Source organism: Lathyrus oleraceus, chromosome 1, assembly GCF_024323335.1.
Source record: "Lathyrus oleraceus cultivar Zhongwan6 chromosome 1, CAAS_Psat_ZW6_1.0, whole genome shotgun sequence".
Classification (NCBI taxonomy): domain Eukaryota; kingdom Viridiplantae; phylum Streptophyta; class Magnoliopsida; order Fabales; family Fabaceae; genus Lathyrus; species Lathyrus oleraceus.
In genome coordinates this window covers 451,242,062-451,314,150 of record NC_066579.1, presented here as the reverse complement: position 1 = coordinate 451,314,150, position 72,089 = coordinate 451,242,062, and the positions used below count along the sequence as shown (strand labels likewise).

The 72,089-nt window shown below is 36.3% G+C and overlaps 4 protein-coding genes and 2 non-coding genes across 10 annotated transcripts; 2 read left to right on the top strand and 4 right to left on the bottom strand.

Annotated features, from left to right (window-relative positions):
* The first annotated feature begins 12,705 nt into the window (after nucleotides 1-12,705).
* LOC127115262 (uncharacterized) lies at nucleotides 12,706-14,004 on the top strand. The gene has a single exon (XM_051046847.1). It carries the CDS (start codon nucleotides 12,706-12,708, stop codon nucleotides 14,002-14,004), a length of 1,299 nt encoding a protein of 432 aa, XP_050902804.1.
* Nucleotides 14,005-19,138: 5,134 nt separating this feature from the next.
* On the bottom strand, nucleotides 19,139-47,998 carry LOC127083270 (putative 4-hydroxy-4-methyl-2-oxoglutarate aldolase 3). 3 transcript variants are annotated; one of them, XM_051023581.1, is made up of 2 exons: nucleotides 47,899-47,998; nucleotides 19,139-19,732 (listed from the first exon to the last, which is right to left on the bottom strand). In XM_051023581.1, exon 2 carries the CDS (start codon nucleotides 19,718-19,720, stop codon nucleotides 19,220-19,222), a length of 501 nt encoding a protein of 166 aa, XP_050879538.1. In that variant the 5' UTR covers nucleotides 19,721-19,732; nucleotides 47,899-47,998; the 3' UTR covers nucleotides 19,139-19,219. The 3 variants fall into 3 exon arrangements, with proteins under 3 accessions (XP_050879538.1, XP_050879529.1, XP_050879519.1); XM_051023572.1 differs by having other exon boundaries at nucleotides 47,903-47,994; XM_051023562.1 differs by lacking the exon at nucleotides 47,899-47,998 and adding an exon at nucleotides 19,805-19,979.
* On the top strand, nucleotides 34,213-34,319 carry LOC127117084 (small nucleolar RNA R71). Its single transcript, XR_007801845.1, has one exon. It is a non-coding gene; the product is annotated as a small nucleolar RNA R71 (small nucleolar RNA).
* LOC127115261 (uncharacterized mitochondrial protein AtMg00810) lies at nucleotides 41,422-42,513 on the bottom strand. The gene has a single exon (XM_051046846.1). The coding sequence runs from the start codon at nucleotides 42,511-42,513 to the stop codon at nucleotides 41,422-41,424; it is 1,092 nt and encodes a 363-aa protein (XP_050902803.1).
* On the bottom strand, nucleotides 46,466-47,998 carry LOC127083250 (putative 4-hydroxy-4-methyl-2-oxoglutarate aldolase 3). 3 transcript variants are annotated; one of them, XM_051023550.1, is made up of 2 exons: nucleotides 47,899-47,998; nucleotides 46,466-47,139 (listed from the first exon to the last, which is right to left on the bottom strand). In XM_051023550.1, exon 2 carries the CDS (start codon nucleotides 47,125-47,127, stop codon nucleotides 46,627-46,629), a length of 501 nt encoding a protein of 166 aa, XP_050879507.1. In that variant the 5' UTR covers nucleotides 47,128-47,139; nucleotides 47,899-47,998; the 3' UTR covers nucleotides 46,466-46,626. The 3 variants fall into 3 exon arrangements, with proteins under 3 accessions (XP_050879507.1, XP_050879501.1, XP_050879513.1); XM_051023544.1 differs by having other exon boundaries at nucleotides 47,903-47,994; XM_051023556.1 differs by lacking the exon at nucleotides 47,899-47,998 and adding an exon at nucleotides 47,212-47,389.
* A 4,359-nt stretch (nucleotides 47,999-52,357) lies between these two features.
* LOC127116668 (small nucleolar RNA R71) lies at nucleotides 52,358-52,464 on the bottom strand. Its single transcript, XR_007801471.1, has one exon. It is a non-coding gene; the product is annotated as a small nucleolar RNA R71 (small nucleolar RNA).
* Nucleotides 52,465-72,089: the final 19,625 nt, after the last annotated feature.

Sequence of the window (72,089 nt, the reverse complement as noted above, 5' to 3'; positions counted from 1 at the left end):
TTTGGAGATGAAGCAAAGTTGATGGCTTTGGAATCCACTAAGTCCTGGACCACATGCTTAAAAGCTTTGCAATTTTCTACATTGTGTCCAGGTGCACCCGAGTGAAATTCACATTTGGCGTTTTCATCAAAACTGGCTGGCCTCTGATCAGGTCTCAAAGGAGCCAAAGTTCTCAGTTGTACCAACCCCAAATCTTTCAGCTTCTTCAACAAGAAGGAATAGGTTACAGGTGGCCTATCGAATTGACGATCATTCATTCGCCCGCGCACCTGATACCCAGCCCTCTGCGGTCTCTGCTGAAATGGCTGTCTTTGTTGTTGCGGTTGTTGCTGCTGTTGTTGTTGTGCAGGCTGATTATCAGCAGGAATGGTTACCGCAGCAGTATGCTGGTAGTAACGATCCCTACTCGGTCCTCTTTGGGTATATACAACACTTGTATCACCCTCCTTCTTCCTCTGACCATTTCCAAAGGGCTTCTTCGATCCAGATGACGAAACATTACCCTGGATTTTCCCCAGCTTCAACCAACTCTCAATTCTTTCCCCGACCACCACAATATCGGCAAAATTGGTAACCGGGCATCCAACCATTCTCTCAGCAAAGGTCCCTTGCAGGGTACCCATAAGCAAATCGGACATTTCTCTATCCACCAATGGAGGTTGCACCCTGGCAGCCAACTCCCTCCACCTCTGCGCATACTCTTTAAACCCCTCATTAGGCTTCTGAGACATACCCTGCAGCTGGGTACGACTAGGAGCCATATCAGCGTTGAACTGGTACTGTTTAAAGAATGCATCACCAAGATCTTGCCAGCTCTTGATGTCAGAAGATTTCAGCTTGGTGTACCATTCCAAGGATCCTCCAGACAGACTGTCCTGGAAAAAGTACATCCACAACTTTTGATCCATCGTATACGCAGAGATCTTGCGGACGAAAGCTTGGAGGTGAGTCTCTGGGCAGGAACTCCCATTGTATCTGTCAAATACAGGCGCCTTGAACTTCTGTGGGATCACAATCCCCTAAACCAGCCCCATATTAGACATGTTGACAAAACCGGGAGTAGTGTGACTCTCCAAAGCTCTGATCTTTTCTGCCAGCAACTGAATCTCCTTATTTGGTGGCTGGACACCATACTGACCAAAGGGTTCATTCAGCATAGAGAATTGATCTGCTTCCCTGTCCTCCTCTCTATCCTCCTCAACCCCAAAGAAAGGAGGGAACAGACTGTCCTTCATATTATTGCCCATCTGGCCGGGTCCACCACCTGTGGCAGCACCAAAACCACCAGCATTGTTAGTCACCACACCCACAGTTGTCCTCTTTCCAAGATCTCGCTCGTCTCTAGAACCACCCAGGCCATGATTAGAGACACCATCCAGATTGACACCACTGTTGGCAGCTGAAGCCCGCTCGAGCTTCTCCATTTTATCAGCAAGTGCTTTCTGCCCGAAGGCAAATCCTTGCATGATATTGATCAACTCATTCATCTTCTCTTTCAGCTCGAGGACATCTGTATTAGGTAGATCCATTAGTCTAGGTGTGTTGCGTCTGGTAAAATATCTGTGCGGACGGGTTGTGTGCAAGGGAATGACTCTACGCGCACGAGCAATGATTCCTGAAACAACCAAGCACGTTAGAGACTGACACCTACAAAATAGAAAACAAGTTATTATGATTATGCATGAATGCAATATCTATCCATATGAGGAACACTCTGTCTTTTTGATCCTGGCTTCATCGAGACAGATAATAATCCGGCGACAATATTCTGACATTCATCTTTTGATTTCATCCTACAGAGCAAAGATATATGATTTAGCAAAGATACCACCCAACCACGTGTGTGCTGTGAAAGCATACAGGAAAGCAAATAAAGCTTGAAGATTAATCACTGAATGAAAACAACCATTGCATATCAAAAGTGCACTACACGTGCAATATTCATACATCAGACTGATATAAATCAGATACAATTCTCCAGAATCAGAAAGAACATACAAGCAAGTGAATTCCGTCAACAGGCCTGACGGTAATCCACACAAATGATAGCAAAAGACTACACTGAAGAAGGCCCCACAGACGGCTCTGCATCATCAACCATCTTGGTAAACTTCGCGGCAAACCTAAGCTCGGTATTCTCCTGCTGCAATCTTCCTATCTCCTTCTGGTGAATCTTCATCTGTCTGAAGTAATGATCCCTCTCCGCAAGATAATGATCTCTCTCAGCGATGATCTTCACGTTCTCTGCTTCCTTAATCTTCAGCTTTGCTTCCCATTCGACAATAAGGATTCTGACTCTGTCTTCCCTCTGATCTCTCACAAGGATTTGCCTCATCTTCTCATCTTCAATGACCTTCGAAGCTCTGGATAACCTCTCCTTGGTGATGTCGTGCTCTTTTGTAGACGACTCCAATGCTTGGCTGATCTTGCGGTAATAGGCAGTGTCTATCTCAAAGCGCTTTGCTTCCATGGCATGCTTCTTATCCTGATCTTCCATCCTCACTCTGATCTCCTGATTAGCCATCTGAATCCTGGCAACACTCATCTCCAATTCAGTCTTCTCTGCTTGCAACCGATCTCTGGCTTTCTTCATCTCAAGGAACTCTTCCATACTGACAGAAGAACATGGCCCCTCAATCAAAGGACACCAAGGATCACCTCCCGGAAATGGTAGATATGTGAGCTCAATCCTTTTCCTAAGCCAATCATCAAACGGAGGAAAAGACCTGCTTATAACCTTCCCAAAAGGAACTTTGCCCTTCCTCTGAATGTTCCGCCATGCCCCAGACACTTGCCTCAACTGTAACAAGTTACCCTCAGTTGGGAAGTAGAAAGAATCCTGAATCTCACACTCGAGAGGAGGAACCTCCATAGCAAACCCCATTTGTCTCCTAAGAAGCGTCGGGTTATAATTAATGCAACCCTGAACTCCTATAAGAGGCACATTGGGAAAGCTCCCACAACTGTAAATAAAATCCCGTCCAGCCATACCATTGTGAGTCCAAGCTATGTCCTTGGCTCGCAAACCCATCAACCTGACTGACCACTTGACAGTAGGATCAAGAGCGACAAAGGCACCTCTGGAAGGCAAATACCACATAAACCACTTGTACAACAGCTGAGCACAACACCGGATCAATCCCCCACGCCGCTTCTCGTTCCGATTATGGACCGAGTAGTACACATCTCCAACCAGAGTAGGAACAGGATTCCTCTGCACAAACAAGCTGATGGCATTAATGTCCACAAAGCTCTTCTGATTAGGAAACAAGATGGTCCCATAAATGCTCACAGCAATCAAGGCACAGACAGTCCTCCAATTACCCACAACAGCATGTTCCTTGGCTTTAGCCTCCAAGAAACTCAGATGAAAACCAGGTAATTTCCCCTTTTCCTTCAAACCCCCCTTTGTCACTTCTAGGCTCAAATAAAGAGCACGAAAGATCTCAGCAATATCAGGCTCCCCCTTAGTGGCATAGAAAGGAATATGATCTCGGATCTGAATACCCAGGATGCTAGCATAATCCTCCATCAAGGGTCCCAACAAGTAGTCCGGGAAGACGAAACACCTCAAGCCCGGGTCATAGAACTGGAGAAAAGTATGAATGACGCTCCTATCACTGTCTGTGAGCCTGAAAACCAACTTCAGAATACCACCGTATGCCTCACGGAACAACCCCACATGGTCGGGTGTAATCAATGCTATCATATCTCTCAGCACACCAATCTCTGGGTCGAAGAAACTGTAGACAACATCATCTTTCAAACCGGTCCTCATGTCTGAGCAAAGAAGTCTCTCAACCAGGATCTCAATCAAAAATGTCCCTGCATATGGATAAACATGAGTTAGATGCAGATAAATGCAAAATGTGAATGATGCTGATGTATGAATGCAATGCATTGTGCCATCCTCCAAGTCATCTGAACAACCACCGCACTGAGTTACAGCCTCTGAACTGATCACCACCATCTGAAGGAATATGTAACCACAAATCCCACTCAGGGTTCCGAAATAAACGGAACTGAAAGATACATCACCATCATCACCAGAGATTCTCTGAACAGATAACCATAAGACCCTCTGAACCAACCCGGGGAATCCTGAAATAAACGGATCCCCACTGATAAATACCACGGACAGCACTCCGGCGTCTCGGAAATAAATCCATAAATCCGGCTTATAAATAGGACTCTGACCAACGGCTGAATCATTAGTCACCATCAAAGTCACCATCAGAACATGCATCCGTAGGAATCAACCCTCCCCTCACAGGTGAATTCTAATCAGGTCATCCTAAGGCGGATAATAGTCTTGACAATCGGGCAAAGATACTCAACGGGTTTGCCCTTTCGGGTGTGCCGTTGCAGCTCTCTTAAGATCGTCTAAACCAAAGATTCGGGAAAGAACGGTCACCGAAGTCAATAGCTCAGATGAAGTAACTCAACCAAAGTGGAAACTCCACAAAGGAAAAGCTCCCTCAAAAGAACCTCGTCCGGCTTGTGGTATGTCACGTCGCAACATCATGCTGATAAAGCAAGTGAGGAAACGTGAGACCACACTAATCCTAGGTGTATACTCGGGCCTGGGTTTTAGCCCCACTCAGAACACCCCCCCAAAAACAGAGGAACCGACCTGTACAGAAGACAGCACAATGATAGTATGATGCATGCAAACATATATGCAAATATATACACAACATAATAATCATAAATGCAATAAATAAAGCAACACAAGCAACCTAAACTATCCTAGAGAACGCTAGGAGAGACTCGCTTAGGGAAGATGGACCAGCAAAAGGTCAACTTCGAGTCCCCAGCAGAGTCGCCAGCTGTCGCATCCGCGAAAAACAACCGGCGGGCTAAAACAAAACAAACAGAGCCGCCACCGTGCGTTATTTATCCCAAAAGAGGGAAAGGAAACGCTCGAAGTAAACCTGGAAAAGACATGGTCTCGCGACCAAAGAGAGATGGGATCGGGAGTCGGTTATGCGAAGGGAAGGTATTAGCACCCCTACGCATCTGTCGTACTCGACGGGATCCACGCTCAAGAGAATAGAATAAGGTTGCTAAAACTGCTCGCAAACATCACACACACACACTGGAAACAACACAGGTGGGATAAGAGGGGAAAGGGCTCGCTAGGATATCGCATCCTATGCCTACGTATCTCATCTGGAATGAGAATCAGAGCTACCGTAGTTCGGCTCACGCACGCCAAACAAAACACACGCAGGAAACCGACTGCCAATCACTGGACTTATGTCAGACTCCACACAAACCGGCAAACATGGAAACCGAATGCCAATCGCTGGACTTACATCAGACTCCGAACCAACAAACACACACAGGAAACCAACTGCTAATCGCTGGACTTACGTCAGACTCCACACCAATAAACACCAATAGGATACGGAATGCCAATCGCTGGTCTTACATCCATCTCCTAACACACACAAGAAGGTTAACCAACAAACAAGTTAATAGGGAGTCTGGAACTCGAGCCTAATAACTATCAAGCAAACACACACAAAAAGAAAAAGGGTGCCCGGAGAGATCTCGTACGACCTCCTGCCTACGTACCTCATCTGGTATGAGGATCAGGGCAACGTAGTTCCCCTATACAGGGGAGAAACTTTCTCCTAACCAGAGACTGGGAAATGACAAACTAGAAGGGAGACTGACTCGAGCCTAATAGTTATCATGCCATCCACAATGGTCCTAGGTTGAGGTTTCTATCTAACTTGCACAGGCAGCAAGCTATCCTAAACAGCACAAGCAAAGCAAACATACACACAATTAGCACGCACTATATACAAACAAAGTGGGCTCACACAAGGTTAGGCTGTGAAACACAAGCCAACTGGAATCGGGTGTAGTTAGCTCTTAACCCTAACATTGAGAATTAGGATGAAGCAGATGAAATGGGAAGTGAGGGTAAGACCTCACAGCTCTTATCCCTGGTCTGGGAGAGCTTCAGACAAATGAAAGTGGGAGTTCAGAAAGTTGGAACTCTTCTCCACATATGACTGACTCAACAAAGATCTTGGGGTTAATATCCACAATGCATCAACACAAGGTGTGTGAGCAAAGTGGAAGACACACTGAATAGCAGGAGATGGATTGCACATCTCTTTTATCTGCCAATTGCCTTATCAAAGGACTTTTCCTGCTTGGCACAAAAATAAACATACACAAGCATTGCCTCTTAAGGAGGGCTTCAGACAGGTGCCTGCCCAAGTAACAGGACAGGTCTTCCAGACTACATGAAGTCAGAGAGTTATACCTATGTGGTTAAGCAACCAAGCAAAAGCAAGTTCAAATTGAACTTAAGCAACTTATGTACCTGTGGAAATATCAAACAAATCAGTTCAACTGTACAGACAAACAGACAATACTAATATCAACAGTCAAAACCCAATGATCAAAGGCACAAGCCAACAAGTCAAACTCAAATGAGTTAACAACCCTACAAAACATACAAAGTTAGTAGTCAAAAGTAATCATCAAATGCTCAAGTGATAGAGCATCAACAACCATGGAACTTGAGTGCTCAACCTGAAATCAAAGCCCAAAGATGAGAGGCAAACCACTAGGTCAAAGATGAAGAAAAAATCCAAAACAGAACATGAAATTCAACATGAACCAACTTCAATCAATTAAGAACATCATCCAAAAGATCTCATCCCAATATCAATCACCAAATTCATTTCATGAACCAAATATGGCAAGGTATGCACATTGAAAGCACATTGTGACAACATAATGAATAAATGCACATTAATTCAAAAATGCTTCAATTAATTTTGGAAAAACTTATGGGTAAACAGAACACACAAAATGATCATCACACAAAAAATTAGAGCATTTGGACAACATTAGGCACGGTAACCAAATTGCATAAGGCAAGGCAACCAAAACAAGCTCAAATATGACACCAAATGTTACACCAACTTAGCACAAGCCTAAAACAGAAATGGCAATTGGTAAAAACCTCAAACCAAAGCCAAAACAAACTTCAACATGTCTAGAAACAATGTGCAAAATTTCACATCCATTGGATAAAGCACAAGCATTTCACAATCAAATGAAGTTCAAGACACTTCAAAAGCTCCAAAATGACCATCCAGAATGAAAAATCTCAATCAAATCAGAAATCAATCCAATAATTCCACAAAAAATCATGAGCATTCACAACATTCATATCAAGCACCATACAAAAAAATCAGAACATTTGGAGATCATTTGGCATGGTAAATGCATTAATCAAATTGGACAAGCAAAGGTGTGACACAAATTGTCACACCTAACTTAGAAAAATCATAACTCAGCAATGGCAATTGATAAAAATGCAAACTTAACACCAAAATGTCCAGCAAGATGTCTAGTTTAAGCATGTCAAATTTCATGAGCATTGGATTAAAATTGAGCATTTCACAAATGATATATCAAGGCAAGGTCAAAACATGATACATGTACACAAACCCTAGGGCAAAAAATTATACAGCCATGCACAATTTGCAAAATAATATTCATAAAAAACTAGACAAAAAATTTGACACAATGCAAAAAACCACACAATTTTTGGATCATTATTTATTTTGTTATGATTTTATGAAGTGGATGAAAAATAAAAAAAATCATGTGGAACATATATGAACATGGCATGGGAAAAATGAATGAAGCATTGGAAAATGACCACAGCCTGGGATCGAACCAGGTAACATTTTGAAATCAAATTTGGCGCGCTGCATGGCAATCCCATGCAGCCAATCAGGAGCCAAGCCTAGCGCAACCTAAGGCCACGTTTGGAATCACAAAAAAAACCGTTGCCTAAAGCCCTGCAACCATCTTCTTCAACGTTCATGCGCGCACAGTAACATCATCACCATCATCAAGAACAATTTTCTCAGTTCTTAAAATTAAACATACTAATGGATAGATCTTTCATCATAGAGCATGAATCAATTAATAACTAAGCTTAAAACATCATATCCAAAGAGAATCGAACAAATTAAGTTTCATGCACAAAACTTTAAATCACCATAACTTGTTCAATAGTGCATGGATTTTAGTGGTTCAAAGCTCAGAATCACAAGCATTGCAAGATCTACAAGTATAGCATAACAATTTCAAGAAAAGAGAGACTCGAATTTGTGACCTCTTGATGAGCAGAATTGGAATTTGATGAATCAAGCCTTTGCAATGCTCCAAATGTCTTCTAGCATGCTTGTAGAGTTGATTGGAAGGAGGCTTGAGGTTCAATCGAGCACGATTCCACAGAATTTGGATTTCACCATTGATGAACTCAAGCTTGCATATGCTTCAATGTGCACGAATTCCATTGGATCTTCCTTCAATTTTTCTCACCAATGCTTAATAATGATGAATTGATCCAAAAAAATGCAAGAGATGTGAAGAAATTTGGAGAAAAAATGAGAGAGAATTTTGAGAGACTTTGAGAATTCTAGATCTAGAATTGGGAAATGTGTTGAATTCTGTTATGATTTGTGTTATATATGCTTCACTAATCATGTTTAATTAACCTAAACCAAGTGCTAATGAAAATTAATTAAATTTGGAGGTGTTTTGGCAAAAATGAGTTTTCACCCTATGCATGAAAATGCATGGTGAATAGTGCGAATTTTCACTTATTTTCACTTCAAATGATGTTTTGGAGCCAATGGAAGTAATGCCATGTTCAAATATTTGACCAATTTCAAACTTGGAAATTTCCCTCCAAAATTCAAGTGAAAAATCAAATGATTATGTGATGAGAATGCATGGCATGTGATGCATGCTTTGGATAGTATATGTCAAGACATGAGCAATGCAAAAAGAACCACTCCATTTGGCCTTTTGGTTTGAAAGTTATGCATGTTTGAAGTTCCATATTCACTTGACCAAGTTTGATCCATATCTCCTCAACCACACATGAGAAATTGATGATCTTGGACTTTTTGGAAATGGGAGAGAAAGATCTACAACTTTCATGTTCAACAAAATTTCATTTGAAGCTTTCTTGATGATGTAATCTTGAGTTGAAAACCTTTCCATTTTTGGCAATTTCAAATTAGAGGTCACTTTCTATTTTTGGAAAGTTTTGTCCTGACTTTATTTTCTTCAAAGTTGATGTTTGAAATGTCAAATGAGACTTGTTTGAACATGAATGAAGTATTTCTAACCACTACCCACCTCCAAATCCAACAGTTGACTTTTGGTTGACTTTTGCAGTTGATAGATGACTTGGTCATGCACAGATGAATTTGAGCCTCAATCCCTTGATGAAATGGCTCCAAAATGAAACCCTAGCTTATACAAGCTCAATAAAACCATATGATGATCCCCATCTCAATGAAGACCTCATCTCCTTGAAAAAACCCTGACTGGCATAATGCAACTGATTAGGGTTGACTAGAGGTCAAAACCCTAATCTCAAGGAACTGATCAGGAATAATGAATCTTGATGATGATGATGAGACCATGATGATGATGTACCATTTCAACCAAGATAACACCCAATCTCCTTGAGGAACCAAGAAACCCTAATTAGAGCACAAACCCTCAGATGGCTAGTGATCAATTCAAGAAACCCTCAGGCTTGAATCTTTTTAACTTCTCCATCTTCTGATAAAGACCTAGGAGGATGACTTGTTCATTGTTTCCACATGATATGCAAAGATGCAATGACTAATATCCTAAAAGATGAAATGCAATATGCTAAGCTAGTCCCAAGAGAGGAGGGCAAATTTTGAGGTGTTACAGTTTGCACCCAAAATTGTTGATATGTTTGCTAAAGCCAAGGGGAAGGATGTTGCCAACCATGTTCAAATTTCGACTCCAAGCATTGAATCTCAAGAAGTACACTTATCTCCAAAAGCTGCAACTACTCAAGAAGAAGTTGAAGAATTCCTAAAGATAATCAAGAAAAGTGACTACAAGGTAGTCGATCAACTGAATCAAACTTCTTCAAAGATATCCATGATGCCTCTGTTATTTGGCTCTGAGGTGCATAATGATTCATAAATGAGGGTTTTGAGTGTTGCTCACATTACAAAAGATATCATAGTAGAATAATTTGATGACATGATAGCTTGTGTAAGCACTGGTAATTTCTTAGGATTCAATGATGATGAGTTGCCTTTCGAAGGGAAGAGCTACAATAAAGCTCTACATATATCCCTAAGATGTGTAGATACCCTACTGTCAAGGGTTCTAGTGGATACATGTTCTTCCTTGAGCGTTATTCTGAAAACTACTTTGGTAATAATGCCTTTGGAAGGACTAGATATGAAGCCTAACACTTTGGTAGTGAAGGCTTTTGATGGCTCAAGGCGAGCAGTGATAGGGGGGATTGACTTGCCAATTAAAATTGGCCCAACTATCTTTACTATCACATTCCAAGTTATGGACATACATCCTGGGTATAACTGCTTACTTGGAAGATCTTGGATCCATGCTACGGGTGCAATAACCTCTACCTTGCATCGAAAACTCAAGTTTATTACGAATGACAAGATGATCATAATTGGAGGTGAGAAGGACATCCTGGTCAGCCACCTGACATCTTTTAGGTACATTGATGTGGAGGGCAAAATTGCTGAGACGTCTTTCCAGTCTTTGGAAGTGGTGAATATGTTGATAGTCCAACAGACATCTGGACCACCAAAACCTGAGTTGTCAATGGCCTATTGGAAAGGAGCTAAAGTCGTCATAGAGAATGGGAACGCCTAAGGTTGGGGCAAGTTAATAGAGGTATGTGAGAAGTGGGACAGGTTTAGGTTGGAATATGAACCATCCTATGTTGAAGCATGTAGTCAACCTGACAAGAAGAAAATTCCTCATGTGGAAGAGACGTTCACTAGTGATGTCCATATCCTTGGTAATCGGGTTACAATGACCACTGATGAAGCCTATAATGAAGTGGTGTCTAGCTGGATACGTCAGGTAGCGCCTGACGAGGAGATGAAGAATTGGAAGACTGTGGAGATCCCTCAATTCTTTCAAAAGTAATTTTACTGTTTTAGTAAAAAAAACCATGTGCTCTGTCTAAGGCACAGTGGTATGTTGCAAGGCCTTCTTATTTTCAGAACTTTTATTATCATTAATAAAGTGGAAATTTACATTTAAATTTTGTTCCTTTTCGTTCACATGTTCTATATATAAAATAAAACGACAATGGTTTTTACGCACACACTTTCTAAATAAACTTCATAAATCATAACATGCAGAAACACCACCGAGACCATTGATAGTGATACTGCTATGGTCTTGTATGAATTTGATTGTCCAATTAACCAAGCCAAAGATGAAAGCGAGGAAGATTGTGAAGTCCCTGAAGAGCTAGCCAGATTACTCAAGCTGGAAGAGAAAGTCATTCAACCACACCAGGAGGACATCGAAGTCATCAACCTTGGAACAAAGGAAGATAAGAAAGAAGTGAAGATAGGCGCCGCTCTCCAGGATGAAGTAAAGACAAGACTGATAGAGCTCCTTCATGAGTATGTCGATGTATTTTCTTGGTCATATCAAGATATGCCTGGGTAGGATACGTATATTGTCATGCACAAGCTGCCACTTAAGGAAGAATGTCCCGCTATCAAACATAAGTTTAGAATAACTCGTCCAAGCATGGCTCTCAAGATCAGAGAAGAAGTGAGAAAGTTGTTCGACGCTGGGTTCTTAGAGGTTTCTAAGTACCCACAATGGGTTGCCAACATTGTGCTGGTACCAAAGAAAGATGGAAAAGTCCGCATGTGTGTTGATTATCGAGATCTGAACAGAGCTAGTCCACAGACGATTTCCTATTACCTCACATTGATGTATTGGTGGATAACATATCTCAGTTCTCGATAGTTTCTTTCATGGATGGTTTCTCCTGATATAACTAGATTAAAATGGATCCGGAGGACATGGAGAAAACCACATTCATCACCCCTTGGGGAACTTTTTGCTATAAGGTGATGCCTTTTGGGTTAAAGAATGTTGGGGAAACATATCGACACGCAATGATGACTCTCTTTCATGACATGATTCATAAAGAGGTCGAAATGTATGTTGATGATATGATTTCCAAATCCCAGACTGAAGAGGAGCATATTACCAATTTGCAGAAGCTGTTTGCTCGATTATGAAAATTTAGGTTGAGGCTTAACCCTAACAAATGCACATTTGGGGTTCGATCGGGGAAGCTTTTGGGTTTTATTGTAAGCCAGAAAGGGATTGAGATGGATCTTTACAAAGTCAGAGCCACTCAAAACATGCTTGCGCCAAAGACTGGAAAATAGGTTCGTGGATTCTTGAGGAGATTAAACTACATCGCCAAATTCATTTCACATCTCACCGCCACATGTAAACTAATATTCAAACTTCTGAGGAAAGATCAACCGATTAATTGGAATGATAATTGTCAAGTTCCTTTTGAAAAAGTCAAAGAATATTTATAGGAACCACCAATTTTGATGCCCCCTGTCCAGGGAAGGCTTCTCATCATGTACTTAACAGTACTCGATGAATCTATGGGCTGCGTGTTGGGGGTAGCAAGGAGAAACTGGCAAAAAAGAGAATGACATCTATTATCTAAGTAAGAAGTTTAATGACCGTGAGACCAGATACTCATTGTTAAAAAAAAATTGTTGCATACTTGCATAGGCTGCTAAACGTCTCAAACAATACATGCTGACTCAGATAACTTGGTTAATTTCCAAGATGGACCCCATCAAGTACATATTAGAGAAACCATCCCTCATCAAAGTAATTGCTCGATGGCAGATGTTATTATCAAAATACAACATCCAATATGTCGCACAAAAGGCCATCAATGGTAGTGTACTGGCATATTATCTTGCTCACCAGCCAATGGAGGATTACCGACCTCTGAAGTTTGATTTCCCAGACGAGGATATTATGGTTGTCAAAGACTCTGAGATCCCTGGATCCGACGAAGGACCCGAACTAGGGGAGCGATTGGTTCTTATGTTCGATGGTGCTTCAAATGCAATAGGTCATGAAGTTGGAGTAGTATTGATGTCTCCCACTAATTTTCATCTACCATTCACAATAAAGCTTTGTTTCACCTGTACAAACAACATGGCTGAGTATGAAGCTTGCATACTGAGACTAGAGGAGGATATTAATTTGAGGATTAAGGTCCCTAAAGTATATGGAGACTCCGCTCTAGTAATACATCAGATCAGAGGTGATTGGGAAATGAGACATGCTAATCTAATTCCATATAGAGATTATATGCTGAAGTTGCTCCCAAAATTTGACCAAATCACTTTCTCCCATAATCCTCGAGAAGAGAATCAGATGGAAGATGCTCTGGAAACTCTGGCATCCATGTACAAGTTGATATGGCCTAACCACCAGCCTAATATTGAAATCAAGCGTTTTGATAAACCTACTCATTGTTTGACAACAACAAATGAATCAGATGGCAAACCCAGGTTCTTTGATATTAAACACTATCTTGAGAAACAAGAATATTCGACAAATGCTTCTAGCCTTGACAAGAGGAATATACATAGTCTGGCATTAAAATTCTTCCTAAATGGAGACATGCTATATAAGCGGAATTACAACATGCTCCTACTCAGATGTATAGACAAGCATGAAACTAGTCAACTCATGAAGGATATACATGAAGGATCCTTTGGCACCCATGCAAGTGGACATGCGATGTCAAAGAAATTCATGAGGGCGGGTTACTACTTGTTAACAGTGGAAGTTGATTGTTATCATTACACTAGGACATGCTACAAGTATCAGATTTATGTTGATAAGGTGCACGTACCACCTACCCCTCTGAATGTCATAACATCACCATATCCTTTATCTATATGGGGAATTGACATGATCAGGATGATTGAACCCAAAGCATCTAATGGGCATAGGTTTGTACTGGTTGCCATGGACTACTTCATAAAATGGGTCAAAGCTGCGTCTTACGCCAATGTCACAAAGCAAGTGGTTGCCCGCTTCTTGAATAAAAACATCATATGTTGATACAGGGTTCCCAATAAAATCATCACTGATAATGGGTCCAATCTCAACAATAAGACACTAGAGGAATTGTATGCAACATTCAAAATCAAACACCACAACTCATCATCATACCGACCCAAGATGAATGGAGTTGTTGAAGCCGCAAACAAAAACATCAAGAAGATCATTCAGAAAATGGTGGTCACGTATAAGGATTGGCATAAAATGCTACCTTTTGCGCTGCATGGCTATCATACATGAGTACGTACTTCGATAGGGGAAACCCCATATTCCTTGGTCTATGGCATGAAAGCAGTCTTTCCTATAGAAGTTGAAATCCCCTCGATGAGAGTCTTGATGGAGGCTAAGCTAGACGAGGCAGAATGAGTTCAAGCAAGTTTTGATGAACTCAACCTTATTGAAGAGAAGCGCTTAAAGGAATTATGGCATGCTCAACTTTATCAATGGTGCCTTAAGAAAGCATTTGACAATAAGTTTCGTCCTCGAATGTTCCAAGAAGGCGAATTGGTACTGAAAAATGTCCTGCCAATTCACAAATATTCTAGGGGAAAATGGACGCCAAATTATGAAGGTTCATTTGTGGTAGTTAGAACCTTTTCTGGAGGTGTTCTAATCCTTGCAACTATGAACGGTGATGAATTGCCACTCCCCACAAATGCTGATGCAGTCAAAAAGTACTTTGCCTAAAAAAGTGGAATAATAAAAGTCGTTGAGTCGAAAACCTGAAAAGATGACTTAGGCAAAAAAGGGCTATCGCGGTGGATCAAAAACCTGAAAGGGCGGTCCAGACAAAAATTAGGGGTGAAAATAAAAATATCTAACACGCCGAGTTGAAAATCCGAAAGGGAGGCACAGGGAAAAAAGGGTATCCCGGTGGATTGAAAACCCGAAAGAGAGATCCAGACAAAAGTTAGAGATTAATTGCAAGGCAAAGTCTGTAACCTATGAATCCATTTTATCCATGGAAGACTCCAAAAGAGAATAATCAATCCAACCGTCTTCTTCAGAAGCAAGGTGTTCGGGCCCTCAGAGACATAAAGATTATAACAACATTGAAACTCAATGGAAACTCAATCTTCATTACCATTATATTTTTCTTGCACAACAATTACCTCATTAAGGAATTACATCTTTATATACAATTGCCCATTTAAGGGTCAAATAAATAAAAACAGAAGTTTTCTCATCAAAATTATGCCCAATTATTTTTATTTTATTTGCTTGTTTGCGAAATGTCTTTATTCTTTGGTAAACATTATTTTAAATTTTTGGGTAATAGCAAAAAAACGCAGTTGAATGGAACAATAAAACTACTTTTTATATCAAAGGGGGGATTCACAGTCCCCAAGTTTGTTCTCGTTGTATAAAGACATCTGATCATTTGCAGACCGATGTGGTTGTTTTCCTTGCAAACAACTCAAAATACCCTCAGAAAGATACTCATGTGCAACCTATCATTGGCAAATCTCCAGTAAAGGTCAACAAGGGCATTTATAATACAAACCGGAGCATTGTGTCGCTAAGGTATCGAGTGCTGAGAAGTTAGGACCCTCTCAATAGCCAAATATCCAAATCATATTTTCAACTACAAAAGTCTACACCATTGACATCATCATAAATTCAAATCCCATTAACATGAGCACCAAAAGAACTCTCACCTTCAAAAAAAGGGAGACCAATTTCAAGGCATACCCAATCATCATCTGCACTTTCATATGCACAAACATGCATAAATCACACCCAAAATGGGAAGGTGCATCAAAAAACAAAGTTATTGAGCACATTATACATGCAAAACATTCTTGCCAAAACAAGGATGCCATTAAACACAATCATATCAATCATCAGCATACCTATGCATAGAATTCCCACCAAAACGGGAAGCTTCATCTAATATAAACAAAAACATTCACATTTCTACATGAATATCTAAAAATCCCCAGCAGAGTCGCCAGCTGTCGCATCTCGAAAAATACGATCCCTCGTGATGGTCGCGAAAAAATGATTTGAATAGAGTCTCCACCAAATTTTGTTTATCCCAATGAAGGAATAGGAAAATATTGATAAAACCTTTAAAAATAGAATAATGGTAATCGACTCCCGAACCCGAATATGGTTGCGACGACCATTATTCTATTTTTAAAGGTTTTATCAATATTTTTCTATTCCTTCATTGGGATAAATAAAGTTCGATGACGACTCTATTCAAATCATTTTTCCGCGACCATCATGAGGGGTCGTATTTTTCGAGATGCGACACCCTAACATCAATCAACCAACACTCTTTGCTACCAAGAACTACGCAGCTTTGAGTTCTCCATCGCACTTGGAGATACATAGGCAGTAAGAATTCTTCAATGAAAATCCAACTTTTAATCGCCTCGTAGGACAGTAATGGTCATGCAACATCTTGTGTAATTGACGTATAATACACGTAGGTAGCGTTCAATTTTGTCGATCGGTTAAGCTAGATTCTCGGTGCTCTAGGTTTTTCTACATACAACCCAAAGTGGAGAAAATTAATTAAAAATAAAAAAATATCTTAGTTTAAAAGGCGCAACAATGAAATAGCGATATTGAAAAATTTGATTCTTGACAACAGCGACAAAAATTTGATAGACCGCATGTATACGACAATATCAATATGTAGTATAAAATATTGTCGAATTCACGTAGATCAATTACAATTATCACTGTATATCGTTCCTATGTATGAAGATTAATAAAAAGTAGTAAACCGGATTTAATTGATGAGATAATGAATAAGAGATTGAAAAAGAGATTTTCGTTTACCAACTCTATTCATACAAAATGCAACAATTTATCATAATGAGAATAAAATTATTTGTAAAAATTACTCAATTAGTGGCGACCCCAACATCCGGGTCATCAAATTTCTAAATAAGTTAAAAATTGATTTTCATAGTAAAATTAATATATTTAAATTTATTTAAAAAATTAAAAATAAATTCTCAATTAATTTCAAGATTCTTTCATAATCTCAAATTCCTCTCTTTCTCTCTTTCCATACATAATTAATATTTCTAAATTTCTACTTTCATAATAAGACTAATAGTTAAAAACAAAAATTACAAACCAGCATTTTATTCTTATTACAATAAATCAATTAAGCATTTCATATGAATTTCACCAATAAACGGGACTCTAAAGAAATTTACTCAAACATGATAAAACAAAAACTTAAATAGCATGTATTTGATAAACACGTAATAAATAAACCTAAATATTATATAAAAGCTGAATTCTTACATAAAACAATTACTTCAAAAAAAGACTTTTGATTCAATAAAACAACATAATAGCAACAAGAATGGTAAGGAATGAAAAAAATTTGATGAAGCCATTACATGAAACAACAATAGTGTAAACACTTGAATAATTGACTTCCCGTACACAAGTTTGAACGGTGTAATCCCTATGGGTGTTTTATAGGATGTCCTATATGCCCATAATGCCTCGTTAAGCTTAGCTGACCAGTCCTATCTAGAGATTGCAACTGTTTTCTCTAGAATCTGTTTAATTTCTCTATTGGAAACCTCTACTTGTTTGTTGGTCTTAGCGTGGTAGGGTGTAGCCATTCAATGTCGCACTCCATACTTGTGTAAAATCTTCTCAAATATTTTGGGTATGAAATGTGATCCTCCATCACTTATGACTAGCCTTGGTACACCAAATCTAGGGAAAATATTATTCTTAAACATTTTAATTACCACTCGTGCATCATTTGTAGGAGAGACGATGACCTCTATCCATTTATATATGTAATCTACTGCTACGAGTATGTACTTGTTTCCCATAGAAGATGAGAAAAGACCTATGAAATCAATTCCCCAAACATTAAAGGCCTTTACCTCTAATATGTTATTCAAAGGCATCTCATCTTGTCGGCAAATGTTTCCGGTGCGTTGACAACAATCATAGTTCACGACCATAGCATGAACATTACTCCATATGTTAGGCCAATAAAGGCCTGCTTGAAGTATTTTCGTGCATGTCTTTGACGTAGTAGTATGCCCTTCATAAGGTGAAGAGTGATCGTGGTTCATGATACTCTGAATTTCCTATTCAGGAACACATCAGAGAAAGATACCGTCGACTCCTCTTTTGAAAAGGAGGGGTTTCATCCCAATAGAATTGTTTTAGATCGTGGAATAATTTCTTCCTCTGTTGGTAGGTCATATATGCAGGTAGAACTTCGACGACTAAATAATTTATGAAGTCAGCATACCATGGTACAGTGTTTTGTACCAACGCAGCTTCTTCCTCCGATTCGCTCTTGGTGTTCAAGTATTTTCTTTTAAGATAATCAATATAGTGAAGATAGCTAATTCCTTCAATTTCAACTGACGCAACCAATCTATCATAGATAAAATCGTCATTAATGGGTACATGTTCTGCCTTAATATTATACAATCTTGATAGGTAGTCACCAACTACATTTTTGGTTCCCTTTTTATCATATATTTCTAAATCTAATTCTTGTAAAAATAGGATCCAACAAAGTAACCTCGGCTTCACATCCTTCTTGCTAAATAAGTATCTTATAGCAACATGATCTGTGTATATAATGATTTTAGTTCCTACTAAGTAAGATCGGAAGTTGTCAATAGTGAATACCATAGATAAGAGTTTCTTTTCGATTGTGGCATAATTCATTTGAGATACATCTAGTGTTCTGCTTGCATAATAAATGACATGCAATTTATTATCTTTCCACTATCCTAAAACAACGTTTATGGTGTAATCACTTGCATCGTACATGATCTCAAATGGTTAACTCCAATCAGGAGGTTACATGATAGATGCAGAGATCAAGGCGTGTTTAAGGATATTAAATGACTCTAGGCATTTTTCATCAAAGATAAATTCAACGTCTTTCATCAAGAGATCGGTTAAAGGCTTGGTGATCTTAGGTGGTCGGAGGTTTTCAATAACTTCAATTTTTGCTTTGTCAACCTCGATTCCTCTCTCAGATACTTTGTATCCTAAGACTATACATTCTTTTACCATAAAATCATATAAAAGCTGAATTCTTACATAAAATAATTGCTTCGAATAAAGACTTTTGATTCAATAAAAAATAAAACAACACAATAACAAGACTGATAAAGAATGCAGAAAAAATTGATGAAGCCATTACATGAAACAGCAATTGTGTAAAGACTTGAATAATTGAAAAAACATTAGTACTAAATCAGATTGACAACTGAAATTTGGAGACAATGACACCATCATTATCTGCATAAAGCCATTCACCATCACCAATAAAACTTCCTCCAACATAAACACCAACATGTTTTTCCCCCCAACCTTTCTTACCAGGCCTGAGTGGATGAGAACCCAAAGCTCTAACACCAACTTGACACAAATTAATCTCATCCACATCTCTAACACAACCATTCACTACAATTCCAGACCAACCCATTCTTTGTGCCAACTGCACTAACTTCCCTCCAACCAAAGCACACCTCATGCTTCCTCTTCCATCAATAACCAAAACTCTTCCTTCTCCTTTTGTTTCAAGAAGTTGTTTAACCAAAACATTGTCTTCAAACACTTTTACGGTAGCTATTGGACCTGAGAATGCTTGAGACTGACCATACTTCTGGAACACTGGATGAAGTATCCTTAAATCACCACTTGATAGAGGTGATATGTTTGTGTCACATATATCTGCTGTTGCTAGACAAGACATGTTACAATACTCCTGCAACAACCAAATTAGCTTAAATTATTATGCAAATTAAGGTTACAAAAATAAGCAGCTTATTGTGCTTACCAAAACAGATGAACGCAGCTAGTAAGGAGAATGAATGTGGGAAATAACTTTGTGATGATAATATTAACTTTGTATCAGTGTGGAATGAAATGGAACAAACCCAACCACACATGTCACAAAGTGGATTGATTTTCGGTTACAATATTTCTCTATCAATTAGATATTCTTATCTTTCTTAATAAAAAAATATCATCAATATTAAAGTATAAAAATAGCTTTAAAAAATAATTATCAGTTAAATGTTTTTAGTACATTTCCTTTTAATAATAATATATTATAAAATATATAAAAAACATTGTAATCATAAAAGTATATCAATGATAACTATATTAGTGTTTACTAAGTCCAATATAGTAGTTTTTGACCTGTCTTTTATGAAAACTCATTAGACGTTAATCAATTTCCTCTTAAATTTTTTTTAGTAGTGATTGAGAATTAATCTAAATTGTCATAGATCTCTGCTTATGATATCCATTCATAAGCTATAAACATGCTTTCAATTAATTCTTAATAAGATATCGTCTTGGATTAAATTTGGGCTGATATAACCAATCTAGTCCATTAGCTATTTCATCCCATCCACGCTCTTCTAGGTGGAGCATTAATCTAGGGTGGGCTCCATTGGGTCAGGGTTGATTTCTGTCCATTTTATGGCCCGACCCAATAGACCAGACATGTGCACAACCCCTCAAGTATGAGTCGTGTAAGGGCGAAGTGCTTTCCTAAGTCCAATCAAAAAGTCAAACATGTACACAATCCATTAAGCATGAGTCTTGTAAAGGTAAAGTGCTTTCTTAATAACTACCAAAAACCAAAACATGTATACAATCCTTCAAGAATGAGTTGTGTAAGGGCAAAGTCCTTTCTTGAGAATTATTAATGATTGTCCGACGCATCCTTCAAGAATGAGTTGCTCATTAATAAATTTTAGCATTCTTTTATCTTAGTTTTTCACACTTTTGTCGAAGTGAATCTTGAATTAATGCGCATGTGTTTTTTCCATTTATATTTGTTTATTGTCCCATGTCCCTTCGGGTCATACGATGAACTTAAGATTTATGTACTTAAGATTTATGTAGAGCTCTTATATATGTTTATATCTCAATGGGCTTTAGACTCCCACTAGGATTCTAATGGATACTTCAGAGTCCTACTAAGATTTTAATTAATGCTCTAAAGGGCTCGATAGTCATACTAATATTCTTGTAGATACTTCAAAGGACTTCAGAGTCCTACTAAGATTCTTATAAATAGACCGGAGGACTTTAAAGTCCTACTAATGTTTTGATAAATATTCATGAGGGCTCTAGAGACCTACTAAGTTCGGGTAGATGCCCGAGAGGGATTCTGAGTCTTATTAAGGTTCTGATAAATGTCCCAGAGGGCTCTAGAGTCGTATTAAGGTTCTGGTAGATAGTTTGGGGGCTTTAGTGTGCTACTAAGTTTTTGATAAATACCACGGAGGGCTCCAAGTTCATATTAAGGTTTTGGTAAATACCTAAAGTAATTTAAAGTCCTACTAAGGTTCTGATAAATACCTCGAAGGAATTCAGAGTCATACTAAGATTTTGGTAAATACTCTAGAGGGCCTTGAAGATGCTACCGGGTATTATACTTGTTTTTTTAGTGCTTGTCCGATAAGACCAATTAACTTGTATATTCTAATTCGCGACTTGTTTATAGTTTAACTTTAAAATATTGGTGAAATAAATCTTATTCAGAAGAAGCATCTTATTTAGTGTCCGTGGAGAAATTTTCTTAATGGGATATTGCTAGCATTCTTTAGTGTTAATGCTCTAACAATTGAAATTTGACCAACTTTGCATTGTCTGTAAAGTGTTGATTATAAGAGTAAGACCATATGTTATGAATGTACACCATCCATGAATCTAGGTCGGTCTTTGAGGGCGAGCAAACGAGATACCTTACAGGGCCTCAAAATTATTAGACTTAAACTATAGCTAAATAGGATCTTATAAAATATTTGTCAGGTTAAATTGAGATTAAATAAGGTCTCTATTTATTTTGTCATTGTTAAACTATGACTAACCAACACAGGGTCTCTAAAAACTTGAGATGACTCTGCATGAACCAATCCTTTCTTTATAAAAAGAAGAACTAAAAATATAATTTTTTTATGGTTGTCTAAACAAAAAATTAGTTAATTCAGATATTGTTCATTAGGCTAAACTAGAATGATAGGCTATTAGTTGCATTACAATTAGTTGATGTTGGAATTATCCGATACAAAATAAGATATCAAATGAATCGCTGAAGACTAAACGTGACTAATAATTGCTAGGTTAAGGTATTATCAGGTTAGGATTGTCTGACTTTTTGGAGGGAACTTCTCTCTACCTTTGTCTCTCTCTCTCTCCAAGATTTTTCACTCTCTTTCTCTCTCATATCATTTTCCCCATTTTTTTTCTTCTCTTTCTCACTTCTCTCTCTATGAAAATACCCTAAAGTTACCTAAAGTTAGGGGAGTGAAAGGTAGAGAATCCATTTCTGTATTATTCACACTAGGCTTTATCACAATGAAACATCATTAGAATTAACAAATAAATAATCGACTAACAATTGAATAAATCGTCAGCTGATGGATCAACATGGCTACCAAGTTTAAATGGGATTCTAAACTATTAGTAGTCACATTGAAAGTGCTAAACATTTGAATCCACACATAAGAAGAAGCTGAATTGAGAGCTTTAGAAAAAAATATGGTTTGAAATTTTTTTCCGATTATCTTCAGATTTTAAAGAAACTTTAATATTTTTTTTAGAAATTAGTAGTGAAAATTAACAATGCGAAAAATAAAAAAAGGAGAGAGAGAGAGAGAGAGAGAGAGAGAGAGAGAGAGAGAGAGAGAGAGAGAGAGAGAGAGAGAGAGAGAGAGAGAGAGAGAGAGAGAGAGAGAGAGAGAGAGAGAGAGAGAGAGAGAGAGAGAGAGAGAGAGAGAGAGAGAGAGAGAGAGAGAGAGAGAGAGAGAGAGAGAGAGAGAGAGAGAGAGAGAGCGAGAGAAGAGAGAGAGAGAAGAGAGAGAGAGAGAAGAGAGAGAGAGAGAGAGAAGAGAGAGAGAGAGAGAGAGAGAGAGAGAGAGAGAGAGAGAGAGAGAAGAGAGAGAGAGAGAGAGAGAGGAAGAGAGAGAGAGAGAGAGAGAGAGAGAGAGAGAGAGAGAGAGAGCGAGAGAGAGAGAGAGAGAGAGAGAGAGAGAGAGAGAGAGAGAGAGAGAGAGAGGGAGAGAGAGAGAGAGAGAGAGAGAGAGAGAGAGAGAGAGAGAGAGAGAGAGAGAGAGAGAGAGAGAGAGAGAGGACATCATAAATTCATACAAGTTTAATCAAGAAGAATTAATCTTGTCCCCAAGATTTGATCTTGAGAATATCCATTAATGCTTAATAGTTTTTGGCAGGTTAAATTATCAAACCCCCTTATGAGGAAGTTAATCCAAAATGACATAAATATCCAAAAGTGATAAAACATATGCTATGACATGATATGCATGAAAATAGAAATAAACACAAGGTAAGTCAGCTGCTTCATTATGAGGAAGTGGAATAGTTGTAGGATCTAGAACAGGGTCAGTATGCTTTGGATCAAGATTAGAAGTACAAAGAGGAAAGATGAGATTTGGACTATCAAGGTGCTCGAGAGCAGCTCTAACAAACTCCACTTGAGCAAGGACTCGAGCTTCACCAGCTTGCATCTTGGTCTTCGACTCTTCATTCAACTTCACCAACTTTTCTGACCTTCCTTAGCAACACCTTCAATGTGTGCCATGATGCTTTCATATCAGAAGAAAGCGAATCTACAAATGGTGAACTGAGCCCTTCATCAGGATCCTTCACAATCCTATCCTCACAAAGCATAATACCACAAGTATGTAGAAAATAGTATTCCCCGCTTTCATCTTAGTAGTATCTCATAAGATTAATAATAGTGAAGTCAACCCACTTTGGCGATTTCACCAAATTTGTAGCGAATGAAGTAATACTATTCAATTCAAGAATGAACATGACAAATGATGAGAATAATAAAGAAGTCCTAGGAGAGGATCTGTAGTGCTTCATCCTCTGCAGAACGAAAGTGACCTAATTATGGCGTGTGTTGCTTAAAAGTACCCACAATAGACAGAGGTCAAAGTCATCTTCTCTTGCCTAGTTATGACGTTTATTGTACATCATTTAAACCATAATCCAGTGCAAAATTCGCATTTCAAACTTAATATGACTTATATTAAGATCGACCATATCCAGACGATCACCGAATACAGACTTAGAAATACTTGTTACCAAATCAAACATTGAAAATTTAGGAGCATTAGTGGTACATATTTCTTCACCTCTAGCCAATACACCAAAAGGAGTACTAAAGTCATCTAAAGAGAACTTAATCAACTTTGAAATGACACTCTAAACTTTCATCAGTGATTTTCAAATTGCAATAAAGCATGTTAGCAAGCTTCGGATCATACTTAATATTCAAACTCAAAAATCTCAGCAAACTATGTTCCTCAACTAGAGCCAAAAATCGAATTCCTAATTTGATCTCAGCCATCTTTTCAACAAAGTACTAAAAGTCTATAAGTTTGTTTGAAAACTCATTGACATACCTCTGTATATTTTCTTCGAGAATTGACATGTGAATTTTATTATTGATGAGAGAATCATCTTTGTTGGAGCTTTGATTAGTCACATTAGTTTTTGGACCTTTTATTAACCCATGCATCAGTTGAATACTTTTTTTCATGCACTACAAAAAAGTGCATAAACTGTTGCGATTATTTTAAGAATATCATAACCGTTTCAGCCGCCACAATTTACAAATACGATGTTTTTAAAACGCCATAAATTTGGCTGAGCAAGAAAAATAATGGCGGTTTATAACTAAGCACCATGCAATCCGGTTAAAAGTACGAAGGGGAAAAATAGATTTTTGTTAGATTTTTGTTGAAATATTAAAAGTATAAATTAAATAAAACATGACAAGGTAAAAACTACTTAAAATAGAAAAAATCATAAACTAAAAAGAAAAGTTACAAGTTAAAAATTAAATGACAATTATCAAATAGAACTTTTTGTATTAATACAGGTTGAAAAGTTAAAAGATAAAAATTCTTTTTTAGTCTTACCAAACAGACTTTTTGTTGGATAGAATTTTTTTTCTATTATTTCATCGATCTATTGGTATCTATCTTAATAACAAGTATTAGCAACAATAATTATGAGTACACTTTCCACCCATATACTAAGAAACTGGTGCAAGTTAATAGTTAGTTCCTTATAAGTTAAGATCTACTTATTTTGTTTTTATAGACTAGATATTGCTATTGAAAAACCATCTGTATAGTATTTTGATTATCATATTTTTGGAATAGTGTTTAGACAGAGCATTAAATAATTTGGTCCCTCTGTCAGTTTCCATTAATTAATTTGGTCCCCACGAAATGTCAAAATTTTCCTATTATAGAGCGGCAAAATCTTTTAATAAAGGTCCAACGTTTCAATCGTGTCTTACGAAGGGAAAGATCTTTCCATAAAAGTCAAGTGTTTTAATTGTCTCGTAGGCTAGGCTGTAACTATCATATACATTTTAATTGTTTCTTAGGGCGGTAATGGTCATGCAACATCTTGTTGCAACCGACGTATACGTTCGATTTTATTGATCGATTGAGTTAGATTCCCGGTGCTCTGGATTTTTCGTATACAATTGAAAGTGGGGAAAATTAATTAAAATAAAATATCTTAGTCTAAAAAGCGTAACTAAAATATTATTGAATCCCCGTAGACCAATTACAATTACCATTATATATCGTTCCTATATTTAACTAAGACTACACAAAGAATTGGAGTTTGCGAAAAGATTAATAAGGGACCAAAACATATATTTTCATTTACCAACTCTACTCGTACAAAATACTAACAATTTATCATAATAAGAATAAAATTATTTGTACAAATTAAAAAATTGACTTTTGTAATGAAATTCTTAAATAAATTAAAAATTGACTTTCGTAATAAAATTAATATATATAAAATTCTTTTAAAAGTTAAAAATAAATTCACAATTAAATTAAAAATTCTTTCACTATATTAAAATTAAATGTTGAATAATAGTGTCATCAAATATCGGTTCCTCTCTTTCGATACATAACCAATATCTCTAAGTTTCTACTTTTCTAATAAAACTAATAGTTAAAAATAAAAATTGCAAACCAACATTTTATTCTTATTACAATTAATTAATTAAACATTTCATATGAATTTCCCAATAAACAATCCTATTTTTTCGGACTCTAAAGAAATCTACTCAAACATAGTAAAATAAGAACTTAAACAACATTTATTTGATAAGCACGTAGTAAATAAACCTAGAAATTATATAAAATATGAATTCTTGCATAAAATAATTGCTTCCTTCGAATCAAAACTTTTGATCCAATAAAACAACACAATAAAAACAACACAATAGCAACAATAAGATTGGTAAAGAATGCAAAAAAAATTGATGAAGCCATTACATGAAACAACAATAGTGTAAAGACTCGAATAATTGACTTCCCGTACACAAGTTTGAATGGAGTAGTCCATATGGGTGTTTTATAGGATGTCATATATGACCATAATGCCTCGTTAAGCTTAGTTGACCGGTCCTATCTAGAGGTTGCAACTGTTTTCTCTAGAATCTGTTTAATTTCTTTGTTAGAAACCTCTACTTGTCTGTTGGTCTTAGCGTGGTAGGGTGTAGCCATTCAATGTCGCACTCCATACTTGTGTAAAATCTTCTCAAATATTTTGGGTATGAAATGTGATCCTCCATGACTTATGAATAGCCTTGGTACACCAAATCTAGGGAAAATATTGTTCTTAAACATTTTAATTACCACTCGTGCATCATTTGTAGGAGAGACGATGACCTCTATACATTTATATATGTAATCTACTGCTACGAGTATGTACGTCTTTCCCATAGAAGATGGGAAAAGACCCATGAAATCAATTCCCCAAACATTAAAGACCTATACCTCTAATATGTTATTCAAAGGCATCTCATCTCGCCGGGAAATGTTTTCGGTGCGTTGACAACAGTCACAGTTCATGACCATAGCATGGACATTGTGTCATATGTTAGGCCAATAAAGGCATGCTTGAAGTATTTTCGCGCATGTCTTTGACGTAGTAGCATGCCCTTCATAAGGTGAGGAGTGACAGTGGTTCATGATACTCTGAATTTCCTATTTAGGAACACATCGGAGAAAGATACCGTCGGCTCCTCTTTTGAAAAGCAGGGGTTCATCTAGGGGTGTTCATGGGTGTGGGTCGATCCAAACCAACTCAACCCATAAATTATCCGAACCCATTCATTTACGGGTATACCTAACCCAATCCATAATAACTCGTATAGTTTTGGTTCGAGTATTGGGTTTGAGTTTTGCAACCCGCGGACCCATTGACCAAACCCATTGATATGGCTTTAGTAATTTCTAATTATTTTTATTATTATTTTGAATAAAAATATAAAAATAATATCGCTATGTTTAGAAATTAAAAATCCAAATTTTATTGATCGCATACCGATGTCACACTATGGCTCTATTAATCGATATCTGAGTACTTTCGCTGTCGCGCAAAGCATTTTAATTTAAAATTTAAAATTTAGATCCAGAAAAATAATTTAATATTAAAAATCAGTGCCGATATAATTTACCGAATCCCGTCGGAACGACCGTGTCTCCATCTGAGTTCTAAGAGCTTAGCCGGACATATTTGTGGAAAGCATACTATTATTAATTAAACTGAACATAAAATAATAAAATTTAACTTGAAATACAAATAGGTTTAGGCACCTGCAAGTATCCCATACACATGTAAACAAAAACGGTAAGAACAATAACAATTGGAACTTATATGAGTGATTTAAAACAGATAATTGCAGTGAATAATAGATATAACAATATGAACTGAAACTAGAAATTAAATGACACCAACAATAAGCAATAGTTGAGATTAGAAATTAAGAACAACAACAACATTAAATAAATACGATAAAAAATGGAATCATAAAGACTAAAAATAAAAAATTAAAGCAATAAGTAAAATGAAACCTACAAATTAGAAGCTGAATAAAAATGGATTCTGAAATTAAATTGAGAAATGATTTTGGCTAGATTGTTGTAAATGATAATCCAAATACACAGAAAAATCTTAATTCAAAGTTACAACAGTCCCTCAATGTGAGAAACTGCAGCTTTTTACAATAATGCTGGGAATTGATGAAAGGAGTCTTAATTTGGGTAGGAGAAGACTGGGCCTGACAATTGCTGTATTTCTGGCCTCAAAGTCCATGGAGGACTCCATGGCCTCATGGAGAATACCATGAGTGAAAACTGATTGAGCGTGGCCTTTAAGGTCTATGGAAAACACCATGAACTTCATGGCGAATGCAATAAGTGCTAGACTATGTCTTTCTTTGACTTTTCTTCGTGCTTAGGTGGAGTTTGAATTTCACGTCGTGGTAGACACCATGGCGAGCACCATGGTGAACTCCATGAGAGCATAATTTGTCATTTTTCTTCGTTCTTTGTTATTTTCATCCCGATTTCTCGCATGGGTGCTCCTATTTGGAAAGTACCTAAAATAAACACAATATACCAGCATAAAATCATAAAATGGAAATAACACAGGCTAAAATGACATGTGTATCGAGTCAGAAACATGATATGTTTCATGGTTATCAATATTGAACTAGAGGATAAAGAGAAAACGACTTTCACTTTTCCCTTCAACATTTTTCCCTATAGAAGAATGTTCTTTGATCCAGATATAAAAAGTAAAGATACTGATTAAAAATAAAAGGTCAACGGAAACTGCCTTAAGATATGACATTGGAGCCCCACATTGGAAGAGGAAATTGTAGAAGAGCTCTCATTGGAAAAGACTACTTATGCAATCATCTATCCATCTTGACTACTCGGGTGTGTTCTTTCCTTTCTCTCATCCTTATTTTATGTTTGTCTCTTTCATTGAGGATAATGCATGTCTTAAGTGTGAGGGATGGAGTAATTTACTTCTATGTTTTCTTATTTGTCATTTACGTTTTTATTTTTAAAAAAAAATGTGCATGCTTTTTTTTTTTTATCTTTGAGTTGCAGGTGTGAGTATTTTCTTTGTTCTCTTGACTAAAGACTCATGGTGTGATGTGAGTGATTTGTGGTACATTATTAGTATAATAAGTAGGACTAAATTATGAATTGTTCCTCATTTGTTGTAGACCATTAACCTTTCTGTGATTTCACTAATGTCTGTTAGTCTCTAGAATTTGATCTGACACTTTTTGAAACTGATTGTTTACTTGTGCACACTGATATGATAATTTCAAGTTGTTTTTATTTTACTTTTAGCGACTTAGCCAAAAAGCCAACCTTAAAAATATGATTCTCTATTTGAAACTCCCTTGAGGCCATTTATCTCATTCTTTGTTTGAAACTCATTACAAACCTAAAAGTGAAAAATAATGTTACTACCCTATTTAAAGGGTTGAAAGACTATTGTTTGGAGTTGTGTGGGATTGAATTAATATAACTGTGATATTTCAAAAGATGGGAGAAAAGAAAAAAAAATAGAATGACAAGAAAAAAAAACAGAAAAAGAAAAGAAAGAAGGAAGAAAATTCATGTTCTTATCTTATTCCTTCTAGAAAAAAAATAAAAATAAAAACCAAAGAGAAGAGAAAATGATTGTAAAGAAGTTGCTGAAAAGTGAATGAATTATTGTTTAGTTCAATTCCCTTAGTCTCCTTCAATTTCCCTTTTAAATTTTAGCCTAGTATCCCATAGGATTTATCTCACCCGTAGCTTGACCACGTTACAGCTCAAAAAAAGTCATTTTGATCTCTGTGTGCATGTATTTCAAATGTGGATGTTACAGTATTTCAACCTTACGGTTATGATAATTTTCATGATGTACTTTAAGTGTAAACAGTTAGTCTAAACACTTGAGAGTTGATAGAATTTTATCATGTGAGGATCTTGCTACTTATGATATACCTTTCGGTAAACTGTCTTTTTACTTGCTTTGATTGTCACACAAAATTACTCACTAACACTATATTACTTGAAGTTTAGAATGAGGATTTTACTTACCCCTTTATGATCCCGAAAATCTTTGAAATTGCATGCTCTCAGAAATCTCGAAGTGCAAAATTTTAAGTGTTAGGGAATTTGAGCAGTGTATTTAAATACCCTTATTTTACTTTATGCTAAGAGATTTTTTATGACTTGTTGCTTTTATTTTGATGTTTTGAGTGCGTTTCCTAAGTTTAGCTTATTTCTGATTTAATTTTAATTTGGTTATTTATTTTCTGAATAAGCGGTAATTTGACACCTTCTCGCCGTGCAAGTCATAACTTTGGCTACAGGATATCGTTTGATGCGTTCTAAAATGTGTTGGAAATCTAAGAGGATAAGATATAAGTTTAATGTTAAAGTTAAAAGCTAATTCAGAGTGAAGAAGTTCGAATAATCAATTTTATCTTCTGACTTAATAAAATAATTAGTTTTGGGGCAGTTTTTAAGTTTTTTGGGCCGTATGCTATTACGGTCCGATTTTCGTTTTATTATTTAAGTAAATTCATAGCTTTGTTTTCAATCATTCAATACTCGCAAAATTAGAAGAGCTACTATAAATTCTATGGAGAACTGACGTCCTAGTGATTGATCTGCTATAATCGTGTCTCCATCCGCTTTGAAGTTTTTTTATAATTTCCAAAGAAATTTCAATTCCTTTTCAATTCTTTATGTAAATTTGATTGCTTAATTCGACTTCCATTGTTTTTCTAATTCTATTTCTTCTTATAGAATATGATTAATTTATTTTGATTGATGTATGTTTCATACTGTAATCGCGTTTGCTTAATCTGTGTCAGCTTAATTCGGAAATTAGGATCACATATCATATATTAGCATCAATTGCACTTGTTATTGGTTTTGTAATTGAAAGGGAATTACAACCATTTAGGGAATTTAAATTATATTAATTGGTGATAAGTTGGAGATTGAACAATAATTAATTTGTCAACAATATTCGTAATTAAATTCTATTAATAATAGGCTCAAAAACAGGTTGGAATATCTCGTGTACTACACAAGGGGAGAATAAATCCTGACTATTCAATATATTTACTCAGACCTGATTCTTTCCCATATATTCATTTTTCTTCAAAATCTTTTCTTTTCTAGATATTACTTTTTGTTGATGACAAAAAGGGGAGAAAGATAATGAGTATTTTATATCGTAAGATTGTGCTTTAAAAAGAATTTAATTAACCAGAATAAGACTTAGAGGGAGCTTACCAACCTCACCCTCTGAACTATCAGACTTAGGGGGAACTTACAAACCTCAGACCTTGAAGTCAACATCTTAATTAAATTAACAACCGGTGTTCTTAAATAATTATGTTTGTTATCATCAAAAAGGGGGAGATTGTTGGAACAAAATTGGTTGATAAAATACCTCTTAGATTTTGATAATAACAAAGTACTTAAAGAACAATTGGGTATTCTAACATCTACTCAAGTATGGAAGATTATAAGACCGTGAACAAATGAAGAAAAGCTTGAGGATTATGAATATGAAGTTCAGACTATGGCTCTGAAGATCACTTCTGAAGACCCTAGCACTAATGGAAGATCCAGCCTCTGAAGAAGTCAACTCTAAAGAAAGTCCGCCTCTAGTGATCGAGGCTCTGAAACTTCAGAACCCAAGAAGTAGACGCTAAAGATATCAACCTCTAAAGAGTGAAGTCTGAAGAAAGGTAACCTCTAAAGGATAATTGCTTCAATCGAGGAAACCCTACCAGACTCAGAGACCTTTTGGTCACATGAAGACTTAAGGATAAATCTCTTATTTGTTGTTTGAGCCTCAACGAATAATTCCTCTTGTAGAAAGTTATTTTCTTAATGTGTCAAATCAAGTATAAATGTTATCCAACCTTTTGGTGAAAGTCTTCAACATCTCTTTTCTTCCTCTCTATATAAGAAACAGAGGGCCCAAAGAAGAAGAAGAAAATCCATTACATAACAAGACTATGAACCATGACATTTCAAAGAGTAGTCACTCTGTCGAATTTGATAGACTTATAACCTATATATTTTAGAAGTTCGTAAATCTTAGAGTCTTTTTTAGTAGTATTCTATCTACACCTCTGATTATATATCAAGTGTAGTTATTGGCCAAATCTCTTAACTGTTTGTTATAGAGTCAGAAGTCTCTTGCTTTAGTGCTTGAGCATTTGAAGTCTTTTGCCTATGTGCTTTAGAATTATAAGTCTCTTTCGTGTATGCTTGAGCATAAAAGTCTCTTACTTGAGGGTTTTCGCATTGGAAGTATCTTGCTTGGTGCTTGAGCATTTGTAATCAGTTTGGTTAAAGTGAACATCCCTTGGAAGTGTATGGGGATTGGACTACTCTCAAGTTGTGAGGGGAACCAGGATTACTGTTGTATGTCTTTACTTTTACTTTCCTGCTTTCTGACCTTATCATTCTGATACTATCAATTGTGTAACATTGAGTATGATTCTGATTCAGAATCTGATAAGGACCTTAAGAAGCACACCAAGTGTTCAGAATCTGATTGAGAAAATTAGAAGCAGAAGAAGAAAAAGTTTACATAATTCAACCCCCTTTCTTGTGTTTTTCTCACCTTGAGTCATCTCTCTAACTCTACTCTTGCATTTATATTTGTAGTAATTGCATGCTAGGTTTTTCAATTCCTTTATATTATATCATTTTGTTCTTGATAGTGATTAATTACGTAAATCATATGTTTTGTTGGAATTGGATAACTAGTCAAGCAAGTCTTGTGATTGATAAATCTGAAAACGGTTTGAATTTAGGATTTCACATATTGAATCAACTATGTACACTTCTTGTGACTACAAATTTGAATCAATTCATATCAAATGTTCCATTGTTATAATCTTTGATATTGGTGAAACGAACTGTATTAGCTTGATTAATAATCAATTGTAGAATTTTCATTTTCGCTTCAAACCTTCCGCTTGCAACTCATCTTTGAAAACACTCCGATTTTGGAAAATGTCGATTGCATTTTTTAATTTGGGACTATTTTTCTACTTCCATATTCACAATTAAAATACAATAATATTATGAATTTTTTACTCTTGATTGATCTCATTGATTCTCCTTCGACGTTTCACTATCTTGAAAATTATCAATATTATTTTGAAATTAATTATGTAATTTGGATATTGCTCATAAATATTAAACATTGGATCATCTTTCTTCTTGTGAGTTGACATAAATATAATTATTTAATTCAAAATAAATTTATATATATATATATATATATATATATATATATATATATATATATATATATATATATATATATATATATATATATATATATATATATATATATATATATAGGGTAGTACGAAGGGGAAGAAATAGATTTTTGTTAAAATATTAAAAGTATAAATTAAATAAAACGTGATCACGTAAAAACTACTTCAAAGAGAAAAAATCATAAGCTAGAAAGAAAAGTTACAAGTTAAAAATTAAATGACAATTATCAAATAGAGTTTTTGTATTAATGCGGGTTGAAAAGTTAAAAGATAAAAATTCTTTTTTAGTCTTATAAAACAGACTTTTTGTTGGTTAGAATTTTTTTCTATTATCTCTTCGATCTATTGTTATCTATCTTAATAACAAATATTAGCAGCAATAATTATGAGTAGTTAAATGTTATACAAATATTTATTTTATATATAATTTATTGTCTTTTATTTTCTTTCTCCTAATCTGTTTACAACTCTACCACCCGGTCATATGTGTGAACATTTTGGTTCATAAATTCTTTATTTTTTGAGTTTGAGTTGTAATTAAATTCTCCATCATCAGTTCCTAATTTGATTTTTTAGGAGTAGAGGGAGCAGTGGTAGTTCCCTTCTGAAAATTTGGAGGTGGTGGTGGTGGTGGGCTAGGAGCAAACTTGTTTTTGTAGGAAAAGTTTGGATGATTCCTCCATCCTGGATTATAAGTGTTTGAATAGGGATTTTGCTGCACATAGTTAACTTGGTCTGTCATAGTCCTTGTCAAAAGCTGACAATTAGTAGTGATATGTCCTTAGATTCCACAAATCTCACAATTTGAAGTTATGGCAACTACATGGTCTAGGCCATTTACTTCGAACATGCCTCCCTTTTGTGGTGTTTTATCTACTTGAGCACATTTTTACCCATTGATAATGGTTTTGTGCCATGTTCTCGATAAGTTGGTAAGCTTCATTGAAGGGTTTATCCGTTAAAGCGTTGTCAACTGCAACGTCTATGGTCATTCTTATGTTATAAAATAGACCATTATAAATGTATGGATGATGAGCCATTTCTTTACACTATGATGAGGACATAGTCTCATCATATCCTTATATCGTTCCCAAGCTTCAAAAAATGATTCTCCTTCTGTCTGTCTGAACGTAGTTATGAGATTTCTTAACACTGATGTTTTTCTCGGAGGAAAATATCTAGCTAAGAATTCCTTCTTTAGTTCATTCCAAGTAGTGATAGAGTTAGCAGGTAAAGACTGTAATCAAGCTCTAGCTCTATCTCTTAGGTAAAAAGGAAATAAACTTAGGCGAATTGCTTCAGGATTTACATTATTAGTCTTTAACGTGTCTGCATAATGTACAAACACTGACAAATAAAGATTTGGGTTCTCAGTGAGATTTCCTGAGAATTGGGTCTGTTGCACGATTTACAATAGAGAAGGTTTCAATTCTAAGTTGTTCTCCTGGATTACAGGTGGAACAATACTTGAGTGTAACTCATCTTGAGATCGAACTGCAAAGTTCATAAGTGCACGGAACAATCAATTATAGCATAAAAAATGTCAAGCCCACATAGTCCAATGTAAATCTACTGTGATCTATTGTCGCTTTGTAAATCTAAGGCTAATAAGATTTTGATTTGTTTAAGAACAGATGTAAATTACTAGTTTTAGAATTTGAATAAACGGAGACCGAAACGTAATTCCCGGTGTAACTTCGGGACTCATATAAATTTCAGCATTTGGTTTGGTTTAAAATATTTTTCAATGGAAATACTAATTTAAAAACACTACTCACTTTCGCGCAGCCCGTGTTATGTTTCGAAACCGTAGTGGCCTATTGTCGCCCTGCAAGTTATAATTTCGAAACAGTTTTTGAAAACCGATAAGTCCTAATTAATTAATAAAGTGTTGTCGCTATGTTTAGAAATTAAAAATCCAAATGTTATTGATCAGATACCGATCTCACACCGTGGCTCTATTAATCAGTATCTGAGAACTTCCGTTGTCGCCCAAAGCCTTTAACTTTAAATTTAAAATTTAGAACCAGAAAAATAATATAATATTAAAAATCAGTGCCAGTATAATTTACCGAGTCCCATCGGAACGACGGTCCTCATATCCTGAGCTCTAAGAACTTAGCCGAACATATTTATGGAAAGCATGCTATTATTAATTAAACTGAACTTAAAATAATAAAATTTAACTAGAAATAAAAATAGGTTTATATATATATATATATATATATATATATATATATATATATATATATATATATATATATATATATATGTGTGTGTATGTATGTACCTGCAAGTAGCACATACACATGCAAACAAAAATTATACGACCATTAACAATTGGAACTGATACGAGTGTTTTAAAACAAATTAATACACTGAATAATAGAAATAACAATATGAACTGAAATTTGAAATTAAATGACAGCAACAATAAACAATAGTTCAGACTGGAAATTAAGAAGAATAGCAATAAATAAATAAGATAAAAACAAGAATTATAGAGACTAAAATAAATATATAAAAAAATTAAAGCAATAAGTAAAATAAAACCTGCAAATTAAAAGTTGAATAAAAATAGATTCTAAAATTAAATTGAGAAACAATTTCGGCAAGATTGTTGTAAATGATGATCCAAGTACACCGAAAAATCCTAATTCTAAGTTGCAGCAGTCCCTCAATGTGAGAAACTGCAGCGTTTACAATAGTGTTGAGAATTGATGAAAGGAGTCTGAATTCGTGTAGGAGAAGACTGGGTCTGATAATTACTATTTTTCTGGTGTCAAAGTCCATGGCGGATGCCATGTCCTCGTGGCGAACACCATGAGTGCAAACTGGTAGAGTGTGGCCTTGAAGGTCCATGGCGAACGCCATGACCTTCATGGAGAACACAATGAGTGTTGGACTGCGTCTTTCTTTGACTTTTCTCCGTGCTTAGGTAACATTTGACTTCCACATTATGGCATACGCCATGGAGAATGCCATGGTGAACTCCATGAGAGCATAATTTTTCCTTTTCTCCGTTCTTTGTTATTTTTGTTCCGATTTCTCGCACGGGTGCTCCTACTTGGAAAGTACATGAAATAAACACAATATACCAGCATAAAATCATAAAATGGAATAAAACAAACTAAAATGACATGTGTATCGAGTTAGAAACGTGATATTTTTCATGGTTATCAACATTGAACTAAAGGATAAAGAGAAAACCACTTTCACTTGTCCATTCAACACTTTTACCTATAGAAGAATGTTCTTTGATCCAGATATAAAAAGTGAAGGTACTGATAAAAATTTCAAAGTCAATGGACAATGTCTTAAGCTATTCCATTGGAGCCCCACATTGGAAGAGAAAACTGTGGAAGAGCTCTCATTAGAAAATGCTACTTATGTAATCATCTATCCGTCTTGACTCCTCGAGTGTATTATTTCCTTTCTATCATTCTTATTTTATATTTGTCTCTTTTATTAAGTGTGAGGGAGGGAGTAATTTACTTTTATGTTTTCTTATTTGTCATTTACTTTTTTCTTCTTTAAAATAAATAAAAAATTAAGAAAATGTGCATGCGTTTTCTTTTATCTTTGAGTTGCAAGTGTGCATATTTTCTTTGTTCTCTTGACTAAAGACTCATGGTGCGATGTGAGTGATTTGTTGTCCATTCTTAGTATTTTCTTTGTTCTCTTGACTAAAGACTCATGGTGTGGTGTGAGTGATTTGTTGTGCATTCTTAGTATAATAAGTAGGACTAAATTATAAATGGTGCATCATTTGTTGTAGATCATTAACCTTTCTGTGATTTCACTCATGTTTGTTAGTCTCTAGAACTTGATCTGACACTTTTTAAAACTGTTTGTTTACTTGTGCACACTAGTATGATAAATTCAAGTTGTCTCTGTTTTACTTTTAGCGACTTAGCCAAAAAGCTAACTTTAAAAATATGATCCCCTATTTGAAACTCCCTTGAGTCTATTTATCTCATTCTTTGTTTGAAACTCATTACAAACCTAAAAGTGAAAAGCAATGTTATTACGCTATTTAAAAGGTTGAAAGACTCTTGTTTGGAGTTGTGTGATATTGAATTAATATAGTTGTGATATTTCAAAAGCAGAAAAGAAAAAAAAAAAAAATAAAGACAAGAAAAGAAAAAAAAATAGAAAAAGAAAAGAAAGAATGAAGAAAATTCACATTCTTATCTTATTCCTTCTAGAAAAAAAATAAGAATAAAAAACAAAGAGAAGATAAAATGACTATAAAGAAGTTGCTGAAAAGTGAACACTTCTTGTGACTACAAAGTTGAATCAATTCATACTAAGTGTTTCATTGTTATAATTTTGAATATTTGTGAAACGAATTGTGTTAGCTTGATCAATAATCAATTGTATAATTTTTATTTTGACTTCAAACCTTCCACTCGCAACTCATCTTTGAAAACACTCAGATTTTAGAAAACAGAGGTTGCCTTTTTTTAATTTGGGTCTATTCACCCCCTTTATACCATTTTTTTACTTCCATATTTACAATTAAAATACAACAATATTCTGAATTTTCTTACTCTTGGTTGATCTCGTTGATTCTCCTTCAAAGTTTCACTAACTTAAAAATTATCAATATTATTTCGAAATTCATTATGTAATTTGATATTGCTCAAAAACATTAATCATTGCATCATCTTTCTTCTTTCTTCTTGTGAGTTGACCTGAATATAAGGTAGTACATTAAAGGACAAAAATAATTTTTTGTTAAAATATTAAGAGTATATATTAAGTAAAACGTTACTTCAAATAGAAAAAAACGTAAACTAATAAGAAAATTTTACAAGTTAAAAGTTAAATAACAATTACCAAAGAGAACTTTCATTAATGCATGTTGAAAAATTATAAGATAAAAACTCTTGTTTAGTCTTACCCAACAGACTTTTTGTTGGTTAGAATTTTTTTCTATTATTTCTTCGATACTATTGTTATCTATCTTAATAACAAATATTAACAACAATAAAGTATAGAGATAGTTTTAAAAAATAATTATGAGTAGTTAAATGTTATACAATTATTCATTATATATATAATTTATTTGTCTTTTTATTTTCTTTCGCCTAATTTGTTTACAACTCTACGATCTGATCATCTTAGAGTGTCCATTGTCCATCCATATATTAAGAAACCGGTGCTAGTTCTCTCTCCGTTTCTTTTTAAATGTTATTTTTTTGAAAAAAAATTTATTAATTTTTAATTGTTACTTGCAAAATTCAAGTTAGTATTAATTGCAATTTTATCAAAATTACTCTTAAGTAATTATTTTCTCCGTTCTTTTTTAAGTGTTATTTTTTGACTTTTTATCCATATTAAAAAAGCTAATTATCATTGTTACTTTTTAAACAATGATTCTCATTTTACCTATAATACCCTTAATTATATATTACATTCATTTTACTTTTTCTTTCTCCTTAATAATTATATAGGGATAATTTTGACAAAACTACATTTAATATTACCTTAAACTTTGTAAGTGACAATTAAAAAGAAACAAAAATTTATCAAGAAAATGACACTTAAAAAGGAACAGAGGGAGTACAGAAGATAGAGAAAAAGTAAAATGAATGTAATAAATAATTGAGAATATTATAGATAAAAGAATAATTATTATTTGAAAAGAAACAATAATGATTAGTTTTTTTTGGTATATGTAATAAATCAAAAAATAATAATTAAAAAGAAACAGAGAAAATAATAGTTAAATGTCAATCATTTAACGAGTATCCAACTTTTCAATCATTTCATAGGAATACAAATATCCTTCGGTAAAAGTCAAGTGTTTTAATAGTCTCGATAAAGGCAGGAAAAATTTAATATACCGCATGTATACGACTAGTATAAAATATTGTCTAATTGAAGTTTGTACCAAAAGATTAATAAAAAGCAATAAATCAAATTTAATTGATGAGATAATGAATAAGGCACCGAAACAAAGATTTTTGTTTATCAACTCTAGTCATACAAAATGCAATATTTTATGATAATGAAAATAAAATTATTAATAGAAATTATTCAACACGTCACCGAAATACTAAAAAAAGTTATAAATTGACTTTGGCAGTAAACTTAATATATTTAAAATTCTTTTAAAAGTTAAAAATAAATTCTCAATTAATTTCAAAATTCTTTTACTATTTTAAAATTAATGTTTGAATAACAGTGTCAGATACCTAATCCTCTCTATCAATACATAATCAATATCTCTAAGTTTATACTTTGTTAGTAAGACTAATAATTAAAAAATAAAAATTGCAAACCAACATTTAATTCTTATTATAATTAATTAATTAAATATTTTATATGAATTTCACCGATATATGGTCTTCATTGTTTCGGACTCTAAAAAATATTATTCAAATATGATAAAATAAGAACTTAAATAGCATGTATTTGATAAACACAGGATAAAATAATTGCTTCCAATAAATTTTTTTGATCCAATAAAACAACACAACAGAAAATAAATGATAGCAACAACAACACTCGTATACAATGCAGAAAAATTTGATAAAGCCATTACAATTCAAAAACAAAGCCATTACATGAAACAAGAATAGTATCAGATATTAAATATTTAAAAAACATTAGTACTAAATCAGAATGACAACTCAAATTTGAAGGAAGATTCGCAATCTTTTCTGTCGCCATAATAAAAACATTTTTTCCATCACTTTTCTTTTTCTTTCAATCTTTTATTATTCAAAAAAACAATTAATATAATCTAATATTCAATCACAAACTAAACTAAAAGGTTTTCGTTGAGTACAACGGACGTGAGAGATGCTAACACATTTTCTTTGCGAAATCGACAATTTTTTTTTTAAAGGGGTTTAATAGATATTTTTCCTTTTTTCTTTTGAAATAAATAAATTCGATAGTGACTCTGTTTAAATCATTTTTTTCACAACCATCGGAACAAATCCTATTTTTCAAGATGCGACACCTTCTACTCGCAACTCATTTTTTCAACACGCTCTAATTTTGGAAAATTGCGGTTGCATTTTTTAATTTGGGTATATTCACTCCCTTTACCGTTTTTCTATTTCAATTTTCACAATTAAAATACAATAATATTATGAATTTTCTTACTCTTGGATCTAGTTGATTCTCCTTCGACATTTCACTAATTTGAGAATTATCAATATTATTTCGAAATTCATTATGTAATTTAGATGTTGTTCAAAAATATTAAATATTATATTATCTTTTTTCTTGTGAGTTGACATGATATATATAAGGTAATACATTAAAAGGAAAAAATAGATTTTGTAAAAATATTAATGAAAAACTTAAAACTACTTCAAATAATTTTTGAGAAAAAATCGTAAACTAATAAGAAAAGTTACAATCTAAAATGTAAATTAAAATTACCTAACAAAGCTTTTGGTTTTGGATTAACGTGGGTTAAAAAATTAAAACAGACTGTTAATTAGAGTTTTTCTCAAAAACTATTTGAAACAGACTCTTTGTTAGTTAGAGATTTTCGCAAAAATTATTTGAAGTAACTTTTAGCCTAATATTCATTTTATATATAAGTTATTTGTCTTTTATTTTCTTTTGTCACTATTATAAGTTAAGATCTACTTATTTTGTCTTTATGGACTAGATATGTGTTATTCAGTACAGTATATTTCAAACTTTTGTGACTTGCTTTTCATCTTTTTGGAATAGTCTTTAGACAGAGCATTAATTATTTTGGTCTCTCTGTCAGTTTTCATTAATTAATTGGTCCCCACGAAATGTCAAATTTTCCTATTAGATCGGGCAAGAATCCTTTAATAAAGATCCAATATTTTAATAATGGGAGACAAAGATCCTTCAATGAAAATCAAACGTTTTAATTGCCTTGTAGGCGGTAATTATCCTACATTAAAGGTCTAACATTTTAATTGTTTCGAAGGGCAATAAGGATTATTAAGTGAAAGTCCAATGTTTTAATCGTCTTGTAGGGCGACAATGGTCATACAACATCTTGTTGTTGTGAAATATAAAACTGAAAATGATGATTTATTAAACCAAAGACTATGGCATTATATAGCCTTACAGGAGAAATAAATAAAATAACGGAAACAAGCTAGAAATTAGGAAACTGACTCCACTACATTAGAAACTAGGAAACATACTTTACTATAGCTAGAAACTAGGAACAAACTCCACTAAGTAACAGTAGATGACTTATTCAACTTAGACAAATTCAAACTCCAACATACCCTCCCTTAAGCTTAACTATCCTGAATTAAGCTTATTTCAGACAAGTTAACAATTCCAAGTAGTGCTCTCAGTTTCTCGAACTGCTCCAGCTTCAACGGCTTCGTAAAAATATCCGCAACTTGGTTTTTTGTTGCACAATACTCCAGCTTAACAGTTTTGCCATTCACCAGCTCTCTGAGATAATGAAACAGTACTTCGATATGCTTACTTTTCCCGTGAAGGACTGGATGTTTGGACAAAGCAATCGTCGAACTGTTGTCACAATGAATGACGGTTGCAGACTCTTCTTCAGCTCTAATCTTCTCTAAGATCCTTCTAATCCACACACATTGACAAGCACAAAAGGCAGCGACAATATATTCGGCCTCAGTGGTGGAAAGGGCGACAACAGGCTGCTTTTTAGATGCCCAAGAAATCGCACCGGACCCTATAAAAAACACACAGCCTGTTGTGCTCCTCCGATCATCCAAATCGCCGGCGTAGTCGCTATCCGTGAATGCCATAAGTCTTGTACTGCTGCTTTCACTTCTCCGGTAGAAGATTCCAAGTTCGATTGTACCTTTTAAGTATCTTAAGATCCTCTTCGGAGCAAGCCAATGTGACATCCTTGGATTTGCCATGAATCGACTTATGAGACATACTCCATACATTAAATTCGGCCTGGTCACTGTTAGATACATAAGACTCCCAACCAATTGCTTGAACATAGTTGCATCCACCTTCTCGCCATTCTCATCTTTTGTGAGCTTCGTTCTCGGCACAATTGGATTTTTAACAGCATTGCTTTCTTCCATTCCAAACCTTGCTAAAACTTCACGAGCATACCGTTTTTGACAAATAAAAATCCCATTAACACTCTGCTTCACCTCTACCCCAAGAAAATGTTTCATTTTTCCCAAATCTGACATCTCAAATTCCATCGTCATCGACTTCTTAAACTCATCACACATAGCTCTATCATTTCCAGTGAATATTAAGTCATCAACATACAAGCTGACAATGAGAATTTTACCTCCTTTCGCTCGGACACCTCTCAAACTCCTCATCCAAGAAATATCCTTCAATACGACTGTACCAAGCTCTCGGGGCTTGTTTGAGCCCATACAATGCCTTCCTCAGCTTGTATACTTTCTCCTCTTCTCCTTTCTTTATGAATCCCTCCGGTTGTCGCACATACACATTCTCTTTTAGTTCCCCATGTAGAAACGCACTCTTGACATCTAATTGGAAGATTTCCCAATTTGATTGTGCTGCAACCGCAAGTATAGTTCAAATCGTATCGAGCCTCGCCACCGGAGCAAAGACTTCAGTATAGTCTATACCATAACACTGAGCATATCCCTTTGCCACCAACCTCGCCTTGTATTTGTCGACTTTACCATCTTCATTCAACTTTGTTTTATACACCCATTTCACTCCAATTGGTGTAAAACCTGCAGGTAAGATAGTTAGCTCCCATGTGTTATTTTTCTCGATCGATTCGATCTCGTTTTTCATTGCTTCTCTCCACACCTTGTCTTTCACTGCTTCTTCGAATTTGACTGGATCGTTTTCTGTCATCATCATCAATAGCATGACCAATAAACTTTCTTCCTCATCTTCTCCTTCACCCGTGACATAATCAGCCAAATAACCCGGTGTTCTCCTTACCCGCGGGCCTGCAACCATTTCTCTTTCAATCGATCTTGATGGAGATGGCGGAATTGGACTGGGAAGAGAAGAGACTGGGCTTGGCGGTGTCGAATTACCACCAGATGCGGAAGACGAAGACGAACCAGAAAGCGATGAATTCGCGGTTGGCGGAGGACAAGCCATGTCATCTTCTCTCTCTTCTGTATTCCGTTCTTCTTCTCCACAGTCGAGTATTTTCTCTTTTACACTGGTTTGATTCCAATCCCAGCTTTTGTCTTCATCAAACACTACATCTTTGCTTATCACGATCGTTTTCGTAACCGGATCATACAACCTTCATGCTTTCGATTCCTCACTGACTCCGAGGAAAACACATTTCTTGCTTTTATCATCTAGCTTTCTCCTCTTCTGATCAGGTATATGCGCATATGCTATGCACCCAAAGACACGAAAATACTCCACCTCAGGTTTTGAACCGCTCCAAGCTTCTTCAGGTGTTATGTCTTCTACTGCTGCTGTTGGAGATCGATTATGGATGTGCACACTCCATCTTGTAGCTTCAGACCAAAACTCCTTTGGGACTTGCCTCTCACTCAGCATAGATCGTATCGCATTCATTATTGTTTTATTCTTCCTCTCTGCCACACCGTTCTGTTGTGGCGTAAATGCAACCGTCAATTGTCGGGTGATACCATGAGTTTTACAAAACTCTCTGAATTCATTGGACGTGAATTCCCCTCCGCGGTCTGTCCTCAAGCAAGCGATGAAGGTTCCAATTCCCTTTTCAACACTTGCTTTGAAAGCTTTGAAGGTGATGAGTGCCTCCGATTTTTCATGGAGAAAATAAACCCAAGTTTTTCTAGTGAAATCATCAATGAAAGTTAAAATGTACCGCTTTTCGCTGTGTGAAATTGGTGTAATCGGACCACATATATCTGAGTGCACCAGCTGCAGCTGTCTCGATGCACGCCAAAGGCTCCTTTTTGACATTGACTCTCTGTGTTATTTTCCAGTCAGACACACCGCACATATCTCCTTCGTGGACTTTAACATCGGCAGCCCAATAACCATCTTCTTTTGTGCAAGTTGTTTTAGAGCTTCTTGGTTTAAATGCCCAAAACGGCGATGCCACAAATTCGTCTCCTTCTCGATCACCTCTTCTGTCTTCAAGCACATCGTGTTTTTCTGCAATTTGGATGTTAGAAGAAAGAACATCCTGTTTCCACTCATATTAGTCTCCATGATTGCACCTTTCTTGGGATGATATACTTTGCAGGTTCCATCACGAATCAAAATTGCCAAGCCTCTCTCCTGCAATTGTCCAAGGCTTAGTAAATTGTTCTTGAGCTCTGGGACATAATAAACTTCAGGTATGACTTGGGTGGCTCCGTTAACTTGTACTTTGACGCTTTCTTTTCCCACCACCGACATTCTTGTGTCGTTTCCAAGTTTCACAGATCGATTCAAACCTTCTTCCAACTCGAAAAACCAATCTTTGCACCCGGTCATATGATTGCTGCACCCGGAATCAAGAACCAAACTTCTTCTCAGTTTGCCTGATGTTTCTCAAGATAAGACATCAAGAGCAACTCTTCTTCTTCTTCTAGTTCAGCATAATTCACCTTCTTCTCCCATTCGGGACAGTCGTTCTGATACTGCCCTAACTGGTGACATTTGTAGCACTCGATAATGGCACGATCGACTGCGTTTCTTCCTCTTCCTCTACCGCGTCCACCTCGGAACATTCCGCGACCTCTTCCTCTACTAGGTTTTTCATCTTGATACACTTTTAGTGCCAGCTCTTCTTGCACACATCCATTCAATCGCTGCTCATGGACAAGTAGGTTGCCATGTAATTCATCGATACTCATCGTGCTCAGATCATTCGATTCCTCAATCGAACACACCACATAGTTGAATCTCGAGGTTAGTGATCTGAGAATTTTGCTCACGATTGTGCTCTGCTCCATTGATTCACCGTTCACCTTCATCTTGTTAACCACCGTCAAGGTTCTTCCTAGGAAAATGTCGATCTTCTCTCCTTCTTTCATGGCCAACAATTCGAACTCCCTTCTCAAAGCTTGCAATTGCGCCCTTTTCACCTTTGTAGAGCCTTGATACTTCTTTTTCATGGATTCCCAGATAGCCTTAGAGGTACCTTTGTCAAGAATAGTTTCCAGAATCTCTCTGTCAATGGACTGGAATAAGAAATTCTTGACCTTCAAATCTTTCAACTTCGCCTCTTCTACCAATTTGTTTTGCACCTCACTCGCCCGTGTTGTTTCGATCGACATCGCCGGAATGCCATCTTCCACCAGACTCCACAATTCTCTGCTTCTCAGAAAATTCTCCATCGTCATGGACCAAAAATCGTAATGGCCATCAAATTTTGGGATGGCTGGCTGCACAAATTTTTCAGATCTCTCAGACATCTCTCTCGATCACTTTCTCACACAGGTTTTTGCTCTGATACCAAATGTGAAATATAAAGCTGAAAGTGATGATTTATTAAACCAAAAACTATGGCATTATATAGCCTTACAAGAGAAATAAATAAAATAACGGAAACAAGCTAGAAATTAGGAAACTGACTCCACTACACTAGAAACTAGGAAACATACTTTACTATAGCTAGAAACTAGGAACAAACTCCACTATGTAACAGTAGATGACTTATTCAACTTAGACAAATTCAAACTCCAACAGTTGTAATCGACGTATAATAAGTAGGTAGCATTCGATTTTGTCAATTGGTTGGACTAGATTCTCGATACTCTGATTTCTTCGCATGCAATCGAAAGTGGGGAAAATTAGTTAAAAATAGAAAAATGCCATAGTCTAAAAGGTTGTATACGACTAAATAATTTAAAAATTGATCTTCGTAGTGAAATTAATATATTTAAAATTCTTTTAAATGCTGAAAATAAATTCTCAATTAATTTCAAGATGTTTTCACTATTTTAAAATTAAATATTTGAATACCAGTGTGAGATACCGATTAAATGGCAGCAAGATTAAAATGCGGGAAAATAAAGTGCTCCAAACTTCGTACAACCTCGATGCTCTCTGGTGTTATAACCCCTCAATGTGATGAGTTATAACTTTTAATAGGTAATTTTAGTGCTTAAGATTGTGCTTAGCTTGAATGCCTTGGAAAATGAATATCATTGTCCATTTATAAAGTTTCAAAGTCCAAAAATCAAGTGGAAAGCTTTTTCATTCGTGAGAGAAGATCTAGGAGTACATGGAGTGAGTGGGTGACCAATTAATTAATTAAGCATTTCATATGAATTTCACCGACAAATAGTCCTCATTGTTTCGGATTCTAAAGAAATTTATTCAAACATGGTAAAATAAGAACTTAAATAGCATGCATTTGATAAACACATAATAAATAAACCTAGAAATTATATAAAAGCTGAATTCTTAGAAAATAATTGCTTTGAATAAAGACTTTTGATTCAATAAAACAACACAATAGCAACAACAAGACTGGTAAAGAATACAGAAAAATTTGATGAAGCCATTACATGAAACAGCAATTGTGTAAAGACTTGAATAATTGAAAAAACATTAGTACTAAATCAGATTGACAACTGAAATTTGGAGACAATGACACCATCATTATCTGCATAAAGCCATTCACCATCACCAATAAAACTTCCTCCAACATAAACACCAACATGTTTTTCCCCCCAACCTTTCTTACCAGGCCTGAGTGGATGAGAACCCAAAGCTCTAACACCAACTTGACACAAATTAATCTCATCCACATCTCTAACACAACCATTCACTACAATTCCAGACCAACCCATTCTTTGTGCCAACTGCACTAACTTCCCTCCAACCAAAGCACACCTCATGCTTCCTCTTCCATCAATAACCAAAACTCTTCCTTCTCCTTTTGTTTCAAGAAGTTGTTTAACCAAAACATTGTCTTCAAACACTTTTACGGTAGCTATTGGACCTGAGAATGCTTGAGACTGACCATACTTCTGGAACACTGGATGAAGTATCCTTAAATCACCACTTGATAGAGGTGATATGTTTGTGTCACATATATCTGCTGTTGCTAGACAAGACATGTTACAATACTCCTGCAACAACCAAATTAGCTTAAATTATTATGCAAATTAAGGTTACAAAAATAAGCAGCTTATTGTGCTTACCAAAACAGATGAACGCAGCTAGTAAGGAGAATGAATGTGGGAAATAACTTTGTGATGATAATATTAACTTTGTATCAGTGTGGAATGAAATGGAACAAACCCAACCACACATGTCACAAAGTGGATTGATTTTCGGTTACAATATTTCTCTATCAATTAGATATTCTTATGTTTCTTAATAAAAAATATCATCAATATTAAAATATAAAAATAGCTTTAAAAAATAATTATCTTATAAAATATATAAACAACATTGTAATTATAAAGTATATCAATGATAACTATATTACTGTATACTAATAAAGCTAAGTCAAATATAATAGTTTTGATCCATCTCTTAGGAAAGTTCATTAGGCGTTATTGAATTTCCTCTTAATAGTTTTTTTAATAGTGATTGAGAATTAGTCTAAATTGTCCTAGATATTTGTTTATGATATTCATTCATAAGCTATAAACATGCTTCCAATCATATCTTAATAAGATGTCGTCTTGCATTAAATTTGGGCTGTTACAGCAATATAGCCAATTAGATATCTCAGCGACTTAGAATCTAAATACCTAAACCAAATCTTTAGAAGAGTTTAGATTTGAACCAACAAAACATTCCCTTAAAGGAAAATTTATTCAACCAAGAGAAAATATTTCTTGGTGAATTTACAACATTGTCCTTTCCAAAATACAAAAGACTTACTTGAAGTGCTGCAACTAAAATAATGTGAGAGAAACTTGAAAATATTTTAAAGAGAGAGATGAGTGAGATATAATACTCACGTTTTTGGACGTGAAAATGTGAAAGGAAGAATATCTATTTATAGACTATTGGGTGGTAGAAAAAGGAAAATTTATTGGTCCAAAATTAATAAGTCATTTGTTTGAAAGGCCTAAAATCAAAGGATTATCCAAGTCTTAAAGGAAATAAAAGATATAAAATATTATGGTTCATTAAGACGTTGTCCAAAAATTTTAAGGATAGTTTTTGTACTAACTCAATCAATTATGTATGAGTGCCAATCGATTAAACAATACAATTTTTGTCCAAACCAATTCAGACAGTTTCTTATTCAACTGTCACAACTCCAAAATATTTTTAGGGATATTTTCTTAAGAAATAGATGCTTAAAAACTTGTTTTATTATGTGTGTGATTTATGCGTATAACTTTATGAAAAATCCCTTGTGTTTTTACAAAACACAGTTCACTCAGATGCGACATAGCAAACTTTCACACATTCTCTCTTTCACACATCTTTCACAACTTTCACACTTCTGTTTGGATCAAAGAAACGACTTAAATCTATGATGTAAAATTTGATTTGTGATTCAAGTCAAGTTAAGTTCCTGACTTGAGCCAATTTGAGCAAAGCCTAAATTTAGCTTCATGAAGACATTTGATTCGAGTCAGGATTATCACTTAATTTGAGTCACATGAGTTTGTGATTCTAGTCAGACTTATTTTGTCATTCGAATCAAAGAATCCATAAGCAAATCCCAATTTTCACCAGGTTCGTGATTCAAATTACACTTAATACACTATTCAAATCAAATCATTCAACATCTAGATTTAAGAATACTAACTTGTGATTTAAGCCTTATTTGATAAAACGACAAAAGATAATTTTTCTAGGCTTAAACACTAACAAGGATCAAACACTCTTATTTTATTGAGTAATGAAAGGTCTTAATGGTACCACGCTAATATAGCCGAAGCAAAGAAAATACAATTCAAATGTGAATAAAGTCCAGACACAAAAGTTTTCAATGATAAGAAAATTACAAATACACGAAAAAAACTATAACACATACACACTCAAATTAGCAAAAATATCAAAACAAGTGAACGATACTGCACTTTCAGTCTCTCCCTTTTTGATATTTGGAAAATTTGGAGATATTATTGTTGATAAATTATTCTCAGTGTAATATGAAATTTAACAATGAAATGAATCCGATAAATTTCCTTAGCGCACTACAGATGGGCGTGCAACACTTTACTTTAGTTGTAAAGGTTCCCCTACATTAAACACTTAATATCGATAATATCTCGATACCTCCCCCCTACAAATATCAAAAAGAGAAAAAGAAAGAGAAAAATAAATGCAAACATAATCCATGATATTACAAAATCTAAAAAAGAATGTCACAATAGCGAACTAAACATACACCATAAAAATCACATACGATACCAATTACCGCAAACACACAATTTTAGCAAAATGATCAAGATAAAGATAGCAAAAAGAGAACCACTTAGATACTATAACATACGTGACTAAAACTTGTCACACAGTATATAATCAAAATAAAGTTAATAATTTGAAAACAACCAGTTAATCCAAAATTACTTAAATATCCAAAAGTGACATAATGCATATGTTATGACATGATATGTCTGAAAATAAAATAAAATCAAGTTAAGTCAGTTGCTTCATAAGGATGAAGTTCAGTAGTTGTAGGATCCGGAACAGGTTTAGTATGCTCTAGATCAAGATTAGAAGTACCAAGAGGAAAGATGAGAGCTAGACTATTAAGGTGCTTGAGAGCAGCTCTAACAGACTCCACTTGAGCAAGGGCTCGAGCTTCACCTGCTTGCATCTCGGTCTTTCACAATCTTATCCTCATAAATCATACTACCATCAGTATGTAGAAAATAGTACACCCCGCTTCTATCCTTGTAGTATCTCATCAGATTAATGATAGTGGAGTCAATCGACTTTGGTGATTTCACCAAATCTGCAACAAGTGAAGTAACACCATTTAATTCAAGAATGACTGGACAAATGATGAGAATAATAGAGAATTTTTAGGAGAGGATCTGCAATGCTTTCATCCTCTACATAACGAAAGTGACCCAATTATGGCGTGTATTGCTTAAAAGCACCCACAACAGATAGAGGTCAAAGTCATATGCTCTTTCCCAATTGTGAGGTTTATTTTACATTAACCATAATCTTGTGCAAAATCTGCATTTCAAACTTAATCTGACTAATATTAAAATCGACCATATCCAGACGATCACCGAATACAGATGATAACACCGAAACATAGTTTATTTTGACTCGATTTACACATGTATTAGTATCATTTTGTTGCATTTTGTAGTGTTATACTGGTATTTTATGTGTGTTTCAGGTACTTTGCGAGTAAGAGTCGGTCTATGAAGAAACCAGACGAAAATTGCGAAAAACAAAGAAAAGTCGAAAAAATACACCGGTGGCCACCTACATGGCGCCCACCATGACTAGGTAGATGCGGAGCCCACCAGAGAGGAAAAAGGGATGCAGAAGATGTAGTCAAAGGCTCGTGGCGACCGCCACAAGCCTCATGGCATTCACCATGAACATCAAAAAGGCTAAAAACACAACTTTGCACTTGTGGCGACGACCACAAGCTTCATGGCAGCCGCCATGAAGTTTGACCCCTGAAAAGTCGCAATAGAAAGAATCAGTCTTTCCTTATTCTCGCATATTTTTCTCCCACAAAGTCTACCCGACCATGACTCGGTTAAACAATTATTAGACTGTAAGTTGTTAGTTTTTAGAAGTTTTAGACATCCAAGTTGGTACGCATAATTTTTATTCTTAGTTTTAGGTAGAAAATACATTCGAAAGTGATAGAGCTCTCGTATTGGGGGACTATCAGGCCGTAGCTTTTGGGATCTTTTATTGTAAGCTTGTATCAAAGTAATCGTGTCGGCATTAGAAGGTATTTTCTATTCCACTTTGTGTACTCGAAGTTATTTCCACATTAATTCCAGTTTCATAGGTTCTTTATATAACTGGTTTAATTTAATTCTATTTGTTTGAAATTTATTGATCTGCAAGGTTGTTGTTAATATCCATTACCATGAATTGCATGTTTATCTTTAATACCATGTCCGGCTAAATGAATTTGAGTCTGGTATGTGAGGACCGTCGTTTCGACGGGACTCGGTAATAAGTTGGCGTAAACCTTTTTATAAATTATTTTTCTAGTATTGATTTTTAATTTTAAGTCTGAAAAGTTTTGCACGAGAGTGAAAGCATTAAGGTTTCGAGTCGAGACCACGAGAGTGTGAGGCTTGAACCGGATAGTAAAAATTGGGCATTAACCCTAAACACACCAAGAGCACTTTATGATTAATTAGAATTTATTGGTTTTCAAAAAGTATTTCCTGATTCAAATGGGTTAGCGAGAGAGGACATATGGTATAGAAGTATAACTAGAGTTAACAACACGAGAGTGTGAGATAAAGGTTTTAAATTAATATTTTTTTACTGAAAAGAAATTTAATGCACTAACACATGCCAATAAATTATTGAGTCCCCAAGGTACACCGGGATCCACATTCCGGTCTCTCATTTCTGATATATTTTATAAACTTTATTCTAATTTTAGTTTTAATTTCCCCTAAATCAATTTTTCGTAAGCCTTAGATTTACATAGCACCAATAGAAAGCGATAAGTTTGATTATTGGTCCTTGTGGGTTCGATATCTTTTAAAACTACGCGATACAACTGTGCACTGGCAGTTAGATATTTTGATAGACTCACTAAGTCGCGACCAAGTTTTTGGCGCCGTTGCCGGGGACTAATTTAGTCAATATCGTAACTCTGTTGTTGTGCAGTATAGACTAAGGCAACTATTTTTCCGTTTATTCGTCGGTTGTATGCGAAACACTCGTACCTCGGGGGACGACCTAATACAACCCATAAAGGAAATCGAGCGTTTTATTCTAAGACGCCGAGTTAGACAACTTTGTTTAGAATATAATATCCTAACTCCTGATATGGCCTCCAATCATATCCGTCCTCTCAAGGACTATGTTGTTCCATCTGAAGAAGAGCCACACTCGAGCATTGCACCTCTTACTATCGAGGAAAATAATTTCGAGTTAAAACCTTCACTGTTGCAAGTTGTGCAATAAAACCATTTCTCTGGTAACCCTAAAGAAGACCCGAACCTTCATTTGTCATTGTTTGTGCAGTATGCAGACACGTTGAAAGCTAATGGTGTCGATCCCAAAGCCATAAAATTACGTCTCTTTCCCTTTTATTTGAGAGATAGAGCCAGAGCTTGGCTCCAATCTCTACCATCTAATTCCATAACTACATGGAAAAAATTGAAGAAATTTTTCTTAACACGGTACTTCCCACCTAGAAAAACGGCTATGCTAAGAAGTCAAATCAACGGAATTAGGCAAAAAGACAACAAATCTCTTTTTGAAGCTTGGGAGAGATACAAGGACATGTTGAGGATTTGCCCACGTCATGGACTTGAGCCATGGCTGATTATCCATACTTTTTACAATGGTATCTTGTACAACATCAAACTAACCTTAGACGTCGTAGTTGGCGGCGCTCTAATGGATAAAGCCTACGAAGACGCCTATCAACTCATAGAGAATATGGCGCAAAACCACTATCAATGGGGAGGTAAGCGGATTTCTGCAGAGAAACCACTGATAAAGGGTATAATGTATGAACTAAATGGCATAAACCATGTCAATGCTAAAGTGGATTCCCTAACTAAGAAGATCGAGAGTTTGACCATAACTCTAGCAGCTACCGTAGCTGCTGCAACATCTAATTGTGGGTTGTGTGGAACCCTTGGGCAGAACACTCCAGAATGCCACCTATTGGTTGGAATTCTGTCCGACCAAGTAAACTATGCCCAAGGGAACCCATATTCCAATACTTATAACCCTGACTGGAACCCAATTCCATGGACTCCAATAGTATCCACAACCCAACTATCATATATTTTCACACGATCCTTGTAACAACCCAATTTTTAGTAATTAATTCTTATATTATTATTATTATTATATTTTATTTAATTATTTGGAGTGTTAAATAATTAATTGGTTGTTAGGTAGTATGATAATTGATTATATTAATTGAATCGGTGTATTAATTAATTATTTAGTTGATATGAGATATAACTAAATAATTGAATTAATTAACTTGGTTTGCATATTGAGTGGTTTAATTTATTTGAATTAAATAAAGACATTTAAATATTAGGTTTTATTGGGCCTATTAATTAAATTGGATGGATTATGCTTTAAGCCCAAATAGAATACTAATATAAATAGTAAGAGGAGAGGGAGAATAGAATTAATTTGATCATTAGACAACAATAGAGAAAGAGAATAGAGAAAGAGAAGGAGAAGAGGAAAAGTAAAGAGAAGCTAGGGTTTCCATCAAATTGAAGAGGTAAGGGGGGAATCCTTATTATTATGGGTTAGTATGATCGGGTCAATGGGTAGGAACATGTTTAGGTTGAAATCCTTAAAATTGCATGATTTTGGAATGTTAGGTTGTGATGAGTATTCTTAAATTATGGTGATTTGATTGTGTTAAAACTGTTATATATTTAGAGTACTGTATGAGTCATGATTTTCTGAACGTTTAGCTTTTTATGGAATCGAAATCGGAGGTCCGAAAGTCCTCCAACGATGAAAAATGCAGAAAATTATACATGCTGCTTTCCAGTAACGGGTTACCCACCGAGCGTTAACCGGTTACTTGCTTGAATTTCTGCATTCTGTTTTCCAGTAACCGGTTACTCACCGAGCGTTAACCGGTTACTTGCTTAAAAATCTGTTAATTCTGTTTTCCAGTAACGGGTTACTCACCGAGCGTTAACCGGTGACTTGCTTGAATTTCTGCATTCTGTTTTCCAGTAACCGATTACTCACTGAGCGTTAACCGGTTACTTGCTTAAAAATCTGTTAATTCTGTTTTCCAATAACGGGTTACTAACCGAGCGTTAACCGGTTACTTGCTGTAAAAAAAATGAAAAATTGAGATTTTAAATGCTGCATTCGTTTTGGAATGAAATCTAATTATGCGTATTTGATAATTAGTTTATATATGGTGATATGTGGAATGTTAAGATAGTAGAGATGATCTTAATTGCATATTATGTGAATCGTGTAATTGTTATGAATGTGTATATGTACCATTGGTGGATTATGAATGATATATTGTTTTGAATGTGTATATGTACCATTGGTGGATTGTGGATGATATATTGTTATGAATGTGTATATGTACCATTGGTGGATAATTCATAGAGTTGAATTATGGTGATATGTGGAATGTTAAGATGGTAGAGATGATCTTAATTGCATATGTGTTCGTATGTGTGCATTCATTCATAGCATGGTCGACTTCATTGTGGAAGTGGTGAAACTGTGGGTTCACATCTAGCACTCGTTGATCCTTAATTGGAAATAGGCGAGGTAGATGTAGCACTCGTTGATCCTTAATTGGAAATAGGCGAGGTAGTAAACGGTGATCCTTCATTGGAAACAGACGTAGCAGACGTTGATCCTTAATTGGAAATAGGCGTAGTTGCTTTGATCTTGTCCGGATCGGCAGCGTGGCTTGGATTCTAGATATTGAATCGGAAAGCGGTGAAACTTTGGGTTCACATTATGGTACCACATGCAGAGAGTCACATGTCATGCATTGAGTCATACTAGAGTTATGTGATAATTGAATGTTTGCATTGATGTGATTGTGATGTGTGTATGAGATATGATAATTGAATTTGATGATGTTTGGATACATAACTTGACTGAATATGTGATTATGTGATAATTGTAGTTATGTGTATATTTGAGAATATAATATTGGATTTGGATATTGTACTCCTTGAGTTTTTATGTGTGTTTGAAACATGTGAAATAGATGTTGATGAATATTATTTACATGGTTATATGAAGTGTGATGAATTCCTTTAATTGTTGATTTAATCATTGTGCCTTATTATGCTATTTCATAATGATTTGAATTCTCACCCTTTCTGTTTGAATGTTACCTTTACATGGGTATCGTGCAGCTACTCAGGAGTAGTATTGCTGAAGTAAGTGAACGGTAGCACTCGAGGTTAGCTGGAGAGCTTCGGTGCTTTGTTTTAGAGACTAAGTAGTGAGTCAATGCTCTGGTCATGTAACACTGGGTAGATTGGTAGTATTGAACTCGTGTCTTATTTGGATACGTTTTATGGTATTACTTGTGAACATGTTTAATTGAAGAGATTATTGAGAGATGATCATGGTATGGGACATGGATCATTTTATGAAATGCATGGATATTCGTTATTTTCCGCTGCGAACGCATATTCTTGAATATTCATGATAATGGAAATGTGTTATTTTAAATGACCAGGTGTATTGTATATTGATGATGAATGATGTTGGTTTTTGAAAGCTTTTAGTTTTGAAAACGTCGATGTGACGCCCTTTTGTTTATATGCGTGCTTATTTACTCTGATTATATGTTAAGTATTTTGGGATAGAAAAATGGGTGTTACATTAGTGGTATCAGAGCCTGGTCAGCCAGTTGGTCAATAGTCGTTAATGTTTTCCAATCCTGTTGTATTTGATTCGTGTATCTTACACGATTGATACTGTTTGTCTGATACCATAAGTGGTATCAGAGCAGATTGGTCCGTCCGGCCAGGTCGTTTAATTATGTTTATTCCCTAGTATGAGACATGTGTGTGAGAACACTGTCGATGCTTGTTTTATTTTCCATTGGCAGGTTGGGAATGAGATAAGTGGGGGAGAAGCGTCTGCTTATCTTGGATGTTCCAATTGTATCGAGCTTGGACATTATGTGGTTGCATGCAAGAGTGCAGTGTTGGCTAGTTAACCTGGTTTGAGAAGACGGTTATTTTTCCTGAGGTTGGTGCTAAGGAAGATTGGTTTGTGTATGCTAAGCAAGTTGACGAATCGGTGCAAGATGGTGCCGAGTTGTTTATGTTGTTGGCAACTTTGGATATTCGTGAGAGGAGGACGATTGAAGAATTGCCAATAGTTTGTGAGTTTGCGGAGGTATTTCCGGAAGATATAAGTGATTTACCGCCGAAACGTGAGGTTGAGTTTTCGATTGATTTAGTTCCTGGAACTAGTCCTGTATCGATGGCTCCCTATAGAATGTCTGCTTCTGAGTTGAAAGAGTTGAAGAGTCGACTTGAAGACTTTTGAGAAGAAGTTTATTCGTCCTAGTGTGTCGCCGTGGGGTGCACCTGTTCTGTTGGTCAAGAAGAAAGAAGGTTCTATGAGATTATGTGTTGACTATAGACAACTGAATAAAGTGACGATTAAGAACAAGTATCCACTTCCGAGGATTGACGATCTGATGGATCAGCTGGTTGGAGCTTATGTGTTTAGCAAGATTGATTTGAGGTCTGGGTATCATCAGATTCGTGTAAAGGCTGAGGATATTCAAAAGACTGCTTTTCGGACAAGGAGTGAAGAGGATCATGTCGAGCATTTGAAGGTTGTGTTATCGGTATTGAAAGAGAGGAAGTTGTTTGCTAAACTCTCCAAATGTGAATTTTGGTTGAGTGAAGTAAGTTTTCTTGGACATGTGATTTCGAGTGGTGGTATTTCTGTGGATCCTACGAAGATTGAAGCTGTATCTCAGTGGGAAGCCCCTAAGTCTGTTGCGGAGATTAGAAGTTTCCTTGGTTTTGCTAGTTATTATAGGAAGTTCATTGAAGGATTTTCTAAGTTGTCGTTACCATTGACGCAGTTGACTAGGAAAGGTCAAGCTTTCATTTGGACTTCGCAGTGTGAAGCGAATTTTCATAAGCTTAAGAGAAGATTGACTATGGCTCCTATTTTGATTTTACCGGATCCGTTAGAAACTTTCGTTGTGTATTGTGATGCTTCTTTGTTGGGTTTAGGAGGTGTTTTGATGCAAAAAGGGCAAGTGGTAGCTTATGCTTCAAGGCAACTTAAAGTTCATGAGAGGAATTATCCGACGCATGATTTAGAATTGGCCGCCGTTGTGTTTGTGTTGAAGCTTTGGAGACATTATTTGTTTGGATCGTGATTTGATGTGTTTAGTGATCACAAGAGTTTGAAGTACTTGTTCGATCAGAAGGAATTGAACATGAGGCAAAGGAGATGGTTGGAATTCTTAAAAGATTATGATTTTGGTTTGAATTATCATCCTGGAAAGGTGAATGTTGTAGCTGATGCATTGAGTAGGAAGTCATTGCACATGTCTATGTTGATGATTCGAGAGTTTGAATTGTTGGAGCAATTTAGAGATTTGAGTTTGGGTTGTAAAGCGACGTCTTCGTGTGTTAAGCTTGGTATGTTGAAGCTTACGTGTGGCATTCTTGATGAGATTAGAGAAGGTCAGAAGTTAGATTTGAAATAAGTCGATGTTGCGATATTGATTAATCAAGACAAAGGTGGTGACTTTCGGATTGATGAGAATGGTATCATGAGATGTCGTGATCGAGTTTGTGTTCCGGATGTTGCGGATTTGAGAAAGAGGATTCTTGAGGAGGGGCATAGAAGTGGTCTGAGTATTCATCCTGGTGCTACTAAAATGTATCAAGACTTGAGGAAGATGTTTTGGTGGCAAGGTATGAAGAGGGATGTAGCGGAATTTGTGTATTCATGTTTGACTTGTCAAAAGTCAAAGATTGAACATCAAAAGCCGTCTGGTTTGATGCAACCGTTATCTATTCCCGAGTGGAAGTGGGATAGTATCTCTATGGATTTTGTTTCGGGCTTGCCGAGAACATCGAGTAATTGTGAGGCGATTTGGGTCGCTGTGGACAGGTTGATGAAATGTGCTCATTTTATTCTGATAAGGATGGATTATTCGATGGAGAGACTTGCTAAGTTGTACATCGAGAGGATTGTGTGTTTACATGGTATTCTATCGAGCATTGTTTCGGATAGAGATCCGAGGTTCACTTCGAGATTTTGGGAAGGTTTGCAAAGTGCTTTGGGTACGAAGTTGCGTTTGAGTTCGGCGTATCATCCGCAAACTGATGGTCAAACGGAGAGGACTATTCAGTCACTTGAAGATCTTTTGAGGTCTTGTGTTTTGGAACAAGGAGGAATTTGGGATAGTTTCTTGCCTTTGATCGAGTTTACGTATAACAACAGTTTCCATTTGAGTATTGGAATGGCACCTTTTGAGGCTCTTTATGGTAGAAGGTGTAGAACTCCTTTGTGTTGGTACGAATCGGGAGAGAGTGTTGTGGTTGGACCCGAGTTGATTCAAGAGACTACGGATAAGATTAAGATGATTCAAGAGAAGATGAAGGCTTCTCAGAGTCGTCAAAAGAGCTATCATGATAAGAGGAGGAAGGCTCTTGAGTTTGAGAAAGATGAGCATGTATTTCTTCGAGTTACGCCAATAACGGGTGTTGGTAGAGCTTTGAAGTCGCGTAAGTTGACGCCGCGTTTCATTGGTCCTTATCAAATTTTCGAGAGGGTAGGTGAAGTGGCATATCAGATTGCATTACCACCGTCACTTTCTAATCTTCATGATGTGTTCCATGTGTCGCAATTGAGCAAGTACATTGCGGATCCATCACATGTTGTTCCATTAGATGATGTTCAAGTGCGGGATAATTTGACGATCGATACATCACCTATGCGAATTGAAGATCGAGAAGTGAAGAAGCTTCATGGTAAGGAGATTGCTTTGGTGAAAGTGATATGGGGCGGAGTCGCCAATGGCAATATTACGTGGAAACTCGAGGATAAGATGAAGGAATCGTATCCGGAGTTGTTCGTATGAGGTAAATTTTCGAGGCCGGAAATCTTTTAAGTGGGGGAGAGTTGTAACAACCCAATTTTTAGTAATTAATTCTTATATCATTATTATTATATTTTATTTAATTATTTGGAGTGTTAAGTAATTAATTGGTTGTTAGGTAGTATGATAATTGATTATATTAATTGAATTGGTGTATTAATTAATTATTTAGTTGATATGAGATATAACTAAATAATTGAATTAATTAACTTGGTGTGCATATTGAGTGGTTTGATTTATTTGAATTAAATAGAGACATTTAAATATTAGGTTTTATTGGGCCTACTAATTAAATTGGATGGATTATGCTTTAAGCCCAAATAGAATACTAATATAAATAGTAAGAGGAGAGGGAGAATAGAATTAATTTGATCATTAGACAACAATAGAGAAAGAGAATAGAGAAAGAGAAGGAGAAGAGGAAAAGTAAAGAGAAGCTAGGGTTTCCATCAAATTGAAGAGGTAAAGGGGGAATCCTTATTATTATGGGTTAGTATGATCAGGTCAATGGGTAGGAACATGTTTAGGTTGAAATCCTTAAAATTGCATGATTTTGGAATGTTAGGTTTTGATGAGTAATCTTAAATTATGGTGATTTGATTGTGTTAAAACTGTTATATATTTAGAGTACTGTATGAGTCATGATTTTCTGAACGTTTAGCTTTTTACGGAATCGAAATCGGAGGTCCGAAAGTCCTCCAACGATGAAAAACGTAGAAAATTATACATGCTGTTTTCCAGTAACGGGTTACCCACCGAGCGTTAACCGGTTACTTGCTTGAATTTCTGCATTCTGTTTTACAGTAACCGGTTACTCACCGAGCGTTAACTGGTTACTTGCTTAAAAATCTGTTAATTCTGTTTTCCAGTAACGGGTTACTCACCGAGCATTAACCGGTTACTTGCTGTAAAAAAATGAAAAATTGAGATTTTAAATGCTGCATTCGTTTTGGAATGAAATCTAATTGTGCGTATTTGATAATTAGTTTATATATGGTGATATGTGGAATGTTAAGATAGTAGAGATGATCTTAATTGCATATTATGTGAATCGTGTAATTGTTATGAATGTGTATATGTACCATTGGTGGATTGTGAATGATATATTGTTTTGAATGTGTATATGTATCATTGGTGGATTGTGGATGATATATTGTTATGAATGTGTATATGTACCATTGGTGGATAATTCATAGAGTTGAATTATGGTGATATGTGGAATGTTAAGATGGTAGAGATGATCTTAATTGCATATGTGTTGGTATGTGTGCATTCATTCATAGCATGGTCGACTTCATTGTGGAAGTGGTGAAACTGTGGGTTCACATGTAGCACTCGTTGATCCTTAATTGGAAATATACGAGGTAGATGTAGCACTCGTTGATCCTTAATTGGAAATAGGCGAGGTAGTAAATGGTGATCCTTCATTGGAAACAGACGTAGCAGACGTTGATCCTTAATTGGAAATAGGCATAGTTGCTTTGATCTTGTCGGGATCGGAAGCGTGGCTTGGATTCTAGATATTGAATCGGAAAGCGGTGAAACTTTGGGTTCACATTATGGTACCACATGCATAGAGTCACATGTCATGCATTGAGTCACACTAGAGTTATGTAATAATTGAATGTTTGCATTGATGTGATTGTGATGTGTGTATGAGATATGATAATTGAATTTGATGATGTTTGGATACATAACTTGACTGAATATGTGATTATGTGATAATTGTAGTTATGTGTATATTTGAGAATATAATATTGGATTTGGATATTGTACTCCTTGAGTTTTTATGTGTGTTTGAAACATGTGAAATAGATGTTGATGAATATTATTAACATGGTTATATGAAGTGTGATGAATTCCTTTAATTGTTGATTTAATCATTGTGCCTTATTATGCTATTTCATAATGATTTGAATCTCACCCTTTCTGTTTGAATGTTACCTTTACATGGGTATCGTGCAGCTACTCAGGAGTAGTATTGCTGAAGTAAGTGAACGGTAGCACTCGAGGTTAGCTGGAGAGCTTCGGTGCTTTGTTTTAGAGACTAAGTAGTGAGTCAATGCTCTGGTCATGTAACATTGGGTAGATTGATAGTATTGAACTCGTGTCTTATTTGGATACGTTTTATGGTATTACTTGTGAACATGTTTAATTGAAGAGATTATTGAGAGATGATCATGGTATGGGACATGGATCATTTTATGAAATGCATGGATATTCGTTATTTTCCGCTGCGAACGCATATTCTTGAATATTCATGATAATGGAAATGTGTTATTTTAAATGACCAGGTGTATTGTATATTGATGATGAATGATGTTGGCTTTTGAAAGCTTTTAGTTTTGAAAACGCCGATGTGACGCCCTTTTGTTTATATGCGTGCTTATTTACTCTGATTATATGTTAAGTATTTTGGGGTAGAAAAAGGGGTGTTACAATCCTGGCCTATACCCTTTTCGGGAAAGAGACAAACATTAACTCTGAGTCCAGAAATGAGCTCTTTATCATATTTTGTGTTTTTCAATCTAGGTCAGTTAATGTTGCCATTTCTATGCTAGCTAACCTAGATAGAATTTCACATGCTACCCACAGACCCATCCTGATAGGAGGCTTTATTACCATGATTGTTGTGGTTATCGGTCTTAGAACCCCACTATCACATTTGACCCCTCTTCGAGGTATCCGATCGATGAACATAATATTATGTTTCAACCATAGTCTTATAAGAAATCTAGGACCCGATGCATATGAATTTCTGATAAAAAAGGAGGTGGTGTACCATTTTACTTTACCTGATCATGAGAGGACCAGTGTGCACAACCGAGATACCTGGCTATATGACTTAGAAGGTCAGGGAGAATCACCCACTCCACCTGAGACCCCTCCGGCCTATGAATACCATCCAGCACCCCTCTCTGATGCTCATTCGAATGCCTTTGTTGCTCGTGTTACTCCTCCCGTAGATTATGCTAGTGCGCTCGATGCCCTTCAGACCGACGTTGCTTCTCTTCAAGATGATGTCGCCAATATCCACCTAGATTTCCACGGTTTTATGGATGTGATACATGAGCAGTTTGATCATATTTATCAGGAGATCTACTCTATCCGCAGATTCTTACATCCTAATGACAAATGAAGCGGTTGATTCTTTATTTGAGTATTACATAATTTCTAACTTCCATTTGAACAATGATGACACTTCTCTATTTAAGTGTGAGGGAGGATATTATTTCAGAATATTCTTTCCTTTTTTTTAGTTCAGGATTGTTATGCTGCCTAATTTAGGAGTTGTTTTTAACATTTTTTTGTCGAGCTATCAACATAAAACATATCGTTGTGTGAGAGGCAACCCACAATTTCCAATTTTTCTTTCATGTTATGTTATGATATTTTTCCATTATGTTTTTATGCATTTCATTTTTTTAATCCATTACTTTTCAAAAAGAAAGTTTTGCACCACTAATAATGATGTAGGCAAAAAAAAACTAGTTTAAAAGCCCAAAAAGTACAAGCCCAAGCGCACTAGAAGGCATGGCGGTCACCACACTCCTTATGGCGTTTGCCACAGACTCTAAAGCCAGAAAGCTCAAATTTATAAAGTGTGGCGTTTTCCACACACGGTATGTCGGTCGCCACGAACTCCATAGACACTAAAATCAGTTTTAAACCCAAATTTTTGCCCTTTCTACTTCATCCTCTCAACTTTCAAACTCCTCACTCATTAACCCATTTCATCTAGCACATTCAATTCCTCCATATTCCCAAAAATCCTCATTAATTCTTCACTCTTTCACCTTCTACTCTCATTACCATATAAACCAACACCTGCCATCACCAATTTTACCACTCTCACTCTTACATATTTTTCTCTTCACCATACCTCATCCACAAACTCTAAAAATGGCTCAAGGAGGAAATGTTGATTTTAATGGAGTAATCTTTCGTGAAGGCAAAGACTGTTGGAAGCAGCCAAAGAACTACGAAGCTCTGCTGAACCGGTACATTGTCCCGACAAGGTATTCATATGACTCTTGCCTACGTAGTCTAGGATTGTCTGACAGTGTATACTGGATACTAGATAGATTAAGTCTGACACATTTTTATGCATACAGAGACCCCACTTATGTTAGTCTAACCTTAGAGTTTCTTAGCTCTTTATAATACACTACACAAAGTTGGACTGCTAACATAGTAGGCACTGTTAAACTCCGCATGTTCAACAGAGAATATGGATTTAATCTTAACCAAATGGTTGGCTTTCTACAATTCCCTCATGGAGAGAGTGTTATTTGTGAAACACCCTTAGATACTGATTGGCCACATGAATTTGGTCCATTCTGGAAATGACTAACCGAAGCCCATGGACATTCATGAGAATGTCGCTGCTGATGGCGCTACTGATGATGAGTATGATCAGAGAGAGAGAGAGAGAGAGAGAGAGAGAGAGAGTCTCATGTATACCAGTATCCACCACACCACTCACCATATATTTCTGCTTCACCTGCACGCACCACACACTTTTCTAACCATTTTGCGGGTACTTCCTCTAGAGCTACACATGCCATACTTTATGATATACTCAATGAGATACGTTCCCAGAATGCCACTTATGTTGAGAGGGACAATCTGATATGTGTGATGCATCAACAATAAACAGGTATGATGCAACATATATATCAAATTTAAACACAAAAAGCAACAATGATAGAGCATATGGGTCAGATGCAAGCCTTTCAAACAAATATGACAAATGATGTGCAACTGATCCAAGCCACCCAAGCTTCACTTCTACGATGCTTCTGACACATAAGGGAAGCACAGAACACCATGGCCGATAACATTCAGTTGGTTCATACATCACAAACTGCCATGGTAGAGCAAGCCCATCAGTGGAAGACCTTTCAGGCTTCCATGGAGCACTGTCACCAAGAGATGCTAGAGCATCTCCAGTTATGACAAGCATTCGAGGATCACCGTAATAACTAATTGGATTCTTTACCTGAGAGGTTGGCTAGCATTAAGGTCCAGATGCAAGGTGGATTCAGACGAGGTGGATATGGCCGAGGTGGACAAGGCGGCCGGTGGCAAGGCCAAGGCCAAGGCAGATATTGATTCTATCGTCCAGGTTTTTCATTCCTTTTTCTCACTTTAATCAAAACATTGAGGATAATGTTTGGTTTAAGTGTGGAAGAGGAACTTTATCGCTTTCATTTTTACTGCTTTCTAGTTAGGTTTATTATTATTTTTTAGTCCATTTTATGATTTTATGATTTTATTTCTTTTTACTTTTTAATACTGTTAGTAGAGTCATTGCATGTGTTGTCAAGTCTTTATGCATGGTTTTCTGTTGCTTATTGATTCCCCCACTTTCTTGAGCTATACAAAAAAAATTGACTTAAAATAACAATGCATATTTTGAAAGTTTTATGCTATAGACAATACTTAGGATATATTGTAGAAACTTGGGAAAACTTTACAAGATCGGTATCGTTTTAACACCTTGAGTCTCCTAAATATGGATATCAATCTGAGTACTTGTCATGTCATAACCTTAAACTCTCATCCTTTAATTTTCCTTAAGTAGTTTATTCAGCAGTCAACACCATCCCAAACACACTACCAAGAAATCAATGAAAATAAGTGTATGATCTTAAGATTAAAAGAGAAAAATAAAGACCAAATTAGAAGGATGTTCCTTCTAAGTTAGATGACCCTCACCCGGTCATTTAACCCAATGATACAAACCTCTTTTGATGATATTAATCGAGCCAAAGTGCGAAGAAAAAAATACGTTTATATGGATCATAGTCACTAACAGATTATCTTGCTATGAATGTGTAAGGATAACGGGCTTAATGTGATTGCACTAGAAAGAAAAAGGATAAAGAGAATAATAAGTAAATTAGGCTTAGACATGACGACACGATTCAATTTGGTTTGTATAGGGGGAGACTTATGTCTACACCATGCAGATTTGTGTTCCCATGATATCCTTAGTGAAGAAGTTAGTACCTATTAATGCAATTCTAATCGAAATTGATTTTATAGCCTAGGATGAGTATCCAATTGCGATTGTTTTCATGAATCTTGATTTCCACATGTTGCATAATTTTCAAAAGTTTTTTTCACATGTGGAACATTTTCTTGAGGACAAGCAAAGGTTTAAGTGTGAGAGAGTTTGATAACACCGAAATACATAGTTTATTTTGACTCGATTTGCACATGTCTTAGTATAATTTTGTTGCATTTTATAGTGTTATGCTGGTAGTTTATGCATGTTTTAGGTACTTTACGAGTAAGAGTCGATTTATGAAGAAACCGGACGAAAACAGCGAAAAACGGAGAAAAATGGCAAAAATACATTGGTGGCCACCTACATGGAACCCGCCATGAATAGGCAGACACGGAGCCCACCAGAGAGAAAAAAAGGGTGTAGAAGACGCAGTCAAAGGCTCGTGGAAACCGCCACAAGCCTCGTGGCGTTTTCTATGTACATCAAAAAGGCCAAAAACACAACTTTGAACTTGTGGCGACCGCCATGAAGTTCGGCCTCTAAAAATCGCAACAGAAAGAATCAGTCTTTCCCTATTTTCCCATATTTTTCTCCCATGAAATCTACACGAACATGACTCACTTCAACACCTATTATACTATAAATTGTTAGTTTTTAGAAGTTTTAGACATCCAAGATGGTACGCATAATTTTTATTCTTTTTAAGTAGAAAATACATTCGAAAGTGATAGAGCTCTTGCATTGGGAGACTATCACATCGTAGCTTTTAGGGTCTTTTATTGTAAGCTTGTGTCATACGGTGAACTGGCTTTTGTGTTTTTTGCTTTGGAAAGCAAATGTCGCGGATAGCAAGAGTCGCCACCGACTTTTCTTTTATCCAATAAGGAAAGGTGGAAAAGAACAGGAAAGACCTTAATTAGACTTTGGGTTCGGGAGGTACATTATACAAAGGGAAGGTGTTAGCACCCTTTGTATCCATGGTTATCCATGGGCTCTTAATTGCTTAATCACTTATGTTTTTCTTGTTTGAAAAAAGTGTTTGAGAAATGTTTAGGAAATGTTTTGAAAAGGAGAACTTAACTTTGTAATGATTCTTGTGCGAATGTATACAAAGTGGTTATCTCGTTTAGTTTTGAGAGTTGTTTAGAAAAATATAACTCGGTAATGATTCTAGTACGAATGTATACCAAGTGGTGATTTTCTAAAAGATGTTTTGAAAAGGTGTGAGGTGTGAAAAGTATTTCAATTTGTGAGTAAGCAATTAAGGGTTATACCTACCCGAGGTCTTTATAGGTATTTCCTATCCTTATGGAGGGTAAAACTGTCCTTACTATTGAGAAGTAAATAGTTTTATCCTTTGGATGTAAAAGGGTCATCGTAGGGTCATCGATTGGTCATTAAAGGCAACATTTGTAAGGATACCTTAGCATTCGAAGGGACGATCATCATTTAACCGTAGGCTACAACGAAGGGTCATCGAGGGGCAAAATCATATATTCGCAGGCAACATCCGAGGGACTATGATTTATTTTATAGGGACATGATGATTTAACCGAAGGGTCTTTGCTAAGTGTATCCCCACATTCGCGGGACATGACCGTAATACCGTAATACCGTAGGGCAACAAAGAGAGGTCCACGATCACATATTCAAAGGCAATATTTTACAATCAATTAGGTAGTTGTAATTAGGTAGTTAGGTCCATATTAATTAAGTAATTAGGATGAATCTCCACATTAAAATCAATTAAATAATTACATTAAAATCAATTAAGTAATTAGGATGAATCTCCACAAGGGTATCCCACAAATAAAGTGGAATACCTAACAATCTACCTTCTCCGGGAGTATGTGAATCCTTACAATATTCAGCAAACAGGTCAGAATACCAAATGGGAGTGCAATCGAGGATTACACCGCAAAAGAAACACAGCAGTAGGAATGTAAGGAAAAAATAACGCATGATTAAAATAGAACAGATCAGATAAGCATAGAACAGAACAACCAAAATATTAGCGACTGTCACGTTCGCCTCTGCCTCGCCTGGCGAAGGCTTAGCGAATACTCGCTACATGCTCGCTTAGCGATGTGCTAGCGAGCGGCTGCGGGTTTTGAATTTCAGAACAGTACGATCTCAGCATGCTGCATGCCCTATGGCATTCAATTACAGAAATAACATGGTCCAACATTCAGGATATTCAGGCATACTTAAACTCACATGCAAACTCTAATTACATATCCAGAAATTCAATCATGATGCATTATGTATTCAGAGATTACAGATTGGAAGCATAAAATAGTAGTGATGCGCAAACCTGTTCGCGATTGAATTGCAACGTTGAATTGGCAGATCACCTTTGGTATCGGATTGAGTTGGGCGGAGGTAACCTTTGTGCCGATGAATTGCCTTCAGGGTTTCCTTTAGGGTTGCTCTGAATTCTCTCGGTTAGCCTCCAAGGTTTGATTGCTAGGGTTCTGGTTCGTCTCCTTCTGTCCTCCTCTTTCTGACTAAAATGTTGGTATTTATAATGCTTTTCCGTGACCTAATGGGCTCAGAATGAAGCCCAGAATTTTCTGGTATTCGCAAGCTTCGCTAGGCGAGTGGCATAGCGAAGGGTTCGCTAGGCGAAGGAGTTGCTCGCCTAGCGAGCATGCCAGTTTGGGCCATTTTCTGGATTCGGCCATCTGTGAGCTGGGTCTTTGTTCCTTTAAGGTCAATGTCTTGAAAAATAAGTTGGAATGCCTTGAAAAATGCCTTGTAAAATTAACGGGCAAATTTTGGGGTATGACAGCTGCCCCTGTTCAATTTTCTTGAACCGAGAGAGTTAGAATGGTATGTACGCCATTCGTGGTCTGGAGGTGGAAGATTATTGAACACTAGAATGCCCCGAAAATTTGCTCTTGTTAATCAAAGGTTAGTCTTGATGGAGATGGGCTTAAATATGCCATCCAGGAAGTTTGATGATGAGAGTTTCAGAGCGCGTCGTACATTAGACGATATCCGAAGACATGGGTGTCATACCGGGTCATACGCTAGACCGTATAGTGAGTCATCCATTAGGCTCTTGACTTCGCTGGGGAGTCAGAGTGTGTTATACGCTGCTGGGGATAAGGGATCATAATGGATCATACGCTAGACTGTATCTGAATAGCAGAGTGAGTTGTTCATTAGGCGGATGACTTCGCTGGGGAGGGAAGATCAGAATGGATCGTACGCTAGATCGTATCTAAGTTGCGGAATGAGCCGTTCGTTAGGCTGTATCTGACGAAGGTAGAATCAGAATGCATCGTACGCTCGATCGTATCTGAGTTGAAGATCCAAATGGGTCGTACGTTAGACCGTATTGGAGTTGCAGAATGAGTTGTTCATTAGGCTGTATCTGACGAAGAAAGTAGTCGTACGCTAGACTACACCCTGGAATGTACCGTACGCTGGGCAACATCTGAGGATTTGAAGGTCCGATTGGGTCGTACATTAGACCGTATTGGAGTAGTTGAAGGTCAGAATGGATCGTATGTTAGATCGTATCTGAGTTGAAGGAGTCGTATGTTGAGCTGAATCAGAATGAACCGTACGCTAGGCTATATCTGATAGTATTTGTATATGTTGTATTTGCAATGAATATCTGGGGTGGGCTTAAAGATGCCACCATTGGGCGGATATCAGAGTGCTTGCCAGAGTGAATGCTCATATGGATTGTATCTGAGAGATGTAGTTGAATCTTGGATGTAATTGATAAAGATGTCCGTCTGGATGGACCTTTGTTTTGACTGTATCAGGAGGATAATTAACTGAAAAATAAAGTTAGCTCCATGCCATGTCATGATGCATGAGATGTTTTATGCTTATGAAAATAAATGCGAACAATGTATGCATGCGTATGTTGTGAAATGATGTAATGAATGATGCGTCTGAAAAGTTTTTCCTGGCGACTCCCTGGGGAAAATAAATCCCCATCTTCTGGTTGGAGATGTTTGTATTGATGACCCTTTCTTAGCTGGGGGATACTTGATTTCTATCTGATGGTGGAAACACTCAACGGAGCCTGGCTGGGGATGGGAGAGATGACCAGTCTGGTGATGCCAACCTCTTCTGGGAAATAGCTGGTTTATGACGGGGAATAGAATTAGCAACCGGATTCATTGGAACGCATGGTTAGACCTTCTCCTTGATCCTGAAGTCTTTCGTAATTGCTATTTCCGTTTTATGCATGTATTTTTAGTAAACATCGATCATATTCAAAGGCACATATTAATTCAAATTAAATCAATGGACGTTTACGCAAACAAAAGCATCTTTTGGAAATAAAATTGTATTGAGTTTGAAAGAGGGCCTATAAACAGGAAATTTGTGTACAAAGAGACAGAAATCCTAGTAAGAGGAAATTGTCGGGAACATAAAGAAAAAGCTATGAAGGAAAAGTCCTATCGATTTTAATTCTGTTACTGTCATTATGTCTTCAAGCCTCTCATCTCCTGCTGTCGGATAAAAGTGATTGGCTTGTTCAGTCCCTTTGACTTGGGTGAAGCTGACCGAGAATGGGACATAGTCATACGCTTTAATCCCTAATTTTTGCCTGGACCGCCTTTTTAGGTTTTCAGTCCACCAGGATACCCTTTTTTGCCCAAGCCGCCTTTTCAGGTTTTCGACTCGCCGGGTGTACATTTTTATATGTTTATCCCTAATTTTTGCCCGAACCCTTTTGGTTCGTCGGGATGCCCTTACTTTTGCCTAGATGCGTCGACCTAGCGGGTCTCTTTTATGCATAGTATTTTTTAACTATGTCCGTGTTCACGGGATGCGGGAAGTCTTCGCCATCCATTGTAGCAAGCATCATGGCTCCACCAAAGAATACCTTCTTAACTACAAATGGCCCTTCGTATGTGGGAGTCCATTTGCCTCTGGAATCACCTTGTGGTAGAATGATACGCTTGATCACTAAGTCGCCAATTCGATACACCTGTCTCTTGACCCTTTTGTTAAATGCCTGGGTCATGCGCTTCTGATATATCTGCCCATGACAAACAGCCGCAAGTCTCTTTTCATCAATCAAATTTATCTGATCGAGCCGAGTTTGAATCCATTCATCCTCGTCTAAACCCGCCTCTTTCATGATTCTTAGAGAGGGAATCTGAACTTCCACTGGTAAAACGGCTTCCATGCCGTAGACTAAAGAGAAGGGCGTTGCCCCCGTCGAAGTGCGTACTGAAGTGCGATAACCGTGAAGAGCAAACGGTAACATCTCATGCCAGCCTTTGTATGTTACTGTCATCTTTTGTATGATCTTCTTAATATTCTTATTAGCAGCTTCTACAGCGCCATTCATCTTTGGCCGGTACGGAGAGGAATTATGGTGTTTTATTTTGAACTGCGCGCAGAGTTCAGTAATCATCTTGTTGTTCAAATTAGTACCATTGTCAGTGATAATTCTTTCAGGGATGCCATACCGACAAATAAGACTATTCTTGATGAACCGTGCCACCACATTCTTGGTGACAGAAGCAAATGAGGCGGCCTCTACCCACTTTGTAAAGTAATCAATAGCAACAAGAATGAAGCGATGTCCGTTAGAAGCAGTAGGTTTAATCTCTCCAATCATATCCATGCCCCACATTGCAAAGGGCCAAGGAGCTGTCAACACGTTTAATGGGGCAGGAGGCACATGTACTTTATCCGCATAGATCTGGCACTTGTGACAGGTTCTGGAGTGATGGTGGCAATCAGCTTCCATGGTAGACCAATAATACCCTGATCTCAGAATCTTCTTGGCCATTGTATGTCCACTAGAATGAGTCCCAAAAATGCCGTCATGCATGTCTTCCATAATCTTTTCTGCTTCCTTTTTATCCACACAGCGAAGCAGAGTCGAATCATGATTACGTTTGTATAACACTCCATTACTCAAAAAGAATTTAGCGGAGAACTTCCTCAGGAATTTTCTGTCATTGATGGATGCCCCTTCAGGGTATTCCTGAGTTTCTAAATATCTTTTCACTTCGTGGAACCAAGGTCTCTCCTCTACTCCCTCAGTATTAAGTTTATAACAATATGCTGGTTCTTCTAATTGTTCAATGGTGATCCTGGGAGCTTCATTGTCCCATCTGACTCTGAACATAGATGACATGGTAGCCAATGCGTCTGCCAACTGATTCTCGTCTCTTGGTATATGTTCGAATGTAATCTCTTCAAAGTATGGGATTAACGTTAACACCCGTTCTCGATAAGGGATGAGATTCGGATGTTTAGTATCCCATTCTCCTTTGATCTGACTGATTACTAATGCTGAGTCTCCGTACACGCTCAAAAACTTGATTCGCAGGTCTATAGCAGCTCTGAGTCCCAAAATACACGCTTCATACTCAGCCATATTATTGGTACAATCAAAACATAGTCTAGCAGTGAAAGGCGTATGGCCACCCCTGGGAGAAATGATTACAACACCCACACCATTGCCCAATGCATTAGAAGATCCATCAAAAACCATAGTCCATCGGGATCCCAGTTCGGGTCCTTCATCCGGTCCAGGTTTTTCATAATCAGTAACAAGCATGACATCCCCATCTGGGAACTCAAAATTCATAGATTGGTAATCGTCCACCGCTTGATGAGCCAAATGATCAGCTAGCACGCTTCCTTTGATTGCTTTCTGGGTAGTATACTGGATATCGTACTCTGTTAAAATCATCTGCCATCGTGCTATTCTTCCGGAGAGGGCAGGTCTCTCAAATATGTATTTGATAGGATCCATCTTAGAAATCAACAAAGTGGTATGATTCAACATATACTATCTTAGTCGGCGAGCAGCCCAAGCCAAAGCACAACAAGTTTTCTCGAGCAGTGAGTATCTTGTTTCACAGTCGGTAAACTTTTTGCTAAGGTAGTATATAGCGTGCTCTTTTCGACCAGACTCGTCATGTTGCCCCAACACACACCCCATTGAACTTTCTAACACGGTCAAATACATGATTAGAGGTCTTCCTTCAACTGGTGGTATCAGAATGGGAGGTTCCTGGAGATACTTCTTGATTTTATCAAAAGCTTCTTGGCATTCATCATTCCATATCATCTCTTGATTTTTCCTCAATAGTTTGAAGATGGGTTTGCAGGTAGCGGTCAAATGGGAGATAAATCGGGCAATGTAATTCAACCGTCCCAAGAAACCTCTGACTTCTTTATCTGTACGAGGAACCGGCATTTCTTGAATAGCTCTCACCTTAGCCGGGTCAACCTCAATTCCTTTACCACTGACAATAAAGCCCAAGAGTTTACCGGATCTTACTCCAAAGGTGCATTTGTTC

Bases quoted from the DNA above. Each gene is read 5' to 3' on its own strand.
- LOC127083250 (XM_051023550.1), bottom strand. From the start codon at position 47,127: ATGTCTTGTCTAGCAACAGCAGATATATGTGACACAAACATATCACCT.
- LOC127115262 (XM_051046847.1), top strand. From the start codon at position 12,706: ATGGACCCCATCAAGTACATATTAGAGAAACCATCCCTCATCAAAGTA.
- LOC127083270 (XM_051023581.1), bottom strand. From the start codon at position 19,720: ATGTCTTGTCTAGCAACAGCAGATATATGTGACACAAACATATCACCT.
- LOC127115261 (XM_051046846.1), bottom strand. From the start codon at position 42,513: ATGGGCTCAAACAAGCCCCGAGAGCTTGGTACAGTCGTATTGAAGGAT.